This window comes from Pistacia vera, unplaced genomic scaffold, assembly GCF_008641045.1.
Source record: "Pistacia vera cultivar Batoury unplaced genomic scaffold, PisVer_v2 Contig265, whole genome shotgun sequence".
In the NCBI taxonomy this organism is placed as follows: domain Eukaryota; kingdom Viridiplantae; phylum Streptophyta; class Magnoliopsida; order Sapindales; family Anacardiaceae; genus Pistacia; species Pistacia vera.
Window position 1 is genome coordinate 305245 of NW_022196074.1, and position 72089 is coordinate 377333.

The following is a 72089-nucleotide window of genomic DNA, read 5'->3' on the forward strand; positions in this document are numbered from 1 at the left end:
CATGAATGACATTCTATTGACTTCCAGTACCACTTTCTCATACCCTATACACATCTTTCCGGCTAATGTTATTTTACATTACAACTTAATTTCTACTTTATTAATCATCCCTAACTTTGATCATGAAGTATCCCTTTGAGGCAAATAAACATATATACAAGATCCTAATAGAATGAACCAATACAAAATCTAAATTTCGTTTTGACAATTTAAGGGTTGCTTTTAATCATATGACTTCTTTTAAGTAGTAAACTTGATAGAATCTGTAAGCGTTCATAAATCTGTACATAAAGCATAGAAGACAGAAAAGATAGGAATTTGTAGATTGTTACTTGGTCACGACAAATGGCAGCTCGTAGATGGCGACAGACGGCAGCAGATGTGAAGGCTAAAGCTGAAATCTGAGCTGAAATGACTTATCCATCAGATCAGCAATGGAGATGGTGATGATTGAAGAGTTCACGTTGAATACTAGAAGACTGAAAGTTGAAGAATGAAGCGCTGAAGCAGAGTAGAGCAGACTGCAGACCGAAGACTTGAAGACTGAAGAGTGAAGACGTGAGGCGCTGAAGCTTAGCTGAAAGCTTGAAGGAGATCTGACTTCTGAGATCTCGAATGGAGGACACGAAGAGGAGGATTAGACTGGAGAGTGGAGGAGATCGTGAATGGCAGTAGCAAACGACAAACCAGATGAAAAAGTGAAAAATTGAAGAAGGGAGACGGCTCTGTATCAGTGTATCTGTAGCTCAAAAGCAAATTAAAAATGTGTTTTTTAATAAAAATTTTGAGGGTTTGGTTTGAATTTGACAGTTTGACTTTTATGTGTGCGCATGTGATTGTTTTGAATTTTTAAATTTTTTTTTTTATTTCATGTGTTAAACCGGAAATGTGTGGACCAGAAATTTGTTAAATAACGGTTGGACCGTCGGTTTGCTACAGTGCGACGGTCGAACCGCGGTTTGAAACGGCTTAATGGCAAATCCCGGTTATTTGCTCTCTTCAAACCGAAAATGCAAGCAGGTGGCGGTTCGACTGCCCGGTCCAGTCCGGGTTTCAGAACCTTGCTACCACGACCAAATTTACCATTTCATGTTACCAGGTTTGACATTTCAGATAGAGGACCTGGCACTAGTGGAATGTTGGAGTTTGAAGGGCCAACAGTGTCAATGAACCGTCCTCGAATTGACAGCTCTGGTAGGGAGATCCCATTTCCCCAGCAAATGATGATCTATAAAGATAACAACCACTGTAATATCATCATGAAAATCCCTTCTAATTCCCTTATCAACCTTCTTCATCAATTGTTTCTATGGCATGTCCCTTTTCCTTGCTGCTATATGTAAAACTGTTTTAATAAGTCTCCTGGCAACTCCCTAACATTTAAGGAAAGATATGTAGAAATTAAATGAATGGAATGATAATAAAAGTGAAAGATGCAATAAAGTATCATATATACCATGGGTTATTATGAACAATCTCAGCTACCTCCTGATTTGTTAAGTGCTCCCACAGCCCATCAGATGTGAAAATGAGAAACTTATCATTGGGCTGTAAAACTCGAGTGTAAATGGATGGTTCAGCTGTCAGCACAGACCGACAGAGTGATATACTGTAGAACTGTGGAGAAGCACCAAAAACTCTAGTCGCTTAAAGTATGCAACGCCAATAGTTCTGGATACCTGTATCAATGAATACACATTCAAACTAATATGTACAAAAAATCTATAAAATGCAATAGAAGAAGCAAACCTGAAGTATGCCTTTGACACATACTCCATGCTGCAAAACTACAATATCTGAATCATCTGGATGCAATGACTTGAGTTCTTGTCTGACCTCCACAAATGGACTATGATCCCTTGTTAATTGTTCAGCAACTATCTTATTTGATCTACCTAAAGAACCAATTACAGCGCGAGAAACACCCACATTAGCAACAAATAATATCCCCCTCTAGATGACTCCAACTAGGCAACTGGACCCCATCCCTAGAATTGATGGATTTATTCTACGTGTTCTATGCACAGGAGTAAGAAATCCATCCTCAGTTGTAGAAAAAGCAATTCTAAGAATATCCTCAGAAAAAGCTCCATTTTCTTGAGCAAGCTCTGGGAAAACAACACACAAGATGCAACCTAGCACTTTAGCAATCATGTGAAGACACCAGACAATGCACTGAACAATGAATGGTGATCTCACAAAAGCATCCAATGCTATACAGAGTACTCAATAGGACAGTACGAACCCAATCTAGTTCATGGGAATTAATATGAAAATCCTCCTTGTTCTGTAGAACACAAACTGAATTATCAACCGCAACAATATGCCTCCAATACAAATACAGCATATATAGCTCTTTAAATATTGACATAATCCATCTACAAAGCTCAATAAACACTACTAGATATACACTAAAAACAAGATGCTCCATTCCATTTCCATTAAACAGGCTCCAAAAATCTTTGTGACATCATACTATTTACTGGCATACAGCCATACACCAATACAAGATTTAAAACAAAACAAACATAAAATATGGGAGCATAATGTTGCACAAAGGAATGGAAAGAGAGTTGAGACCGTTGTCCTTATACTGCCAAACATAATAAGCAGAATTAAGAATACCTTGGGCCTTATTTTCAGTGCTGGAAAATTGAGGAGGACTGGGTTCGGACCATCAACGATTCCCATGAGACCAAGCTTCGAAACAGGGGAAGACTGAGACTCCAAGCAAAAAAGTTGGTTCCATCAAGTTGATGGAGATAACCTGAGAAGGAACGTGAAATGCAGTGGAAGAGGAGGAAGAATCTGCGCTAGCAGCCATAGGATCGATAAAGCGTTAGTATAGAAGGTTCTGATACCATGAAACAATTGGAATAACTCTGGTTTTGCTTACCAGAGACAGTGTAATCTCATGCATATATAATCAAAGCTGTTACCAGAGATAAGAGAAATATCTCTGTGTTGGGTACAAGGGATTTAAAATATAAACAGAGGATTATGCCAAGATGCACCGCAACGTCTTCAACGTTTTCAACGAACCACAATCTGTTCAGTTTGAATATGTGGTCTTATCCTTATCAAAGATCACTTCTGATACCATTAATCTGCCCCTAAACATGTATTCCACAGTGCAACCACAACCCCAAAAGCTCATTGAAACATTAACAAAAGCCATATTCAAGCAAAAATATATGTATAATTAACCCAAAAGCTAAAAATTTATCCACAAACTAGCTCAAAAAAATCCTAATGCATATATTGAATGAAAAAAAAAAACAAAGCATAACTCATGAAATGAAGAAAACATATTGTCACAAATGAACGAGAGGCGTCAGGTCCACATGGCCATCATAAGACTCCAACAAAGGTGGCAGTCGTTTTATCTCCACCCGACGGTGATCTTCCATAAATCTATTGCTTGTACTTGAGCATAGGAGAAGTCAGGACAACAGTGTTTCCCCAACTCTTTGTCCAAGTAGGTGAGTCTTGAGTAGAATTAAATTCCCTGATTTTTTTCCACAAGCCAGTGCTATCCCAAATTTTGATTTAACAAAACCCTTCTGGTTAAAGCGAAGAATTAATGAGTTCTGAGATGGGTTTGGTTCACAAGCAAAATGAAGAGTGATCCACCAAAAAAAAAAAAAAAAAAAAAAAAAAAAAAAACCTCTGCCTATGTTTAATGGCTTCTTTTTATTTAAGCTAATATATAATATAGTTAGTGGCGGACCCTATATATATATATATTTGGTCAAGAAGACACTTTAAAGAAAGAAAAAAGTTTATGTCCAAGTATGGTAAAAAATAATCAATAGTTGATAATTTAGAAGATTATATAACTAAAAATCATATAAAGTGATATAAATTATTATTTTCATTGAAAAGTTCTTTCAATTTGATTTTTCATATAAAATTTAAGATGTCAATTAATTAGATTATAAAGTCTAAATCTATAATAACCAAAAAAATATAGGAGAGAGAAAACTGAATCAGAATTATGAATATGTTAAAGTTTATTATTCACAATTATGTCAAATTTAAAAAAATAAAATAAAATAAACTAATCTAATTACTAAATTGGACAAATGCCCTATTAATAATTAGTAATTGTATTTTAAAATTTTTATTGGGTTTAGAGAAATTTAGTGAGGTTTAAGAGGGTGTTGTCTGAGCTTATGAAAATTAGCTTATAACAACAATTGCTTATAAGCTAAAATTAACTTAAAGCACTTGAAATTTTAAGCAATTACGTGTTTGGTTAAAGTACTTATAAGTGACTGAAAGTAATTGACGTGTTTGGTAAAATATGGCTTATAAGTATATTTTATTATAAAATTACTAAAAAATGTACTACATAAACAATGTCATACTATGGAAATTAAAATTAAATAAGGATAATAGAGATATACTTAGTCAAACTAGCTTATAAGCAAAGTGCTTAAAGCCAAAACAAAAAAAAGTACTCTCCCCACACTTTTTTTGTTATAAGCTCAACTTATAAGCTCAAAAAAATTAAAACAAACCGGTCAGCTTAATTTTACAGCTTATAAGTAAGTTTGACCAGCTTATAGCTTAGAAAAACACCCCCTAAATAACACAACGAAAAAAAAAAAAAAAAAAACTTGGAGAAATCGAGAAAGGAGAGAAGATAGGTTTTTTCGGCTTCAAGATCTCACAATCAAAGGTGATCTTACTCCAATTTCAATGAAATTTGAGTATAATGATGGTCGTTATTCTTTTCTTGTTTTGCTTATTGGTGAGAATACCCAATATTTTAGTTTGATAAGATTTGTGATATCTACTTTGAATGAATAATTTTATTATTAATATAGCCTAGTTCTCTCGAGGAAGAATTTTGTGTGTAACCCATCAATTGCTCACGCTTTGGCTGGTTGATTTCTTACGTTTTTTCCTGTGTTGGATATTAGCTTTGGGTTTCTGTTTTCTGTTGGTTCCCAAGAAAAGAAAAATACGGGAATTGAAGAATTTTATGGAACATGGATTATTATGACTTTAGTTAAGTGTGGATTGTTGTCTGTTCGTTAGTTTGCCTTAAGAGCAAGGAGAGTCATTCAGCGTTTAAGAAATGTGGTGTGTTGTGTGTTGGTTCTTCTTCGATGGCTTCTATTCTCGTTGTGGTATGGGAAAATGAGGAAAATATGTAAATGTAGTAATAGAAACATTGATGATTCATTATGTGGTTCCTTTATTTCTAACTCTTTCAATTTAGGGTTGTTTGTAAATTTTCTTTGCATGTAGGTGCTTTCTGGAGAGTGGATAATCTGAATACCTTTTGCTGTTATTGAAAACTGGTTTTGAGTCTTTAAATTTGTTTAGTTATGGACAGAGTTAACGATGATAATGTTTGGTTTTCAGATTGTTCAATTGAGATTTTCAGAGTTTGGGATGGTTGGTTATGGACAATTTGGTGCATATGGAGTCTGCAAGAGTTGTTTCATTGAGTAATGGTAGTCGTTCTGAGGAGATCAGGAATATTGCCAGTGGAAAATGGTCATTGTGCTTTCCGCGCGGTTTACCCAAGTATAAGCGGCAGGAGTTTCTGCTGTTCGGCATTTTCCTCCAGGTTGTGGACAGTTGACACCCAATAGAGATACTGTTGTTGGTATAGTTTTGCCCTGAGGCAGATAATCTTGTGCACTCATCTATCATTTGGAGAGGCCTGAATGGTGAGTGCTGATCCTGAGGAGCTTTGTTTCCAGAATCTGAAAATTTAAACCCGTTAGAACGCAAAATCTCTAGTGGGTCAAAGCATTTGAATGGGGCAGTATTGGTGCCTCGAAGAAAGAGATGTCCTGGAAAGTGGTTGAAGGCATTGTTGCCACCTGACGGCGAATTGCTGTTCCAGGTATCAGTCAGGAGAATTCAGTAACAAAAATTATCCGCGAGGAGAAGAGTTTCAGCGATTAGAGGCTTTCCACTCCTCGAATTTATAGAAATCAAATTGTAGAATTTCGAGAAGAGGGAAACCATTTGCCTAGCATATCATTTTATTTTTTTAATTTTTTTTACTATAGGAACCAAGTTTAAAACAGAAGAATCAGGTTTTGCAAATTCCAACAAGGCCATTGGATGATCCCTGAGAATTGAACCTGATAACTTTAAACATTTAAGATTTGGTAAGAGTTCCTCCATGTTTCTTGGTAGTTTCTCTATCTTCCCACATAATCTCAAATCTACAAGGCATGTGCAATGACCAATTGCCTGCAATGAAGTAAAAGATTGATAAGACATCAACGTAACTGATAAAATTTGAAGGTTTTCAGTTACGCGCCACCTAATAAATGAAACGACAAAAAGGAGAGTTTTGTATGTAATGTCCCCAATGTTCACTACATCCTAGGTATGAGATGAGATCTAAAATTCTTTAAAGGTGACTAATAATGTTAATTGTTGATATATGTGAACGAAAATATTCGCATAGATATCTTATCCACTATTTAGGACCTCAAATTCAATTTCAGTTTTGTTGCCCTTATGACTTTAAAAAAATTATTTCGTTTAGAAAGTAGAGTTAGAGTAAGGTTAAGTTATGATATGATTCATGTCATATATCTTAACTAATAGACTTTAGTTTTAATACATTTTGCGATATTTAGGTACTCAAAGCTATGCATAATTTCAACATTAGTAAGTTAGGTTGCTTGCTTTCAGTAGTCATCTAATTAACAAGGCAAACATGATTACAAATTACACTAGAAACAATTGGAAAATACATGCATTTGCTAAAACTAGAGGAGAGTCAGTTTGGAAAGCCGAAGTTCAAGGCTCCAAATCTTTAATATCTATTTAATTTATTGAATGAATACCTAAAATTATTCTTTGAAATGAAACCATGAAATCTCACAGGGTTTACTCTCAATCTCAATCAACATTCAACATAGTTGCAAGAAACAAGGGAAGTGAAGAATACTAAAATTTAATTAATATGGTTTCAAATTTTCAAACTCCAATATGAATTCTCACACGGTCATTTTTATTTCCATCCAACAACCTCTGTACTAAATTATATTTAATAAAATATTAAACTCAAACTGGAGTACTGGGACACCCTCCTTCAAGGCTAACCTAACCAAACCCATTTTTTTTCCAATACTATTTTAAATTCGTCTTTTCCTCAATGTCATTTTATGAGGTTGTCCATCCTAACTCCTAAATCTCTCCAGTACACGGCAAGTCTCTGGCCTCCATATTGTTTGTATGTTAGTGAAAAAGTAAATCAAAATTCTAGTTTGCATGAGGATAAGCGCGTATAATTTTTTTGTTAAGATGTATAACAAAATTCTACGCGGCTATATCAGGATATTTCCCAACCTTATTACCTAACTTCAGCTGAAATTATGCATAAGTTTTGAATACCCACCAAACTATTGAAATTAAAGTCTACCAGTTAAGAATGTTGCATAAATTATGTCATAACTTAAACCTCACTCCAATTCTATTTTCTTAGAAAGAATTTCTTAAGGTCATAAGATATTAACAAATTGGAATTAATCTTTGATTAACATATAAATACAATTAACTTGTGAGAGGAAATTATGCATAAGTTTTTAATCACATTTATTATATGGTGGGACTGAATGCTTTCTATTTGCTACTTTATGTTTTCCACATTTGTTCATTTCAAAGCAATAAATTATATGAATCACAAACTCTGTCTTACTGTGTATGAATTGTCCCATTCAATTCATTTATTATGGTGGGGGCAGTTTGAATATTCAAAATTTCCACATGCTTTGTATAACCAAGCCGTAATACTCACCCAACAACAATGACCAAGCCCAAATACTTATCTCTGAACTTCTATATATTGTGGTAAGAGATATATTAAATTTTATATCCTCCTCACTCTCATTTGTTTTTCTAAGAGGAATATTCTCAACCTTCATCACGAGATCCTTCTTCAATCTGCTCATTGTTTTTCAGTCCCTGCTCTTTGTTATATCATTTTCTTATACATGTAACCCATTCTTCTTCTTCTTCGGAGCAGCCATTGCGCCACAATGATTAAAGTGATGCCTTGTTTCAATTTAAGGAAAGCTTGATCATGACGCGTCTGCTTCTACTAAACCTTTCGCTTATCCAAAAGTTTCTTCATGGAAGCTCCATGGAGGAAATGATATTGTTGTTCCATGGGATAGTGTAGAGTGGTGAGCAAATTGGTCACGTGATTGGCCTAAACCTTCGTAGCAGTTGGTTTTATGGTTCTTTCAACTCCAATAGCACCCTTTTCCACCTTTCCCATGTTCAAAAACTTAAATCTTTCTATAATCATTTTAATGGTTCTAATATGACATCAAAAGGCCCAAAAAAGTCTTGCTTTTCATGGAAACTGCGTTGCAAGGGACAACAGTGACAAGAACAGGAAGGGCAGGATGAGTCAGATGCCCCGTTGACACCAGCCAAGAACAGAAGCTGAGGTTGAGAAAGAACCCGTGTTTGAGAAGCCTTAACTTCGAGAGACGTGGGGAGGCTCAACGTTAGTAATAACCAAACAACACGTGGAGAAATACTTCCACTCGGCGGCGGTGACGACGCAGGTGACAAAAGGTTGTTACTGAGTTTTGAGAATGAGTGGGAAGTGCTGGAGTTTTCGTATTCATATATGAACAGTAGCAAAAGCTACATGTGACGAAAGGGTAGCGCAATATGTGAAGAAGAAGAGATTGATGTCGACGATATAAGACTTATGAAACTGCTAGGTCTTGCAACGTAGTTTCCTCGAAAAGTAAGACTTTTTTCAACATTAAAATTATAACAGAAAGATTAAGTTTTTGAGGGTGGGAAAGGTGGAAAAGGGTGCTATTAGAGTTGAAAGAACCATAAAGCCAACTACTACTGAGGTTTAGGCCAATCACATGACCAGTTTGTTCATCACACTCTACACCATCCCATGAACAACATCATCATTTTCTCCATGGAGCTTTCATGAAGAACTTTTGATAAGCAAAAGGTTTAGTAAGCAGACGCGTCAATGACAAAGTTTTCCTTAAATTGAAAAAAGCATAGCTTTCATTATTGTAGCACAACGGTTGCACCAAAGAAGAAGAAGAACTAGTAAACAAGAACGAGGGCAGATTGAAGAAGTATCTCATGATGAAGCTTCAGAAGATTACCTTAGAAAAACAAATTTAGCATATCTTTTACAATAACATAGAAGTTTGGAGATGGATCAATAATTATTATATGCAATATATGCTTGCTCCTTTAACGGTAATTAATGTCAAGTTTTTTTTTCAATTTTTTTTCTCATTTCCTCGTTCCGTCGTGATACCTATAATAAACAAGTTTTGAAGGCTATTAGGTGCTGGCTTTTTGGGGCTGTTATTTTGGTAATTTGTTCTATAAGGGATAGGCGTTATGTGCAGGCTGTTAGGTCCTGGCTTTGGTTTAAATCTGTTAATATTTCAGCTGGAAATTGTATTATTTGTAATATCTAAAGAGAGAATGTTATTTTGTTAGACCTGAGGGGAAATTGTATTTAAGTCGTGAATACCAGTAAAATTCTGAAGGGAAATCCATCAAGTGATGGCCAGTGAAAAGAACTGCAGCAGGGTATTAATTAATATGTTACGTTTTTGCCTTCATGAAATTAATGCTTGCTCTGAGACGTGATGAATGATTTTTCCAACCTTCCTTCGACGGCTTACTCCGACATTAAATAATTTGTGTTAAGACTTCTTGTCCCCATTGGAAAATATTGCTTTGAGACGTGATGATTGATTTTTCCAACCTTCCTTCCACGGCTTACTCCGACATTAAATAATTTGTGTTAAGACTTCTTGCCCCCATTGGAAAATAAACTGTGAAAATTGTATTAAGTCTGAAGAGTTATCATGTTTTAGTCAGTCTTTATAATATGTATGAGCTATGATAATTGATTTAGGCAGAGCGACTTACACCTACCCAAGGTTTGAAAAAACCACAGATTGATATCTAAAAGGTTTCAAAAAGACTAATAAGTACCTTTCGGTGAGGAAAAGACTAGAATACCATTTGAGAAATATTAGTCTATTTGTTTAGTTACTTTTAGACTCCTTAGGTTTATTAATTCCGTCAAATACCCTCAGAAAAAAGTTTAAAAATTAACAAAAACACTCTCACCCACCCATACTTGCTAGATTTCGACGGCCACCACCGGTGGTAGTCGAAATTTGTCACAACGGTCTACGCCACCATCGGAAATGGTCGGTAGTTCACCGATCTGGTCTTTTTCGGCCAGATCCACCACAGATCTGACCGAAAAAAGTCAGATCTGACGTGAGAATGCCAGATCTGATCGGAAAGTGACGGCCAAAGATGTGGCCATCGTTGTCTGTCAACAATGGCCAAGATATGGCCGTCGTTTTCATATAAAATATAAGATGTCAATTAATTAGATTTATAAAGTCTAAATCTAATAAACCAAAAAAATATAGGCAGAGAAAACCGAATCAGAATTATGAATATGTAAAGTTTATTATTCACAATTTATGTCAAATTTAAGAAAATAATAATAATAATAATAAACTAATCTAATTACTAAATTGGACAAATGCCCTATTTAGTAATTAGCAATTACTAGTTTAAAAGAAATAATATATACTGTATTTTAAAATTTTTATTGGGGTTTAGAGAAATTTAGTGAGGTTTAAATAACACAACTAAAAAAAAAAAAAAAAAAAACATGGAGAAATCGAGAAAGGAGAGAAAATAGGTTTTTTCGGCTTCAAGATCTCACAATCCAAAGGTGAATCTTACTCCAATTTCAATGAAATTTGAGTTTAATGATGGTCGTTATTTCTTTTCTTGTTTTGATTTATTGGTGAGAATACCCAAATATTTTAGTTTGATAAGATTTGTTGATATCAACTTTTGAATGAATAATTTTATTTAATAATATAGCCTAGTTCTCTCGAGGGAAGAATTTTGTTGTAACCCATCAATTGCTCACGCTTTGGCTGGTTGATTTCTTACGTTTTTTATTCCTGTGTTGGATATTTAGCTTTGGGTTTCTTGTTTCTGTTTGGTTCCCAAGAAAAGAAAAATACGGGAATTGAAGAATTTTATGGAACATGGGATTATTATGACTTTATTGTTAAGTGTGGATTGTTGTGTGTTCGTTAGTTTGCCTTTAAGGGAGCAAGGAGAGTCATTCAGCGTTAAGAAATTTTGGTGGTGTTGTGTGTCTTGGTTCTTCTTCGATTTGCTTCCATTCTCGTTTGGTTATTGGGAAAATGAGGAAAAATTATGTAAATTAGATTATATGAAACATTGATGATTCATTATGTGGTTCCTTTATTTCTAACTCTTTCAATTTTAGGTTTGTTGTAAATTTTCTTTGCATGTAGTTGCTTTCTGGCGAGTGAAAATCCGCACAATCTGATAATCTGACTATCCTTTTGCTGTTTTGTTGAAAACTGGTTTTGAGTCTTTAAATTCTGTTTAGTTATGGACAGAGTTAACGATGATAATGTTTGGTTTTCAGATTGTTTTCAATTGATTTGATTAAGAGTTTGGGATGGTTGGTTATGGACAATTTGTTGCATATGGAGTCTGCAAGAGTCGTTTCATTGAGTAATGGTAGTCGTTCTGAGGACAGATCAGGAATATTGCTAGTGGAAAATGGTCATTATGCTTCTCCGTGCGGTTTACCCAAGTATAAGCGGCAGAGAGTTTCTGCTGTTCGGGATTTTCCTCCAAGTTGTGGACAGTTGACACCCAATAGAGATACTGTTGTTGGTATAGTTTGCCCCGAGGCAGATAATCTTGTGCACTCATCTAATCATTTGGAGAGGCCTGAATTGGTGAGTGTTGATCCTGAAGGTGCTTTGTTTCCAGAATCTGCAAATTTAAACCCGTTTGAACGCAAAATCTCTAGTGGGTCAAAGCATTTGAATGGGGCAGATATTGGTGCCTCGAAGAAAGAGATGTCCCTGGAAAGTGGTCTGAAGGCATTGTTGCCAGCTGACCGGTGAATTGTTGTTCTCGCTTAAGCGATCCTTTGTATCGGTTAAGCGATTCTTCGCTTTTACTCTTGGTCGCTTAAGCGAGTAAAAGCGACGAATCGCTTAAGCAATCTTAGATCTGGTTAGATCTGGGCAGATGTTGATTCTGCTCGAAAGAGATCGCTTAAGCGATATTAAATCGCTTAAGCGACCAAGAGTAAAATCGACGAATCGCTTAAGCGATCTTCTATATCGCTTAAACGATTCGTCGTTTTTACTCTTAAACGATCTGAGCGATTTCAGATCGCTTAAGAGATCTTGTATGAGGCAGAATCATCTGCCCATCGCTTAAGTGACTCTTCCGGAGCGTATTTTGTTTATATTGGATTTGGTTTAATTTTTTTGCTAATATTTTGTTTATATCGATTGTGCAGATTTTCCGAAGCGTAAACTATAGAGAGTACGGATTGGAGTATATAAGCGATACGGTTCCGTACTTTCCTGTGAGAGTGACAGTGAGATCAAGTTGGGATGTTTTAACGAGAATAACGGGGATTTTAGGAACAGTGAGGAATGGTGAAAGGAGATTCAAAGAGACTTGTTTCAGTCATTTTTGGCATATCGACACAAAATGGAAAAAGACATTCTGGGGGTCGGGGGTGCATTATATGTTGCTGCACTCAATAAAAAGCAATAAAAAACACGAAATGTGGTTCGTGGTGGATGGAAAGCCACTACGTTTCGGGATGATGGAATATGCGTTGGTAACTGGCTTAAGATGTGGGGAATTGCCAGGTGAGGTTGAGGAAAAAAGAATAAAGGACAGTACGGCAGCCAAAAGGTTGGCTAACAAGGTTTTGGCGGGGAACACGTCTATTAAGGCACAAGAATTAGAGGACAGGTTAAAAGATGGTGAGTTTAACGATTCAGAGACGTTCAAACTATGCTTGGTATTGTTCTTACATTCGATCCTAATGGCTGGTGACTCAACAAAAGCCGTTGATATTGATTGGGTGAAGTTTGTAAGCAACTTAAACTTCTTTAATGCTTATCCGTGGGGACGGGTATCATTTAAGCGAACTATGAAGTCCCTACAGGCAAAAGACCTAGCGTTAAAGCACTCCCAATGGGCTGAGAAGAATCGAGCGGCCACGTACACTTTGTTTGGCTTCCCATGGGCAATGCAGGTAAATATTAATAACTTTTTGTTATATTTTTTTTAATATATGTGTTTGAATTATGATATTGACTTTTTTTTTACAATGTAGGCTTGGATGTATGAGGTCATCCTTGTCTTGGCTAAGGCAGGGGGGAGGATTACGACTTCGGTTGTGCAACAGACATTTCCTAGGATGTTGCGGTGGCACGATCAGAAGTGTACCCATTGGGATTATAAGCAAATAGAGATTGAAATTCAATCAGCTCGGGTAATATTAAAGGATTAAGCTTTTGAATATGCACTTGCTTTAAAATGTCGCTTAAATCTGATTGATTTTGTTTCTTATTGTAGGGGGTTGTCTATCCCTTCCTCACCGCTACTGGGGGTGAAGCGCAACATCATTATGTCACATCTTTTCGAGCACTAGCGGATCAAAGGGATGAAGGGATAGACCGCCTGACGCGGGACCTACAAGGGGTCACACATGTGAGGGCAGTTGCAGGGCCACTGCCTAAGAATGTGGTTGACCCCGAGGAGGATGAAGCCACAATCGATGGGAGGGAGGAGGAAGGGAGGGAGGAAGAGGTTCGTATGCCTCAGCAAACCGGTACAACAAGTACCGCTTTGCCGAGGCGTCGGGGTCGGGAGAGTGAAGTGGTTGACCTCATAAACAGTTTGTTTGATAGTTTTACAATAGCTGTTTATGGCAGGTTTGATAAGATGGAAGAGCGGTTGAAAATGGTGGAGGAGAAAGTGGATAAGGTGACAAAGAAAGTTGTTAGGGTGGAGGAGGAAGTTGGTAGGGTGTAGGAAGAAGTTGGTGGAGTATTGAAGGCGGTTGAAGTGTAACCTGGGCTAAAAAGAGAGTCGAAAAAGCAGGTTTGTGAAATCATTTTACACCGTATTAACACGTGAAATTAAGAGGAAAACAAAGAAATAAATTGAGGAAGAAGCCAAAATTGAGGGGGTTAAAGAGGTTGGTGGAGGAAGTAGGGCAGTTATAATGGAGGAGGTTGAGGCAGGAGGCGAAGGAAGCGGGGATGTACAAATGGAGGAAGGGGGAGGAAGCGGGTAAACAAAAATAGAGTCCACTGTCAATTTGTATAGGCCCATAGAGAAGGAAAAGAGAAAACCCTTCTATACCTATTACAATGAATTCGGAAGTGATGCCCTTGTAAAGTGTAAGATCGAGGATTATTCTTGGGATTGGTTTGAAAAGATTTTGACGATGGGTAGCTGGCTTCATGACTCGGTGAGTTATTTTTGCTTAATTTTCCTTATTTTTGCTTATGTTTTCCATGAGGTATTGTATACTTATCATGTTGTTTTTATTTGATGCAGCACATCGATGAGGTATTGGCACTAAAGAGGCTGCGACAAACCAACAATGGTGATCTACTGTATCCCAATTGTGCCATCACCGATGTGGCATTTGGCCAAATGCTAGTATCGACATATCGCAATTTATTGAAAAAGGCCATTGGTACATCTGTAGCAAAAGGAGGCAAGCGAAAACGATCAGGCACAGAAGACTTGGACTGCGTCCCTAATGATTTTAAGTTTGATGACAAGATGATGCAATATGTAATGGGTGACAGGCCCAAATATGGTCACAGTTGGGCAAAGGTTAAAAGTGTCTATTGCATCATCATGGTCAAGGAAATGCACTGGATAGCAGTCGTCGCGCTCTTAAAGGAGAGGTTGCTAAAGATCCTTGACTGCAACCCAATAATCTATCGAGACAGGCAGTTGGAGGCCGAGTTGGAACCATTGTCCGTGTTATTCCCGCGGCTGTTACACGACAGCGGGATGTTTGAGCACCTTGGTGGTGAAGCATTGATAGGAAAGTTGCCACTCAAGCGCGTTCTCGTCCCAACAAATAAGTCAAGGTAAATTTTGTATAAAACTAACTTACATAATATAATTGTTCTATAAGCTAATTCTAATGCTAATGTCATCTTCCTATTGCAGTGCTGATTGTGGAGCATATGCCCTGAAATTTATTCAGTTCGACATGACCAACACCCCGATGGACGGATTGAATGACGAAACAATGACCATCTTTCGGGAGCGCTGGGCTGTTGAGTGCTTCCATGGGGAAATGGATCTGTTTTGAGTGACCACAAACCAATCAAAAGGTTTGGAACTTGGACTTTGAATTTTGTAATTTATGTAATAATGTTGATACTTGGGTTGTGGTACTGATGCTGCAGGTGTCATGCTTATACAGAGCTTTACCAAAATAAATGGACTCAGTGAACTTTTCAATCTTGCACTCCATAACTTGGGTTCGTGAAGAGAGAAAATTTTACTCCCCGGACATCCCAACTTTCCATTTAACAAATTGGCCCTGAAAAACTTTTTGTTTTTTTATTTTTTATTTTTTATTTAGAAAAGCTGACATGGCTGCAAGTGTGCTTGATAATTTTGCAGGTTGTTGGTAAACAATGAGAGGGAACTTCTCAAACTGGCTTGGGTTGTTAGAGTAGGATGCTAGCAAGGCATCTGCAATCAAGGCTAGTGGCCAGAAGGAGGCATCTGTAATCAAGGCTGTTGGCAAGGCATGGTACCAAACAATGATCTTGGATAGTGATTATACCGAATTTAAAAACTTCTCAAAGTGGCGGCATCTGCAATCAAGGCTGCTGGTAAGGCATGGTACCAAACAATGATCTCAGATAGTGATTATATCGAATTCTAAAACTTGTCAAAGTGGCTTAGGATTTATTCTGTTTTAGCACTATTATGAATGATTTTAAATTTAAACTTTCAATTACATTGATGTATCTTATATTTTGATCTGTGATAGATTATATTGATATAAATGACTTCATTTTGCTGCTTATTCTTTTCAGATTTGGGAGGAAAATGAGTGAGGTTTATTTCGAAATTAGTTCTATAAAGACAGATTGTTACATAATTCAGGAGAAATGTAGGATTCTTCTCTTTTTGTCATGATCGCTTAAGTGATATATGACCGACCACATATATCTCTTAACCGACCAAGATTTTTCCTCAAATGATTGCTTAAGCAATCTGCGACCAAGAGTAAAAACAAAGAATCACTTAAGCGATACTAGAGGATCGCTTAAGCGATCATAGATCTGGACAGATTTTATTTTACCTCGGAAGAGATCGTTTAAGCGATCAAGAGTAAAAGCGAAGAATCGCTTAAGCGATAGCGATCATAGATCTGGCCATATTTTATTTTGTCTCGAAAGAGATTGCTTAAGCGATTTAAGATCGCTTAAGCGACCAAGAGTAAAAGCGAAGACTCGCTTAACCGATACTAGAGAATCGTTTAAGCGATCATGATCTGGGCAGATTTTATTCTGCCTCGGAAGAGATCGCTTAAGCGACCAAGAATCGACGGGATGTGTCACAACGGCCTACAAACAACCGTCGGTGGTAATTAACCGATGTGGCTGTCATGGACGGCCAAAGAAATGGACATCGTTGACCGACAATGACGGCCACATCTAGCCTTAAAATACCAACACATATTAATTTCATACTTTCTCTTCAATTTGACAACCTAATTCCAAACTAAAATCACCAACCAATATTTAGGCCATGTAACAAGAGTACTAAATATAAAGAATGATTTATTTAAGATAACAATAAAATTTAAAATATCAATAATTGAAAACAATAACTCATCAACGGCTGGCCTTGGCAACTCCCTGAATTTCATCCTTTTTCGAATCTAATTTTTTGGATCTGCATGTGATTGCTTCTGGCAACTGTTTCTCTTGTGACCAGGTTGCTTGTAAATTGAGCACTTATTAATCTTTCAGGGAACCTCAAAGGCTGATGGAATACGTTTAACTCTTTTTCTCCCTTTTGTTGTCTTCTTGAATGGCGGCTGGATGATAATGTCAGCCAACTCTGGCGGCACTACCTACTACTCTTTTGGAGGCACTGGATATATCGTTTCTGAATAAGCTAGCATGTAGTGATTTTTCATATAGAGAGGGAAGCAAAATTCCATGTAAATTCTTGAACCAAAATCCGGCTTCCATTTGTGTTTCAGTGCTGCTAGTGTATGAAGACAAGGTAAACGTTGAATGTCAAACACTTTACAGCTGAAAGTTTTTCTAACACATCCAGACCATAGCCACGCACAGTGAACTCTTGAGCATTAAAAGGATAGGCAAACAATGCATTTGACAGTTCCATACGTTCTCGCAATAATTTTTAGTTGACAGAACAAGGGTTGTAGTAAAATTATCTGACTCCGTACGACGCTCATGGAACCACCGCGACAATGTCCTCTGGATTGCATCAAAAAGTGCAACTATTGGAAACTCTATTTCTATTAACAACTTCGAATTTATAGACTCGGTTATGTTCATAGTCATGACATCAAACCTTCTTCCAGGAAAGTAAGCTCTACTCCATCGCTTGAAACCAACATCATGCTCAAGATACTTAGCAACTCTATCATCCTTGATTCGGATTTGCTGGAAGTGCTCCTCGAACTCATTAACCCGATAAGCTTTTGCTATCATGTAGTATGTCTGAAGGAGGCCAGCACACTTAAACTTTTGTTTTATGTTCTGCCTCATAGAGAATCGATGATATGTTTAACGGTAAATAGTGGCAATCCCCTTCTTTATAGAGTTGTGTCTATCGAATATTATGCACAATTCGTCACTGTCAGGCACTATCGTACGTAATTGCTAAAAAAACCAAGTCCATGACTCATCATTCTTAGAGTCAACCACACACCATGCAACAAGATATGTGTGATTTTCGCTGTCCTATGCAATGGCCACCAACAATGTACCTCCATACTTTCTCGTCAGAAAGCAACCATCAATAGCCAACACCTTTCTCATGTTTACAAAACCCTTTATAGTAGAACCTTAAGCAACAAAAAAATATTTAAATATCATATTCCTATCCCACATAAAAGCCGTCTTGCTACCTTGGTTTGTCAACTCAAGCATATAACAGTACGCTTCTAATATTGTGTACCCGTACTCCAACGTGCCCCTTACAAAATCTTGTGCATGTTGTCTCCCTTTCCAGCATTTCCAGTAACTAATAGCACATCCCAACTCTGTGCGCACAAGTCTCTGAATGTCTGTAAGAGATGGACCTTTCCCTTTAACGAATCAACTTTTGACAAATTGTCCAATAACATCAGCGGACGCTTGTCGATGCTCACCTGAAATATGTCTCAAACCATATGTGTGCTCACGGGTATATGTGCTAAGAATAATTTTTTCCGACTCCGCCAATCTTCTACAATAAACCTGCTACTTGCACTTTTGATCGTGACATGCAACCGTCACAGCCAATGAATTTGACTTTTTGGTGATGAATTCAAAATTACCTCTCACGGCAACAAGTTTTAGCTTCTTCACCACTTCCTCTTTGTTGTCAAATAAATACCCTATACATAACTCCGATCCATCCGTAAAAACATGAGCTGATTCACTACTACCTCCAATTACCCCCTCTAAACCTGCATAAACGACTATAATGTTCTCTTCCTCACAATCTACGCCTTTTGCATAATCTATATTTAAAGGAATCTCTACATTTGTGGAAACATGTACGGGGTCCTCCTTCTTAACATTTTCATTCTGCCCCCCATCACCAACCTCTTCTACAGTGTCCTCCTCACCACCCAATTCACCGTCTACTCTTGATTTTTCAACTAACAAATCAATGGTCTCGTAGTTCAAATTAAAACCAATCAAATCTCCGCCTACTTCCTCGTTATCCCCTTCCTTTGAACCAACTTGCGACGGTTTTTGTACAAAAAAAAAAAAAACCCTTAAAATCAGCCTCGAACCATTATCGACCACATAAATCATATATAACTTCACATTTTCATCCGACTTTAATATAGCAGGAGGTACCTTATAATGTTCAGGAACTCTGCTTAAAACATACTTCACAACTATATCACTACACGAGCAACTCAAAATCACATCTTCTAATTATTTCATCAATCAACTCATTCAAACTAGCCTTTGTGCTCACAGCAATTGGTATAACTTCTTTGCTCTTCCCAATCCACTTCCAGTTACTTTCTTCCTCCACCCACTCACCAAAATATTCAACACCCAAAACAACTTTTCCTATGTGTAATAATAGCCAACTATCTGTAGTGCAAGAAAAAAAATATTCTTAAATGTTGTACTAAGGGTTCAAATATTTTAAAAATGATCTGCACAATCGCTTATATGATCTACTGTATCGCTTAAGCGATCATGGTTATTTATATGAGATTGCTTAAGCGATCTTGTGCCATTTACTGATCGCTTAAGCGATCTGCTCTTATACACCAGATTTTTACCAGATCGCTTAAGCGATACACCAGATTTTTACCTGATCACTTAAGCGATCTATCTGCTGCATTACCAGACCTACCAGATCGCTTAAGCGATCCATCATATCCAGAACACATTTTCCGTCTCTCCGCCTACAATCGGTGCTACCACCCCAGCTACCCATAATGCAAGACATTTTTCAACAAATTTCACTCCTTTAAACTTTCATTACATCAAACACAACCTAAACAACTAAATCAAAATCATATCCCAAACTCAATCCATCATTAAATCTTTGTAAATCAAAATATAAAATCAAAAGAGGAGATACACATACCTCGACGACATGTCACGGGGAGGAGGAAGAGGACAACGATGACGATGATCTGTGTTGGAGAAGATGTTAATGGCAGTGGAATGCGTTAACATCACGGGAGGAAGAAGAAGAAGGTGTTTGGGTTTGTTTGTAAGAATTTTGACTATTTGGGGACATATATAATTTTTAAAAGATTACACAATTATTCATTAATCCTAATTAACCCCTAATCATATTTAATTAAGCTTAATAAAAAATAAAGCTATTTAGTTAACATTTACAAACTACATAGCTTTTTAATTAAATTTTAACTCCAAATGTCCTTATAATAAACTCCCCCTTAAATAATTTGTGCTAGACTTCTTGTCCCCATTGGAAAATAAACTGTGGAAATTGTATTAAGTCTCAAGAGTCCTCATGTTTGAATCAGTCTTTGTGATATGTATGAGCTATGACAATTGATTTTCCAATACGGCAATATCATCAGGTTGAACCATTTTTCCAACTAGGTCCTAAACATCATATATTTTCATGAAGATTGATAAGAACTCACTGCATTATTATTGTAAATATATGTATATATATTACCTATATTATGAGGATAAAAACAAAGAATTAAATAAAAATAATTTATTAAAATAAAAACTCAACCCTACTCAAACTCTATAAAATCCTATTTTATCTCTAAATAAAATATTCTAAACCGCGGTGACATTTCATGTTACTGGATTTGATATTTCAGACAGAGGACCTGGTAGGGAGATCGTCTTCTCCAGCAAATGATTATGAGTAATGCTACATGTTCAAACAAATCTTACAAAGATTTATGTACAAACTGATGTGACACAAAATGAATGGAAGAAGGAATATGATGAGTTTGACTTTGTGTAGTAACTCTTCCATTCATTTTGTACCACATCAGTTTGTACACAAATCTTTGTAAGATTTGTTTGTACATCTAGTATTATTGAATGACTATATATAAAGATGACAACCACAGTGATGTCATCATGAAAATGCCTCCCAAGTCCTAACTCCCTTATCAACCTGCTTCAGTTGTTTGTATGTCATCTCCCTTGTCCTTGCTGCTATATCTGAAGTTGTTAGCACAGCCCGACAGAGTAATATACTGGAGAACTATAGAGATTAGAGAAGCACCAAAAAAATCTGATTGCTTAAAGTATGCATCGCCGATAGTTTTAGATACCTGTATCAATGAATACCCATCTAAACCAATATGTACAAAAAATATACAGAATGCAATAGAAGCAGCAAACCTGAAGTATGCCTCTGACCCGCCATACTCCATGCTTCAAAACTACAACATCTGAATCATCTGGATGCAATGACCTGAGTTCTTGTCTGACCTCCACAAATGGACTATGATCCTTTGTTAATTGTCCAACAACCAACTTATTTGATCTACCTAAAGAACCGATTACAGCTCGAGAAACACATTAGCAAGATATAATGTCCCCTTTTAGATTACTCCAACTAGGCATCTCCTGCGCACAAGAGTAAGAAATCCATCCTCAGTTGTAGAAAAAGCAATTCTAACTTTCTTAGAATATCCTCAGAAAAAGGTCCATTATCTCAAGCAACCCCTGGGAAAACAACACACATGATGCAACCTTGCACTTTAGCAATCATGTGAAGACACCACACAATGCACTGGACAATGAATAGTGATCTCGCAAAAGCATCCAATGCTACACAGAGTACTCAATAGGAAGTAAGAACACAATCTAGTTCATCTGAACTAACATGAAAATCCTCCTTGTTCTGTATAACACAAACTGAATTAACAGACCGTGGCAATTATGCCTCCAATACAAATACAGCCTATATAGTTCTTTAAATATTGACCATCAATTCCATTTCTATTTCCATAAAACAGGATCTCCAAAATCCTTGTGACATCATACTATTTACCGAGCATATACAGCCATACACAAAGTATCAAGATTAAAAACAAAACAAACATAAAACAACACCATCAAAAGATCACTTCAACAACCCAAAAACTCATTAAAAAATATCAACAAAAGCCGTATTTAAGCAAAAATATGTATAATTAACCACCAAAAAAAGCTAAAAATTTATCCACAAACTAGCTCCAACGAAAAAAAAAAAAGTATATAGTAAATGAAGAGAAAAAAAAAAGCATTAACTCATCAAATGTAGAAACAGATTGTCACATATGAAACGAGAGGCCTCAGGTCCACCATGGCCATCATAGACTCCAACAAAGGTGGCATCTCGTCTATCTCCACCTGGCTGTGATCCTCCATAACACTACTGGCTTGTACCTAAGCATAGGACAAGTCACCATAAGAGTGTTTCTCCAAGTCTCTGCTCCAAGTAAGTGAGTCAATGAGTTAAATAATCGTTCTTATGGACAAATTTTCTGACTTTTTTCCACAAGCGAGAGCCATCCCACATTTTGATATAGGGAGAATGACAATTTGCTACCCAAGGTCTGGCGTAAGTAATTTTCCCACCCAAAAAGTTTGAAACAAACAATTTCTCACCCATAGTTAATATCCGTTAACCGACATCGTATAGTCATTGTATTATTGTAAAGATGAATTTCTTCAAATCCAAACCCAAACCCAACTCCATTATGAATTTCTTCAAAGCCAGCTTCTCTCCTCTCTCTTCCACCGCCGACTCCACCTTCAACCTCACCTCCCCTCCCCAATCCCCACATTCACTTCCTCTCTTTTCTCGCTACCATCCCCACAGCCGTTTCCTCCACTTTCGCTCTCCCACTGGCCTTGGAAGGCCACAACGTTGGCCAAGCAAGCTTGCGAATGTAGGGATGGCGAAAGCATTTCGAATACATGTTTTACGTCGATTTTGACGCGTCGATGTCGGAGGTTAGGGCACAGAAAGAATATTGGAGGCGGAGGATTTTGGGGCGGTGGGATTGGGATTGGGAATTAGAGAGTTTCTGAGATGGGTTTGGTTCACAATTAAAAATGAAGTGTGATCAACCAAAAAAGTTTGAAACTTTAAGCAAAGGGTAGTTATTAGATAAATATAATTAAAAAAAAAAAAAAACTGAGCCTAGTTTTAATGACGGGTAATGTTATGCGTACTAACGGATTTTACTAACTAGTGTACTAACCTTTGTTAAAATCATATATAGTATATGTACGTACTATGCTTTAAGTTAGTACACTGTTTAGTAAAATCCGTTAGTACGTAAAGTATTATTGTTTAATGGCAGAGCCAATATATATATATATATATATATATATGGTCAAGGAGACACTTTAAAGAAAGAAAAAAAATTTAATATCTAAGACTAAGTATGGTTAATTAAAAAAAAAATCAATAGTTTACAATTTAGAATAAGTTACAATGACTAAAATTTATATAAAGTGATAGTACGTTAAAGTTTATTATTCACAGTTTATGAATATGTTAAAGTTTATTATTCACAATTTATGTCAAAATTAAAAAATTTAAAGATTGATGTATTTCTCATAATTTTTATTAAGAAGAGCTTTTCATAGCTGATTTTTAATAACAATAATGCTATGGACACCAAATGTTGACACCGAATTTTTGTATCAATGTATGTGGCATCCGAATCAGACGCAACCACGTTAAACACCAACAAATCTTTCGTAAATGAACGATCGTCCATCAAATATGGACGAGTATCCATTATTGTTGGATGACCATTCATTTCAAATGGACTCTCGTCCAACAATCTCGTACGAAAATAACAATAGAGTCTATATTATATAGACAGACGTCTATCTTGAATAGACACCCATCTATAGTTTAAATTATGAAATTATAAAACAATAAGAATGAACACCCATCTATATTATATAGACAAATGTCCATATTCATTGGACGGTCATCCCTATTCAATTGACATAAGAGGAAAAAAAAATTATTTCTGAGAAACAATAAGAGTTAAGAAACTATTTGTCATTCATTTAATGTAGAAATTGATCAAGTAGAGTATGAGAAAAGACTGAAGAAAGCTCTAGAGCGGGAAGAGAAAGATAAGAGAAAGAAGGTTGCGGAGCAAGAAAAAATGATAAAAGATTTAAAAAGGTTGCTGAGCAGGAAGAAAATAACAAGAAACGGAAGGAAACTCACAAAAGAGAAGAAGCTGATAAGAGGTGTATCCTCTTCTAAAAGAGATGGACACCTGTGCATTATTTTATTTTTAAAATTTTATGGACGGGCGTACATGTGAGGTGGATGTCCACCTGTAAATAGACTTTAGTCCAAATAATATAGATAAAAACCCATTGTTATTTTCGTGGATGCTCGTCTATTCGTGATGAACGACTGTCCATCAAATATAGGCAGATGTCCATAATTGTTGGACAGTCGTTCATTCAGGAAGACGTGTGTTATCTCTAACCTAATCGCTTCTAACTAGATGTTACATACATCAGTACAAAATTCGATATAAATTATAGGTGTATGTAGCATTATTTTTTTAATAATTACACCGATACATTTACTGGAGGTTTGGTAAAAGAGTAATATTACGTTTACACCACTTTTTTACATCATATTCATTATATCATGATATGGCATATGCCACAACCACACAAATTTTTAATTATTTTGAATTTTTAATATTATAATAGAATTTGTGTGGTTGTGACATATGGCACATCATGATGTAATGAAAATGATATAAAAAAATGGTGTAAATGTAGCATTACTCACATTGAAACTTCCCAATTTTTCATAAACCTTTTCCATTCTATTTCATGATTGTTCCTTTACTTAGTATTTCCTGATTGCCATTTGTTTACACTAAAAACTTCGTGCGGGATCAAGTTATTGTAACACAAATTCTTGATTTTTAATTCAATAAACCAAATGAATGTCATTGATAAGTTATCAGAAAAAATTATACCAATTCAGCGGTGGCTCCACTATGTTCCTAGGCATTGCCGATAGAATGAACTAGGAGTCCACAAGCCCTAAGTAGCATGAGGTTCATGGCGGTAGCACCACCGGAGAGGAAATACAGTGTTTGGATCGGAGACTTCATTTTGGCTTCTCTCAGCACTTCCAACAAGTATTGTATCTTGGAATAGCACTACTTATCTCAAAAAATATCCCAACAATCATATCACATTTGATTATTTGGTGAATGATATATCATAATACATAAGATAACATGTCATTTCGGATGAAAAATTAATAAAAAATTAGATTGGGGATAAAATAAAAAAATTAATTTTAAATAATAGACAAAAAATAAATACAAAATAAAATAAAAAAAAAAAAAAAAAAAATTAAAGAAAAAAGGAATTGTTTTCTACGATTTAAAAAATAATACATTTTGAAGTTTTGCGGATTTCTCCCAACAAGAAGAAGCTTGGTTAACTATTCAATCTCTTCTTCTCGGGAAACATCTAGGTTCACTATCGTAACACAAATTTGTAACATAAATTCATGGAATTTGACAATCAAATTCTGGGCTATTACAAGATCCAGGACAATGTAAGTAGAAGACGACTGATTATAAGTGGTTGGGCACCACAGAATTTAATACTTGAACATCCCGCCATTGGAGGGTTCTTGACACACTCACTGTGGCTGAACTCTATCATGCAAGGTGTGAGTGCTGGTGTACCAATGATCACTTGGCCTTTTTCAGGTTGTCCCCGTAGGCAATGAGTTTCGGAAGGTTTGGGCAACGGATGAATCGCCTTTGATGGAGAGACATAAGATCAAGAAGACGATGTATGCAGTCATGAATAATGAAGATGAAACATTAGAGATGAGGAAGAAAGCCAATCATCTAAGGGAATTGGCAAAGAAAGGTGCTGAAGAAGTGGGGTCATATTACGATGACATGAAGAGTCTAATTCAGTGAAATCAAAATGTACAAAAAAATCTTGAGAATTGGTAAGTATAGGATAGGACATTTTTAAATGGTCACCATTTGTAAAAGCTATTTACTATCAGCTAACTATTAATAGCATATATCATATCATTTGCAAGTAGCATGCATTTGATGCATTTAACAATTGAAAATATCTTCATTTTGGAGACAGACCAATGTGCAAGAAAAGTAGTGCATATAGAAAACAGTGAACTGCATTGTAACGAGAAATGAAGGAAAAACCTGAAAAGAGAACAGTGAAAGGAAATTGATTTACACATACACAATAATCAGGGTATAAAGAAGGTTGAGTTATTAATGGGTATGTTGCCATCTTCACATTCCCATTCAGCCGGGGGCGAGATTAATCGTAGTCTTTCTAGAATTCTGAAGCTGAAGATCTTTGGAATCTTCAAGCCTCTAAGCATTGGCATTAAATCTTCATGTACTTGCCACTCCGATGCACAGAAATCAAATTGTAGGATTTCAAGACAAGGGAAACCATTTGCCGAGCATATCATTTTTTTTTTTTTTTTTTTTAAACTATAGGAAGTGAACTTTAAAAGAAGAATCATCAGGTTTGGCAAATTCTCCAACAAGGCCATTAGATCATCCCTAAGAATTGAACCTGACAACTTTAAACATTCAAGATTTGGTCAGATTTCCTTCATGTTCCTTGGTAGTTTCTCTATCTTCCCACTTAATCTCAAATCTACAAGACATGTGCAATGAGCAAGTGCCTGCCATGAAGCAAAAGACTGATCAAACCCCAACGTAACTGATAAAATTTGAAGGCTTTTTAGTTTGCCGATTGGTTCCAAATCAAAGTTCTGCCGAATCCGATTCAATCCGCAGCTCCTGAAGATAAACCAACTTTTCGGATTAATTTTACTCCAACATTGAATATTTATGTACTTGAGAGTTTGAAGGTTTGTCAAATTGTCTACCCGCGATGATCCTCGAAAGTTTCCAATTAGATGCTTCAATTCCTGCAACCTGCAAATCTCAATTGGTATTTTACGAGAAATCCAATGATGCAATAAATGTCAAGAGTTTGCAGCCTCTTCAAGTTGACAAAGAATGATGGAAAATGATTTATATATGCATTCCTTAGCCCAAATATTTCAAGTGGATCAACTTTCCAATCTCTTTCGGTAAGCTTCTCTTACTCTGCGGTCCCACTTTATCAATATCACTCTTAGAACCCTTAACATCAAGCACTCTGAGCAATCTGAATCTGGTGAAAAGGGGTGGTAAGTACTGTGTTAATTTGAGTGATTCGTCTCACTTTTGGTTAAAGAAGAGAAATAAACGCGACAATTGATTATAGTGTTGAAACCACAAATGCCTTTCAATCTCGGAATAAACAGCTTATCTTCGGCAAGATAAAAGTTTGATTCCTTTGCTTTCTGAATAGCTAGAACGTGCAAAAGATCATGAACCCAACATGCGGCAATCCGCCCCCAACATCTTTGACCTTCTTTTTCTTGTATGAAACCCTTTGCCATCCGTAATTGAATTAGTTTCTCCACATGGATTTCATAATCCTCTGGAAAAAGACTTAGGTAGAGAAAACATAACTTCAATTCAAAAGACAAATCTTTAAAACTTAAAGCTAACAAAAACGAGATCTGAAAACATAACTTCAATTCACGTCAACATGTTTGGTTCTCTCATGGTACACGGGATTCTTTCCTAGATGAATGGCACTCTGACTGTCTGAATAGACAGTCACAGTTCCATCCAGCAGCTTGGCCTCTTTCAGGAATCTTTGGAGCCATATAGCTTCTTTGAATGCGTCGGTTACAGCCATGTATTCAACTTCAATTATGGACAAGGCTACCAGTGGCTACAGTTGGGACTTCCAACTGATACAGTTTCCTCCCAAAGTAAACTGATATGCTGTGGTGGATTTCCGCGAATCTCTATCACCTGCAAAATCAGAATCTACATACCCAATCAGATCAAGTGTGGAGTTTCTTTTATAGAAATTCAGACCAATATTTTCTGTACTTTTAATGTATCTTAGTAGCCATTTCAAAGCATTCCAGTGATCACACCCAGGATTTGACATGTATCTACTTAGAAGTGATATTGAATATGATAAATCAGGCCTTGTACTGATCATAGAGTACATAACAGAGCCAATGGCATTTGCATGGTATGGTTTCCATTTTTAGTCTATCAGGTTCTGTTTTGGGACTTTGGGCTTTACTAAGGATGAGGTGACTAGCTAGGGGCATTGTGACACACTTAGAGTCACTCATTCCAAACTTTAACACAAGTTTTTTCAGATAAGACATCTGATGCAATTTTAGGCTGTAATTCTTCCTGTTTCTTTCTATTAACATACCTAAAATTTTCTTAACACAGCCCAAATCCTTCATGTCAAATTCGCAATTTCCCTTTCAACTCCTCAATTTGGGCCTTAGATTTACTAATTAATAGCATGTAATCAACGTATAATAACAAATATACAGGATTTGTATCCACATGAGCAAAATAGAAACAATTATCATGCTCACTTCTAGTAAACCCTGTGCCTACTATAAAGGAGTCAAATCTCTTGTACCACTGCCTAGGTGCCTGTTTGAGACCATACAGAGATTTATGCAGCAAACATACATGGTCAGGGAACCTTTTATCCTTAGACCCTATAGGTTGACTCATATAAATCTATTCTTCTAATTCCCCATGCAAGAATGCAGTTTTTACATCTAACTGCTTTAACTCTAAGTCATAATGGACTACTATAGATAACATCAATCTTATAGTTTTGAATTTAACAACAGGTGAGAAAATTTCAGTAAAGTCTATACCTGCTAAATGGATGTAGCCTTTGGCTACCAACCTAGCCTTATACCTTGGTGGATCAGTTTGGTTTATGCCTTCCTTTAGCTTGTACAGCCACTTACAGTCCACCAGTTTGACATCTTTGGGTTTTGGAACCAAAATCCAGGTTTTGTTCTGCCTCAAGGAGTTCATCTCCTCATTCATGGCAGTGAGCCAATATTTTCTGTCCTTTGAGTTGACTGCCTGTTCATAGGAGTCAGGTTCTGTCCTCTAGATCTCTACTCCAGCCAACAGGGCTGTGTAGATGAGGTCTGCATAACTAAACCTTGCTGGTGGTCTTATGTCCCTTCTGGTTCTATCTCTGGCCAGTTGATACTGAGCCAGATCATTTTGTTGGTCATTGTCAATGTTTTCCTCACTTTCATCTTCACCATCAGGTTCAGTATTAGTTGTAGTGTGCTCAGTTTCATATTCTGGTTCATTAGTATTGGTCTCAGGCTCCTGTTGCCTTGTTGACTCCACCTCAAACTGAGTACTGTCTGTTTGCTACTGGTGTCTCGACTTGGGGGCTTGAGGTACCTGCACTGTTATTAGTAACCCTGCAAGGGAACACAGATTCATTAAAAATAACATCTCTACTGGATAACCTTAACCCCTGGGGTTTTCTTCTCCCACAGCCTATATCCTTGGTTCCTTCTTGATACCCCAGAAATGCACATCTTAGGAGCCTTGTTCATTTTTCCATCTCTATATGTGCATAGGCTGCACAACCAAATACTCTTCGGTGGCTGAGTGAAGCTTTTCTTTCTGTCCATTTTTCTTCAGGGCATATAAACCAGTTGCACTAGAGGGAGTTCTATTTATCAATAGGCGCTGTGGTTAAAGCCTCTCCCCAAAAGGACTTAGGTAGTCCAACTGTGAAGAAGGGACACCTAACCTTCTTTACAGTGTCCTATTCATCTCTCAGCAACTCTATTTTGCTGAGGTGTTCTCCTAACTGTCCTATGTCTCATAATCCCTGGTCTTTACAATATGCATCAAACTCGTGGTACAGAAATCCAGGCCATTGTCAGTTCTGAGTGCTTTCACCTTTTTCTCTAGTTGGTTTTTCTACTAAAGTTTTCCAACTCTTAAACTTACTTAGTGCCTCATCTTTGGTCCTAAGAAGGTAAACCCACCTTTCCTACTGAAATCACCACTATGGCTAGAAAGTAACTATTACCCCTATGAGTTTTGACTCTCTCTGGACCCCACAGATCAGCAGGAGATATCAAACATCCCAGACAGGTAAGTTCCTTTTGGGAACTCAGCCTGTGCTGTTTGCCCATACACAAATCTCACAAAACTCAAGTCTGATACATTATCATTACCAAAGTACCCCTGCTGTTTGAGATTGCTCATACCAGTTTGGCCTTAGGCCCATCCTCAGGTGCCATTTTTTTGCATTTGAAATGTAGTAGATATGAAAGCAGAATTAACATTCAACTGATAATATTGTCCACTCAATATGTACAACCATGCCTTTTTACACCCTCAAACAGAATTTGATCATTCTTGTAAACAGTAATGCAACCATTTTTAGCTCTATAGCTACAGCCTGCTTCATCCAGTGTGCCTAATGAAATCAAGTTATGCTTAAGCTCTGGTATGTACCTAACTTTGGTTAAATTATTAGTTTGCTAGTTTTAAGCTAAGGGTAATGTACCAATCCCACACTATTTCATGTTCACCATTTATCAGGTTTTGAAACCAGGTTTTGTTAGGGCTCATATGAAAGGAACATCCTGAGTCTAGCACCCATTCATTAGCAATTTTAGAACTGGAACAGTAAGGGCTTCGTGATCTCAAAGCTTCAGAGGATGCTAGGTTCTCTTTGTACTATTCTGCTTTTGCTTCCTAATCCAATCATAGCATTCTTTTTTATGTGACCAGGTTTGTTGCAATGGACACTTTCTAGTCTCTGACTTAGACTTATTGTTATTATAGCCTTTGCCTTTCTTCTTATTCTTAGGCCCTAGTTTTGTTGAACCCCCTTTCCAGTGTCTTTACCAAAATGACCAGTGTCTTGTTTTCCTTTTACAAGAGATTATTCCTATTTCTCTTTTGTATTTTTAGCTCTAGTTCTCTGGATTTTAAGCTAGCCATTATTAGATCTACACTAGGGACTGTACCAGTGTACTGTAATACATTCTTTACTAAATATTCATCAGGAAGAGAATTTAAAAAATCATTGCAAGACTAGAATCTCCTAATTCCTGATCAGTTCCTTTTAGCACTAATGTCATTTTTAGAAATTCATCTAAATTTTCTTCTAATGACTTAGAGGCATCCATTCTATAAAAAAACAGAGCACCTTTCAAGAATGTTAAATTAGGAGCAGATTTAATGCATCAGAGTTTCGAGTTTACCCCAGACTCTATTGGTGTGCAAGACCATCAACTTTTCGCAGAATACTATCTGATAAATTCATGATTATCAATTGTAGCTTCTTCATCCATCTCTGCTTTCTTTTTCGTCTTTCTTCTGACCTTGGTTTCATCTTTCTCCAGTGCTATTCCCACCTTGTTAGGGGATAAAAGTGCCTTCATCTTTTTCTTCCAGGTATTGAAATCCACTTCCCTCATACTGGATATCTCTACATGCTGGTAGATTCATCATATTTACAATGACAAGACAGAGCAGTATAAAGAGTAGGTGCTTTGTTACACCAGAAGTTGCCAAATACTGCCAGGCAGTTTTTAAGGCGGTCACTGTTATTCCAGCCTATATACCCTAAACAGACCAAAAGATATGAAAAAACCCTAATTAAAAGAGAAAACCCCTAAATCTTGAAAACCCTAATTATGATTTTGCCCTATTTTCGTCGATCCCTTGTGTATGTGACCTAATCTCACGAATTAGCCCTAAGACTTAACAAGATTTGATAGCCTAATAGCTAGGGACCTTTAAATCGAAAAACCCCAAATCTGACAACCCTAATTCTAAGTTCATCTATAAACGATTTCTAACCCTAGACTCGATTAGACCTAAAAGGCTCTGATACCACTGTTGTAAATCAATACTACTTCAACCTACAAGATTAGTCACAATACAAAACAAAAACTACAAGAACAACGAACAATCACACAACACAAGATATACCGTGGTTCGCTTGTTCAATATAGAACAGTTACATCCACGTTGAACTCCAGAATATGGAGCTCGCTGCACTGATATTGATCACTTCAAAGATTACAATTTACAGATGAATATTCTTCACTGTCACTCATCGAATCAAACTCTCATTCATTCTCTGTATCCCGCAAATCCTATCAAACCCTAGAGTACTTTAACCCTTTAAGGAACCCCTGCCCTCAAACAAATACTCTAGAAAGATTCACACAAGAAACCCAGAATGGGCATGAAACCCTAACCAGATGAACGATATTTCAGAGAAATGAAACGAAGACCTAAAACTCGATCTCAGCCAAATGCGTGAATAGTCCCTTTTATAACTGTTGACTTCTGATTGCATTTGACCCATTGGATTCTCTTTAACTTTGATGGTTGTGATTCATTTGGAATAATAGACAAAACGACAGCGTTTTGTTACCTGTCTAAACGACGTCGCATGCTTCACTTATTTAACATAACTGTTAACTAACTTCATCTAACTACCTTAACAAACTACAGCTCAGCATAACTAATTCCTAACTAACTAAGTTTCTTCCAACTTGAATCTTACACTCCCCCTCAAATTGGCATCTTATGTATTCTTTCAAGCATAACTTGGACAAAGTTTTTCATGTTGTAGCCTTCCCACTCTTCATCATCACGTCTGCCAATTGTTCTCCGATTGGTATGTTTTGTAATGATCAAACCACCTTGAATTTTCTCTCTTATAAAATGACAATCTATTTCTATGTGTTTTCTCTCATGATACATGGGATTGTCGCAATCTGCAATGCTGACTTATTACCACAGAAAAGCAACGCCGTATTTTGGCTTCATTATCAAGCTCTTTAAGCAAGCTTGTTAACCAAACTAACTCTGCAACAGCTACAGCCTGCTTCTATATTTGCTTCTGCAATGATCTTGCCACAGTATTTTGTTTCTTTGATTTCCAAGATAGAAGAGAATCTCCCATCTTGATGCAGTATCCTGATACTGATTTTCTACTGACAGCGCAGGCTGCCCAATCGAGTCACAAAAGGCAACTAACTCTTTTGAAATTTTTGCAGACATAAACAACCCAAGTGCTGGTTCCTTTTTCACATATCTTATAACCCTCAATGCTGCTTCCAGATGTGATTGTTTAGGAGTCTGCATGTGTTGACTTAAGTTCTGGACACGAATGAAATGTCTGGCCTGGTCATGGTTAGATATAACAACTTTCCCACCATCCTCCTGATACACTAGGATCTGACAACAATTTATCCTTTCATCCGGTAAGAACTGTTGATCATACTCATATAAGTCGTTTTAGATGTTGTTCAAAAGGAGTGTCAGCAGTTTTGCAGTAGACAACCCAGCCTCTAAAATAATTTCTAATGCATATTTTCTCTAGTTCAAAAACTTCCTTCAGAGGACCTAGCAACTTCAATTCCAAGAAAGTATTTAAGGGACCAAGTTCTTCAACTATCTATCATATTAGTCCAGTTCCCTGTTATCAAAATGTCATCTACTAGACAAGCATAATGACTATTTGCTTCCTTCTCGTTTGGTGAATAATGAGTAATCATTTTACTCTGTAAGTAGCCATTTTTATCAAGGCTTCAGTGAGTTTGTGATTCCATCGTCTACTTGCTTGCTTCAATCCATACAAGGATTTAAGCAATCTGCAGACTGTGTTCTCCCCTGATGATGCCAAATCCTTGTGGTAAAGACATGTAAACTTCTTTATGAAGATCCCTTGCAGGAAGGCATTAAACACATCAAGTTGAAATAGTGGCCAAGCATGAATGGAAGCTAACGCAAGGACTGATCTGACAGTGACCATCTTTGCCATAAGAGAGATGTTTCTGTGTAGTCTATACCAGCTTGTTGATTATAGCCCTTGGCCACAAGCTGAGCTTTATATCTCTCTAAGGTGCCATCAGAATGATACTTGACTTTGTACACCCTTTGCAGCCAATTGGCTGCTTTCCTGCTGGGAGAGAAACAGCTGTCGTTTTGTTGGCTTCTAATGCAGTGATTTCAGTATACATTGCATCAATCCAATTAGGATCCCGAGAAGCTTCAGCAATGAAACAGGTTCTCTGATCCAAGAGATGGAAGAAAGGAAACACCTGTAATACGGAGAAAGATGATCATAAAGAGACAACATCTGAATGGAGTATGGGCTGAAGGGGTAATGTAATCCTGCAACCATATTGGAGGTCTATGTGATCTGGCAGAACGTCTGATGTTTAAAGGAATGTCAGGAGGAGATGCTGGAGCTGAATATGTTGGAGATGTGGAATCAATTGTGGGAGCAGCAGGGCAAGATCAGTAACAAGACCAGGACTAGTAACAGAACCAGGACTGAAATGGTCATCTGGTAACAATAGATCAAGAACAGCAGAATTTATAGAAGTAGGATAAGAATCATCAGAAAATATGGTATTGAAAGGATCACTTGGAAATAATGGAACAAAGAATGTTTCTGGAATTGAAAGGAAAAATGTCTCCAATAATTTGACATCTCGGTTGATAAAACTGAAATCTTGTAAGTTCAGCAACTTGTATCCTTTTTGTGGAAGAATATCCCATAAAGACTTATGGGATGGCCTTGAAACCAAATTTATCTCCAGAGCTCAGATTGGATGCATATGCCAAGCAGCCAACACCTTGAAGTGATCAATTGAAGGAGAAGAACCAAAAGAACTTGATGAGGGGAACTGCCCTGGAGCACATTAGTTGGAATTCTATTGATGATAAGCAAGCTGTGAGTTACATTCTCTCCAGTATTTGATTGGATAGAGGCCTGAAATCTCAAGGCTCTAGCAACACTAGTAAGTGCCTATGCTCCTCTCTACACCCCATTCTGCTGGGGAGATAAACACAAGTTTTCTGGTGGATAATCCCAAGGGAAGTGAAGAGTCTGAGCATTGAAGGTTGAGAAACTCTAAGACATTATCTGTTCGAACATTTTGATAGAGGCTGAGAATTGAGTTGGATAAGAGTAAGAACTCTTAATATGAAGTATGACTTCATGCTTGTTTGCCATGAGAAAAACCCAGGAACCGAGAATGACCATCACCCTGTAAGGAAGTATTTATATGATTATGTGTAGGAGAATGATATGGTCCCACACATCCATATGTAACAATGAAAACATGTAGGAGCCCTTGTAGTACTAATAAGAAATGGCTTTCTCGCATGTTTGGCAAGAGGACAATATCACAATGGACTCATCATTATCAGAATAAAACTTCTTATTCCAGAAAAATATTCAGTTTCGCTTATGCATATGACCAAGACGTTTATGCCAAAGCTGGCTTACAGAAGCTGAACATGAAACAGGTAAATTTTTATTCAAAGTAGAAACATTGGCCTTGTATGCATGAGAAGGCATGCAGAAGTAGAGCCCTCTGATTCTTTACCATCTCCCCAGGATTTTCCCTTGGGAGGCCCTAAAATATGTAGAAATCAGGTATAAACTGACAAAGCAAGATAAGTCTTGTGGTGAGCTTTGAGATAGAAATCAAATATACTTGAAATCTAGCACAAATAACACATTAGTCAGTTTCTAATCTGGACCATGTTACAGATCCTATGTGTTACTTATGATGATCCATTGGGAAGTCTGACTGGGGAAGGAGAAGTTGTCCCCATTAACTTGTTCAAATTGTTTAGAGAAGCTGTCATATGGTGACTAGCTCTTGTGTTATCCAGCGACTCCATGATTTAGGATAGAAAGTAAGAGTGAATACCTGCCATATTAATGTGCATCATTGGGAGCTAATGCAGGTTCCTTTTGGAGCAATTTCAATATCCTGCATACTGTTCTTTGGAAAAGATTGGAGGTGCTGCTGCTGGGGTATTATTTTGAATAGTTGTGGAACTACTGTGATCAGTAATTTCAGTAGTGGCAGCATTATTTACTGACGATTGGGCAAAACTCTTTCTTCTGGTGAACTTAAAATCGGCAGGATATCCAATGATCCTATAGCAATTATCCCTTTTGTGTCCTTTCATATGGCAGTGTTCACAGGTTATATTCCAGTTCTTTTTAGGTTTGACCGATTGTTGGTTGGATGAGGAATAAAAAACTGTTGGTTCAGAAGAGGATTCTATAGCAACAGCATTAGATAAACTTCTCTGGCTTTCTTCAGTGACAAGCATAGAGTAGGCTTGGTTGATAGATGGTAAAGGTTGCATCATGAGGATTTGGTTTCTAGCATGCAAATAAGTCTCATTTAATCCCATCAAGAATTGGAGTAACTTTTGATTCTGCATCTGATCTACATAAACCTTTGACATAGAACATTCACAGGAAGGAAGTTGGACAATAGACGAGTACTCATCCCATAACATTCTTAGTTTAGAGTAATAAGTGGAGATGGACGAAGCTCCCTGCATTAAGGTGACTATTTCTCTATGTAACTGAAAAACTCTAGATCCATTCACTTTATCAAACCTTTCTTTCAAATCTTTCCATACCAGATGTGCACTAGATGCATAAACAATGCCACTTAGGAGTTCTTTAGTAACGGAATTCATGATCCAGGAGAGAACTATAGCATTACATCTATCCCATTGATTGTGCATGCTAACTGGAAAGCTATTCTTTGTGCAAATTCCATCAATAAATCCAATCTTATTTTTAGCTAACAATGCAATTCTCAAAGATCTACTCCATAATGAGTAATTATCAACACCACTTAATTGAAAAGAGATGAGAACAGCACTTGGAGTATCAGAAGGATGTAGATAAAGTTTATGACTGAAATCAATTGATGAACTCGATTGATCATTTCCATTATTTGCAGAAGACTGCATCTCTCCGTCTGCACTGGCAGTTGCCATTTTGGAAGAATGAAGATGATAGCTTCTTGATCAGAGAAAATAGATCAGATAATAAACGAAATCCAGAGGAGGGTTGATGGAGCTGATAGAACAGATCCAGAAGAAAAGAAGCTGATGAAACTGATGAATCAGTAAAACTGTGAATTACTGATGAACAAAGTGAAGTTCTCTGTAAATTTTAGAATATTCAAACCCTGGAATTTGCTCTGATACCATGTTAATTTGGGGGCAAGAAACGTGAAACTGAAGAAAATTCTCTTATTCAGTATATTGAATTCAGTTACATTGTTGCTTATATACAGAGAAATAATACATAACTGTTAACTAACTTCATCTAACTACCTTAACAAACTTACAGCTCAGCATAACTAATTCCTAACTAACTAAGTTTCTTCCAACTTGAATCTTAACACTCCCCCTCAAATTGGCATCTTATGTATATCTTTCAAGCATAACTTGGACAAAAGTTTTTCATGTTGTAGCCTTCCCAACTCTTTCATCATCACGTCTGCCAATTGTTCTCCGATTGGTATGTATTTTGTAATGATCAAACCACCTTGAATTTTCTCTCTTATAAAATGACAATCTATTTCTATGTGTTTTGTTCTCTCATGATACATGGGATTTGTCGCAATCTGCAATGCTGACTTATTACCACAGAAAAGCAACGCCGGTATTTTGGCTTCATTATCAAGCTCTTTAAGCAAGCTTGTTAACCAAACTAACTCTGCAACAGCTACAGCCATGCTTCTATATTCTGCTTCTGCAGATGATCTTGCCACAGTATTTTGTTTCTTTGATTTCCAAGATAGAAGAGAATCTCCCATCTTGATGCAGTATCCTGATACTGATTTTCTACTGACAGCGCAGGCTGCCCAATCTGAGTCACAAAAGGCAACTAACTCTTTTGAAATTTTTGCAGACATAAACAACCCAAGTGCTGGTTCCTTTTTCACATATCTTATAACCCTCAATGCTGCTTCCAGATGTGATTGTTTAGGAGTCTGCATGTGTTGACTTAAAGTCTGGACAACGAATGAAATGTCTGGCCTGGTCATGGTTAGATATAACAACTTTCCCACCATCCTCCTGAATACACTAGGATCTGACAACAATTTATCCTTTTCATCCGGTAAGAACTGTTGATCATACTCATATAAAGTCAGTTTTAGATGTTGTTCAAAAGGAGTGTCAGCAGGTTTTGCAGTAGACAACCCAGCCTCTAAAATAAGTTCTAATGCATATTTTCTCTAGTTCAAAACAATTCCTTCAGAGGACCTAGCAACTTCAATTCCAAGAAAGTATTTAAGGTGACCAAGTTCTTCAACTGATCTATCATATTAGTCCAGTTCCCTGTTATCAAAATGTCATCTACATAGACAAGCATAATGACTATATTGCTTCCTTCTCGTTTGGTGAATAATGAGTAATCATATTTACTCTGTAAGTAGCCATTTTTTATCAAGGCTTCAGTGAGTTTGTGATTCCATCGTCTACTTGCTTGCTTCAATCCATACAAGGATTTAAGCAATCTGCAGACTGTGTTCTCCCCCTGAGTGCCAAATCCTTGTGGTAAAGACATGTAAACTTCTTCATGAAGATCCCCTTGCAGGAAGGCATTAAACACATCAAGTTGAAATAGTGGCCAAGCATGAATGGAAGCTAACGCAAGGACTGATCTGACAGTGACCATCTTTGCCACGGGGGAGAATGTTTCTGTGTAGTCTATACCAACTTCTTGATTATAGCCCTTGGCCACAAGCCGAGCTTTATATCTCTCTAAGGTGCCATCAGAATGATACTTGACTTTGTACACCCATTTGCAGCCAATTGGCTGCTTTCCTGCTGGGAGAGAGACAAGCTGCCAGGTTTTGTTGGTTTCTAATGCAGTGATTTCAGTATGCATTGCATCAATCCACTTAGGATCCTGAGAAGCTTCAGCAAATGAAACAGGTTCCTTGATCCGAGAGATGGAAGAAAGGAAACACCTATAATATGGAGAAAGATGATTATAAGAGACAACATCTGAAATGGAGTAATGAGCTGAAGGGGTAATGTAATCCTGCAACCATATTGGAGGTCTATGTGATCTGGCAGAACGTCTGATGTTTAAAGGAATGTCAGGAGGAGATGCTGGAGCTGAATATGTTGGAGATGTGGAATCAATTGTTGGAGCAGCAGGGGCAAGATCAGTAACAGGACCAGGACTAGTAACAGAACCAGGACTGAAGGTCATCGCTGGAAGAGCAATAGTCATCAGAGAACAGCGAATTATAGAGTAGGATAAGAATCATCAGAAAATATGGTATTGAAAGGATCACTTGGAAATAATGGAACAAAGAATGTTTCTGGAATTGAAAGGAAAAATGTCTCAATAATTTGACATCTCGGTTGATAAAACTGAAATCTTGTAAGTTCAGCAACTTGTATCCTTTTTGTGGAAGAATATCCCATAAAGACTTATGGGATGGCCTTGAAACCAAATTTATCTCCAGAGCTCAGATTGGATGCATATGCCAAGCAGCCAACACCTTGAAGTGATCAATTGAAGGAGAAGAACCAAAAGAACTTGATGAGGGGAACTGCCCTGGAGCACATTAGTTGGAATTCTATTGATGATAAGCAAGCTGTGAGTTACATTCTCTCCAGTATTTGATTGGATAGAGGCCTGAAATCTCAAGGCTCTAGCAACACTAGTAAGTGCCTATGCTTCCTCTCTACACCCCATTCTGCTGGGGAGATAAACACAAGTTTTCTGGTGGATAATCCCAAGGGAAGTGAAGAGTCTGAGCATGAAGGTTGAGAAACTCTAAGACATTATCTGTTCGAACATTTTGATAGAGGCTGAGAATTGAGTTTGGATAGAGTAAGAAACTCTTAATATGAAGTATGACTTCATGCTTGTTTGCCATGAGAAAAACCCAGGTAACCGAGAATGACCATCACCCTGTAAGGAAGTATTTATATGATTATGTGTAGGAGAATGATATGGTCCCACACATCCATATGTAACAATGAAAACATGTAGGAGCCCTTGTAGTACTAATAAGAAATGGCTTTCTCGCATGTTTGGCAAGAGGACAATATCACAATGGACTCATCATTATCAGAATTAAAACTTCTTATTCCAAAAAATATTCAGTTTCGCTATGGCATATGACCAAGACGTTTATGCCAAAGCTGGCTTACAGAAGCTGAACATGAAACAGGTAAATTTTATTCAAAGTAGAAACATTGGCCTTGTATGCATGAGAAGGCATGCAGAAGTAGAGCCCTCTGATTCTTTACCCTCCCCAGGATTTTCCCTTGGGAGGCCCTAAAATATGTAGAAATCAGGTAAAAACTACAAAGCAGATAAGTCTGGGGAGCTTTGAGATAGAATCAAATATACTTGAAATCTAGCACAATAACACATTATCAGTTTCTATCTGGACCATGTTACAGATCCTATGTGTTACTTAATGATGATCCATTGGGAAGTCTGACTGGGGAAGGAGAAGTTGTCCCCATTAACTTGTTCAAATTGTTTAGAGAAGCTGTCATATGGTGACTAGCTCTTGTGTCTATCCAGCGGACTCCATGATTTAGGATAGAAAGTAAGAGTGAATACCTGCCATATTACCATGTGCATCATTGGGAGCTAATGCAGGTTCCTTTTGGAGCAATTTCAATATCTCTGCATACTGTTCTTTGGAAAAGATTGGAGGTGCTGCTGCTGGGGTATTATTTTGAATAGTTGTGGAACTACTGTGATCAAGTAATTCAGTAGTGGCAGCATTATTTACTAACGATTGGGCAAAACTCTTTCTTCTGGTGAACTTAAAATCGGCAGGATATCAATGATCCTATAGCAATTATCCTTTTGTGTCCTTTCATATGGCAGTGTTCCACAGTTATATTCCAGTTCTTTTTAGGTTTGACCGATTGTGGTTGGATGAGGAATAAAAAAACTGTTGTTCAGAAGAGGATTCTATAGCAACAGCATTAGATAAACTTCTCTGGCTTTCTTCAGTGACAAGCATAGAGTAGGCTTGGTTGAAGATGGTAAGGTTGCATCATGAGGATTTGGTTTCTAGCATGCAAATAGTCTCATTTAATCCATCAAGAATTGGAGTAACTTTTATTCTGCATCTGATCTACATAAACCTTTGACATAGAACATTCACAGGAAGGAAGTTGGACAATAGACGAGTACTCATCCCATAACATTCTTAGTTAGAGTAATAAGTGGAGATGGACGAAGCTCCCTGCATTAAGGTGACTATTTCTCTATGTAACTGAAAAACTCTAGACCATTCACTTTATCAAACCTTTCTTTCAAATCTTTCCATACCAGATGTGCACTAGATGCATAAACAATGCCACTAGGAGTTCTTAGTAACGGAATTCATGATCCGAGAGAAACTATAGCTTACATCTATCCCATTGATTGTGCATGCTAACTGGAAAGCTATTCTTTGTGCAAATTCCATCAATAAATCCAATCTTATTTTTAGCTAACAATGCAATTCTCAAAGATCTACTCCATAATGAGTAATTATCAACACCACTTAATTGAAAAGAGATGAGAACAGCACTTGGAGTACAGAAGGATGTAGATAAAGTTTATGACTGAAATCAATTGATGAACTCGATTGATCATTTCCATTATTTGCAGAAGACTGCATCTCTCGTCTGCACTGGCAGTTGCCATTTTGGAAAATGAAGATGATAGCTTCTTGATCAGAGAAAATAGATCGATATAAACGAAATCCAGAGGAGGGTTGATGGAGCTGATAGAACAGATCCAGAAGAAAGAAGCTGATGAAACTGATGAATCAGTAAACTGTGAATTACTGATGAACAAGTGAAGTTCTCTGTAAATTTTAGAATATTCAAACCCTGGAATTTGCTCTGATACCATGTTATTTGGGGGCAAGAGAACGTGAAACTGAAGAAAATTCTCTATTCAGTATATTGAATTCGTTACATTGTTGCTATATACAGAGAAATAATACAAACTGTTAACTAACTTCATCTAACTACCTTAACAAACTTACAGCTCAGCATAACTAATTCCTAACTAACTAATTTTCTTCCAACTTGAATCTTAACAACTTCTTTTCTCCTCGGAAGAGCACAGCTTCTTGGATAAGATAATCCCCAATCTTGTTCACCACAAATGAGATCACTGCATCAACCTAGCTCTTAAGCTACTATTTTTTCTCTTGTTTTGGGTACTGCCCAATCTTTATTGGCTTGATTGTCAATTTTGGTTAATTTTGTTACAATATAGAAAATGGTGATATATAATCATAGAGACTCGAGCCAAAGCGAAGCATAACTGAAAGCCAATGAAAAGAACTGCAGGAATTAGATGCCCTACCTTTTTAAAATGAAACTAATACTTCTCACGTCAAGCATATATAATTTTGTAAAATTCGTTAATTAAACCTGAAATAACAAAAATACCCTTAAATAGTAATATTAAATATTTATATAAACATTCTCACTGATTATTTGACATGCATACAAAGTAATAATTATGCTCTTGTAAACATGTGCAATTTCATAATTGACTTCTAAATATTAAATATAATAAATTAATTAAAACAACTCTTTTTCCTCTATTTCTTTTTCTTCCTTCCTCTCGCATCTTTCACTTACTTCTACATTCTGCAAAGCTTTTGGATAAAAGGTTAATGATGCTGTTAGAGTCATGAAAGTGACTCTATTTGGTGATAAAATACCCCCATGTTGATTAATTGAAGTATATTGAGACAATTAAAGAATTTATGAATTTATTCACGAAAAGCTTCCTAATATTTTTCTATGAATTTAACGTGTTTGAATGATTTTGGAAATATATGAGTTGATATTAGGTTGTGGTATGGTTAAGGGTAATTTTGTCCCTTTATGCTGTTAGGGGGTAAAATGTCATGTTTTAAGGGGCTGATTTGTCATGTTCAATGTGATATTTGCATTTTGTTCTATAAAGGAAGAGAAAAGTCGCGTCCAGGGAGGCGTTCACCCAGTTTTTCGGCGACCTTTGTCTCCCTCCGGCGACCCTTCTTCTCCCTCGTGCACAGCTCATCATCATCCCGTCAAAACCACAGCAAACCACCATCGAGAACCACCACGCCGCGACGCTTCGCCTTCCACCACCGTGACTTTTCATCTTCCAAGTGAGATTTCGCCATTTTCTGGCGACGGTTTAGCTCCCCAAGGGTAGATCTCCCTTCCCCACAGTCGGATCTACACTTCCTAGCTTCAGCCGCCGCGAAAACCGTCGGAATCTGCGATTTAGCCGCCGCGACTCTTCACTTCCATGCCAGATCCTGCTCATTTTCGACGACTTCTCACCTCCCTAGGACCTAATCTGAACTCCCATCACCAGAGCTTTCCATCTGTACCTTCGGATCCCATTTTCGCCACCGTTTTCTGAAGACCCACCGAAAAATTAACGTTTTCCCGCGAACCGCGGCTGTTCGTATTCCGGGCTGTCCGTTGGTCGTTTCGCCCTTCTTCGCTCATATATCGCTGTCGGTTACCTCCTTTCGCCATGATCAGCTCCGTTTCCACTGTTTAGCCTCCGTCATCCCACCATGAGCGGCTGTTCCCGGTTGTCCGTTACGGTGTAGGCGAGATCAGATGCTCCTGATCTCCTCATCAGCTCTCGACTACTTGGATGAGCCCGAATGTTGGATATTTGGTTAAGTTTCTTGTATTCAGATTATATTTGTTTTCGTTTCAGTCTATTTGCGATACTTTAATATTATTCTGATACTCGACGTGTTGAATTGATAATGTCCATTGAGAACTTTATTGATATATAACTTTCGCATAATTGAATGTCGGTTTGAGATTATTGATGTTGATTATGACTTTAAATTGCTTCGGTACTGATTGCAATCAAGTTGTAATAGCGTTTAATATCATTTCTACTAGGAATGCATTTATTGTGTAATTAGTGATTGGATGAACAGGTTGATAGGTTGTACTTGTTAACTGTACCACAGTGGTGTTTAAGGGTTTAGCGTTTTTCGTTATTCGATGATGTCTTTAACCAATCGATCTGTAACTAAGACGACGGAGAGACAAGATAGATTATCCTAGATTGCCGAAAGCCATTTTTTGATTTGATAGCCTTATAGGATTAGGAAATTGAAGAGCGAGGAGAGGAATTGTGAGAGTTGGTCTTAGTCAAACCGAACCCGTAGCGACAACGCTTTAATATTGTGTTTAGTTAGCAATTTATTTAATGTTTTTAATTTCCTCAAGTAATTAGTTCCTTAGTTTTAATCAACATTTTGCCATTTCCTTCGCTTAACCAAATATACATTAGGTCGTTAGTCTTGCTCTCTGTGGATTCGACCCGCTATCCGCTAACTACGGTACTTAGTTTGAATTTTAAGCCATGACTGGTAACAAATTAATAAACAAACTCTTTTTCCTCTATTCTTTTCTTCCTTCCCCCTGCATCTTTCACATTACTTCTACATTCTGCAAAGCATTTTGGATAAAAAGGTTAATGATGCTCTATCTAAATTCCAAAAGTACCAAATAAATTTGTGGAGGATCTGACCCAACCAAGACTTTGAAAGGCCTGAGAGGTTTTTCTAGGGTTACAGGATACTATCAAGATTTGTACTACTACTATAAAATGCACGCCATGTGACTGATAATTGCATTCAAAGTAGAACTAAAAGGTAGGCCTAAATCAATGAGAGCATTGGCTCTGCATTCCCATTGTATTTCCTAGAATCAGCACAACTAAGTTCCCTACTGGAACCAACTCATCTTAGTCACTTAACAAGATTGCTTCAAGACAGAATATGACATAAAAGTTAGAAGTGATTATTTTCATTACCATTTTACATTTTTAAACCATTCAATTGTATAAATCAACGAGTAAAAAAATTATCAACAATTTAATAAAAAATTTTAAGTTAAAAGATCACATATGAAATAAAATAAATAAAAAACCATATACCCAAAGCACCCAGCACAATCTTTGCGATGAACCAACTCCCAGAATTTGGAACATATGTTATTTTGAGTTTGAATTTTATGTTTTTTGTTCGATTTTTTCTGTTTTTATTCATTTTTTTTTTAATTAATAGTAAAAGATGATGGGATCCGTAAGCTATTGTTGACATCCATTGTTGGGCGATTCATTGATGCTACATGGAAAGCGTGTGGTGACGATGGTTGTTATGGATGGGGTTGATGGGCATCGGAGGGTGGCCTGGTGGGTGTGGTTGTTGATATAAGAGGATGAAAGTCCAAGTTGTTAATTCTTTGGTGATTTGATAATAGGCCAAATGTGTTCGTTTTAAGTAGAAAGTTTCAGCTCACTTACTTTACTCTTTACTCTGTATGAGTGCTATATAAAAGGAACAGTGTTGTTGTTCCTCATTTATCTGTAACGAGAAAAATTCCAATAACAAATACATTTTCGTTCTCTCTCTTAAATTCATTTCAGACTTCTTAACTCGTTTCAACTTTTCTATATAAATTCACATGGTATCAGAGCCAAGACCATGTCAATGGCTAAGGATTCCTCTCCTTCTTACATGCTTAACAGCAATCGAAAGTGTTGCAAGATTCTTCAAATCGATCGACTTTAGCTCTCAATTCGAGTTTGCAAGTTATAAACCCTAGCTGACACGAAATAATTACCGATTTTGAGCTCCCAAGTGTTATCGCTATCGCTTTCAGAATTGGAAGACCACTTCTTAGGTAGACCTCATTGTCCCCTACCAGTTCTAATCGATGAATCTGAGGTTAGTGAACAACTTAATCCGGCTTATGTTTTTGGAAAAGATTGATAAATTGTTTAGTTAGCTGGCTACTTGCATTAATTTTCGGAAAGCATGTTCTTGTTGTTTCAAAATGTAGATTACTACTGAAATTGGTTAGCCTTAGAAAATGAATTTGTAACAGATTCCAAGGCTCGAGCTCTCATCTAGAAATTTACTTCAAACTACTCAAAAGTGTAATCTCAGTATTAGTGATTACGTTAAAAGATGAAAAAGTTTCTGAAAGTTAGCAGCAAGTGGAAGATTGTATCTGATGGGACTTGCTTCAATACGTATTGATGTTTAACCTGAGTATGATGTTGTTGTTATGACTCTCACTTCTAGATTGAGTCCAAAGTTATAATGTTACACTTCAAGAGGCACAATTTTTACTTCAGAAATATGAGTTGAGATTAGAAAAATTTAACTCAGTTATCTCTAATAGATCTGTTAATGTAGCCTTAGCTAGTCCTCCTAATGTACCTGGCATTTCTGGAACAAAAGAGCAGACTGGTTATAACACAGCTATAAACATTGAGAATGTTGTACCATCCCTAATGTCTCTGGGAAATCCATCCACAACTTATATCACTCCATAGTCTTTACATCCTCTCAGCCTCAAAATTTTATGCCTTTTGTTGGTAATGGCCTGACTCAAACTGGAGTAGACCTCCTGTTTTAGGTAGAGGCAGGGGTCGTGGTATGGAAGAAACAGACTCTTTGTCAAGTCTATAATAGGCAGGACACTCTGCTGTTCAGTGTTACCATCGGTTTAATACAACTACAGTGGTAGCTCACAGCAGCAACACTCTATTCATGTGCCTCAATAGCAGTACTCTGGTTTTACTCATCTAGGCTACCAAAATGTGGCATCTCAGCATTATCAAAGCTCCATTTATTCTCAGCCTTCTCACATCCCACGTGCTCAAACAATGTTTTTTCTGCTGCTAATCAACTGCATAATACACGTCTTCCAACCCAAACAGTGGTTCACCACATTTCAATCCTTCTTCCACCATTGGACAGTCAAGCATACATTTGCTCCTGCTTCAGGTGTTGGCTGTTGGGAGTACCTAGTCAGTAGAACTCTGGCTATAGTCAGCCCATTTTGTTTCTACTGGACCAAGGGCTGGATTCATACTGATGTTGGTGGAAATGTGGACATCTGGGAATCATTACTGTCCACCTTCTCATGTGGTTGATAGTGCTACAACCTTCTCTCCATTGATCCAGCGTGGTATATGGACTCTGAGCTACTGATCATGTTACTTCTGATCTGGGACAGCTACAAATCCGCAAGGTTATGCAGGTGATGCTCAACTTCAAGTGGCAGTGGTGGCACCTTTCTATCTCTCATACAGGCCATTCTACTTACCTAGTTCACTACATTCTAAATGTTTACATCTTAGAAATATGCTTTGTGTGCCAAACATTCACAAAATTTACTTAGCATCTCTAGTTACCAAAGACAATAATGTTATTGTTCAGTTTCATGCAAATTGTTGTGTTGTTAAGGACAAATCCACACAGGCAATGTTACTGCAAGGGGGCCTTAAGGGAGGTCTATACCAGCTGATATCCACCTGCCTTGTTTCCTTCTGCTGTTTCAACCTCCAAAGCTTTACATGGTCACCTACCGATAGTCATCATCTAATAAAGCAACTCTTTCTGTCCAACCCTCAGGAGATGTTTAGTCAGTCCCCATACGCCTAGATTCAAAATAGGTTAGTTGTATCTGCTGCTGATACTCTCAGTGTAATCAGTCTCAAATGCAAACTATTAATACTGTTTGTCCACATCATGTAAAGAAACTTGCAATGTCTTTAGTAATAAAAAATGGATCATTTTTGTGATTCACAATCTAGTTTAGTTTCTGATTTTAAATCTGCTGTTGATATGTCTACTTCTAACATGCAAAATTCTGATCAGCTTCAATCTACTTGTGTATCTACTTTGAATAAACCTAAAACACACTCTGTTAGTGATGCGTCTTTATATTCTAAGTCTGACTGTCTCATGATATTCAAAATTCCTACACAAAATGCATCCAATGTTCACATAAATCTGCATGAGATGCGTGTTAAGTCTGAACTTCAACCCAGTCTTCACTGCCTTACTGTTAATAAATAACCTCTACTCATATGGTTTGGCATAGAAGATTAGGACATCCGAACTCCTTTGTTTTTCGAATCGACCAATTTTTCAGGTTCTCATCCACATTTTTCCTAGTTACAAAAATCTGAAACTTCTTTTGTGTCATGTCAATTAGGCAAACACATCAGAACACTTTTCCCTGCCTCCCAGTCACATGCTCTTGAACCTGATGTTTGGGGAGCTGCCCCTGTAGTGTCTGTTGAAGGTTTCCGGTATTATGTTCAGTTTTTAGATGATTCAGTAGATTTGCATGGGTTTTTCCTTTAAAAACAAAAGCTGAAGTTAAATCTATATTTATTAATTTCATCACCACTTGCGGAAAGGCAATTTAACACAACTAATTGTCTTCAGTCTGATCAAGGAGGAGAGTATAAAACTTTTATTCCTTATCTAAATGACTTAGCATTCAATTTAGCATTCATGTGCTTACACTCACCAAAAATAGCCGTATTGAACGTAAACATAGGCTATTGTAGAAACTGGTTTAACATTGCTTGCACATGCATCCATGCCCATGCATTATTGTTGGTTGGCATTTGAGACTGCTACGTTCCTGATTAATAGAATGCCTACTGATGTCTTACACGATGATACTCCTTATTTCAAATTGTTTCACAACAGCCTGTTTATGAAGTCTTAAAGCATTTGGTTGTACGTGTTTTCCTTACCTCCGTCCCTTTAACAGTCATAAGTTTAGTTTTCATTCCTTTAAGTGTGTCTTTATAGGATATAGTTTAGTTCATAAAGGGTACAAGGTCTAAGAGAAATGGGAATATTTTTGTTACACCTAGTGTCACCTTTAATGAAACAGAATTTCCATTTCAAAATAAACAGTTTATTGATCCTTACGACATTTCTTCTCTCCAACAGATTTCTCTTCATAAACAGGATAGTTTCATACCTCTTCCTCGTCTCCTTTACCTTGTTTCATCCTACCTGTCTCCTCTTCAGTTTCTCCTGATCCTCCTACATAACAAGTCTACAAACAAGACTGTTCTTAATGATTCAACAGTTGCTACTCCTATCGCTTCTTCTAATACAGTCAATAATTCAAATATACACCCTCCAAACCAATATATCAGCTCATCTACACTACCACTACCCTTGCATCCATGACTGTTACCTCACAATCTCCAAACCACTACATACATCATCCTGTGGCAGCTCTTAGACTCCTTTGGCCCTTACCATCAGTTTCTTCATTACCTGTAATTAGATCAGATTGTGTTCCTCCCACCTACCATCTTGAAGCTGATTTATCATCAGCACAAGTTACTGTTGATCTGATGCAGTCACAAAATGCTTCCAATTTGCACCCCATGAATACAAGATCCAAGTCTGGTGCTACTGTTTGAAAAACAGTTAAAGCTCTTGAAAGTTCAGCCTTGACAGCAGCTGCACAGAATAACTTTGGTGCATATGGTTTAGCTCTTGAAAGTTCAACCTTGACAGCAGCTGTGCAAAATAAATCTGATGCATATGGTTTAGCTGGTCCAGTTCCAAATGAAGACAACATTTTGCTGCACTCAGCTTATCTTACCACTGGTCAGGATGACATTGAACTTGAACCGAAATCTGTAGCTGAAGCACTTGCAAGTCCAGCTTGGATAGCAGCCATGCAATTTGAGTTCGATGCTCTTGTCCAGAATAACACTTGGTCTCTTGTTCCTCCTTCTTCTGACATGAACATTGTTGGGAACAAATGGGTTTTTCAGACTAAATTTAATGCAGATGGCAATTTACAAAAGTACAAAGCCAGGCTAGTGGCAAAGGGGTTTCAACAAACACCAGGATTGGATTACTTTGAAATAATCAGTCCAGTTGTCAAGCCATCCACCATTCGTATCATCCTTACGTTGGCAGTTTCTAATGCTTGGGACATTCATCAGATTAATGTGAACAATGCCTTTCTTAATGGCATATTGAATGAGACAGTTTACATGCACCAGTCACCTGGTATTGAATCATCTGATTATCCCTCTTTTGTTTGCAAACTGAATAAAGCTCTATATGGGTTGAAGCAAGCTCCCAGGGCCTGGTTTGACAAGTTAAAAACTGCACTACAGATTAAGGGATTTCAGAACTCTATCTCAGATTCTAGCTTGTTCATTTTCCAAGAAAATTCTGCTGTCACTTATATTTTGGTATATGTTGATGATATTCTCATTACCGGGTCAAATTCTACTTATATTACTCGACTGATGACAGATCTGAATGATGAATTTGCGTTGAAAACTTTGGGTTCTTTGCAATATTTCTTGGGGTTGGAAGCAACCAGAACTTCAGCTGGTATTCATCTTAAACAGACTAAGTATGCAACTGATTTACTTGTGAAGACTAATATGCTTGAAGCTCATGCTTGCTCCACTCCAATGGCTATTGGTACAAGGTTATCTTCCCTAGACATCCTACTTTTTGAATAGCCCAGTTTATACAAAAGCACTGTTGGTGCTCTGCAGTATTTAACCCTTACTCGTCCTAACATTAGCTTCCCGATTAACAAACTCAGTCAACACTTGCAAGCCCCAACAAATTTGCAGTGGCAGGCATGCAAGAGGATCTTTAGATACATAAAAGGTACTCTTCAGTTTGGATTACAGTTTAAGCCAATAGTATCATTAAATATTGAGTGTTATGCTGATGCCGATTAGGGAAGTAGTCCTGATGATCGACGGTCTACAAGTGGGTGTTGTGTTTTCTTAGGTCCAAATCTCATCCAATAGAGCTCTCGCAAGCAAAAAGTTGTTGCATTGTCCTCAACTAAGGCTGAATACAGAGCACTTGCTCAAACTGCCACTGAGGTGGCCTAGTTACAGAATATGTTCTCTGAATTGGGCCTAAATTTTCCTATAACTCCGGTGGTATGGTGTGATAATGTGAGTGCTGGAGCGCTTACTTCTAATCCAGTTTTCCATGCACGGACCAAACATATTGAACTAGATGCACACTACATTCGTGAACAAGTTTTAGCTAAGAAGCTGGTGGTTCAATATGTGCCATCAAAAATTCAAATTGCTGATCTCCTAACAAAACCCTCTCAACTGCTCAATTTAGTGAGCTAAGACAAAAAATGACAGTCCTTGATGGTGCCAGTGTGAGTTCTGGTTACTGAAAAATGGTAGTCTTTGATGATGCCAGGTTGAGTTCTGGTTACTGGTTCTGAAGCAATTTGATGATGCCAGGTTTGAGTTCTGGTTGGTTACTGATTTCTGAATTTTTTTTTACTGATTAAGTTTGCAACTGGTAGTGCAAATTTCTAGTCAGTTTTTGGTGATTTTTTTTTTTAAAACTGTTGGATGGTTTTTTTTGACAATATTAATGAGTGTTGCTGAAGTGAAGGTTGATGAAAGTTTTTTTTTGGTGAAGTTCTGATGACTGAATATTGGTGGAGTTACTTATAACTCATTTTGGCAGTAAAGAATTTGACCGAATGCGTTATGACTTTGGCAGAGTGTGCTATGGATTTGGCAAGCTGAAGCTGATTTTTTGTTAAAGTGTTGCTACTGTGTTGAAAATTTGGCAGTGCAGAATGGGTTATGAATTTGGCAGTGTAGAATGTGTTATGAATTTGGCAGTGTGAATATTGATGAATTTGGCAGAAATTGCTGATAATGCATGTTGGTGAAGTGAATATTGATGAATTTGGCAGAAATTGCTAATGAATTGTTCTAATTCTGCTGGCTGATACATTCTACTGGTCGATAATGTTAATGAATGATTGGTGGAGTGACTGTTGATGAAGCTTGGTAGTGCGTTGTGAATCTGGCAGTGAATATGTTGTTGTGAATCTGGCAGTGAATATGTTGTGAATTTGAATATGTTGATGGAGTGACTGTTGATGAAGCTTAGTAGTGCAGAATTTGAATATGTTGTGAATTCAGTAGTGCAGAATTTGAATATGTTGTGAATTTAGTAGTGCAGAATCTGAATATGTTGTGAATTTAGTATGCAGAATCTAAATATGTTGTGAATTTAGTATTGCAGAATTTGAATATGTTGTGCATTTGGCAGTACAGGATCAGAATCAGAATTAAGCTGATGAAGCTGAAATTTTAGAAGTATCAGAATTAAGCTGATGAAGCTGAAATTTTAGAATCTCAGTTGAGCTGTTATATTGTGAACTAAAGTTGACAGTGAAGAATATATTGTGAACTAAAGTTGAAAGTGAAGAATCAGAAATGAGTTTTTTTTTGCTAATGAACAGAAACTGGGAGTGAAGACCCTAAACCAGGTTTGGTTTGAGGGGAGATGTTGATATAAGAGGATGAAAGTGCCAAGTTGTTAAGTCTTTGGGTGATTTTGATAATAGGCCAAAGTGGTGTCGTTTTAAGTAGAAAGTTTCAGCTCACTTACTTTACTCTTTACTCTGTATGAGTGCTATATAAAAGGAACAGTTGTTGTTGTTCCTCATTTATTTGTAACGAGAAAAATTCCAATAACAAAGACAGTTTCGTTCTCTCTCTTAAATTCATTTCAGACTTTCTTAACTCGTTTCAACTTTTCTCTATATAAATTCACAGTGGTTGGGGCCATTGGGTTGCTAGGCATGGGAGGTTGAGGGGACATTAAGATCTTTTGGTCTTATGCCGTTAAAACTAGCAAAAAAGAGCATTTTTAACGAGGTTTGAAGTAATTATCCCTCTATTATTAGAAGTGGGATGCCATGCAGAAACTATCAAATGAGGTGAAGAATTGAGACCAACTTCAAGGAAACATAATCAAACTCAAGCACCATCTATGAAGCCTAAAACAATATTGGATTCATATAAAAATAGGAACTTTCTGAACGCGGTCTTCCACGACCAAACTAACCATTTCATGTTACAGGGTTTGAATTTTCTGAGAGAGAACCTGATACTTGTAGAATGCTGGAGTTTGAAGGGCCAACAGTGTCGATGAACCCTCCTCAAATCGACAGCTCTAGGAGGGAGATCCCCGTCTCCGGCAAATATAATCTTTAAAGATGACAACAACAGGGCTATCATCATGAAAATGCCTCCTAACTTCCTTATCAAACTGCTTCAGCAGTTTGTATGTTATATCCCTTTCACTTGCTGCTATATCTAAAGCTGTTTTAAGAAGTCTCCTGGCAACTCCCTAACATTTAAGGAAAGATATGTAGAAATTAAATGAAGGGAGTGATAATGAAAGTGAAATATGAACTAGATGCAATAGAGTACCATACATACCATGGGTTATTATGAACAATCTCAGCTGCCTCCTCATTTGTCAAGAACTCCCACAGCCCATCAGATGCGAAAATGAGAAACTTGTCATTGGGTTGTAAAACTCAAGCGTAAATGGATGGTTCAGCTGTCAGCACAGGCCGACAGAGTGATATATAGGAGAACTGTGGGAGAAGCACCAAAAAACTCTGGTCGCTTCAAGTGTGCATTATCAATAGTTCTAGATACCTATATCAATGCATACACATTCAAACCAACATGTACAAAAAATTTATAAAATGCAATAGAAGAAGCAAACCTGAAGTATGCCTTTGACACACCATACTCCATGCTTCAAAAGTACAATATTTGAATCATCTTGATGCAATGACTTGAGTTCTTGTCTGACCTCCTCCACAGATGCATTATGATCTCTTGTTAATTGTTTAGCAACTATCTAATTTGATCTACCTAAAGAACCGATTACAGCTTGAGAATCACCCACATTAGCAACATATAATGTCCCCGTCTAGATGACTCCAACTAGACAACAGGACCCCATCCCTACAATTGATGGATTTATTCTATGTGTTCTACGCACAAGAGTAAGAAATCCATCCTCAGTTGTAGAAAAAGCAATTCTAAGAATATCCTCAGAAAACGCACCATTTTCCCAAGCAAGCCTGGGAAATGACACACAAGATGCAACCTAGCACTTTAGCAATCATGCAAAGACACCAAACAATGCACTGGACAACGAATGGTGATCTCACAAAAGCATTCAGTACTACACAGAGTACTCAATAGGAAGTAAGAACACAATCTAGTTCATCTGAATTAACGTGAAAATCCTCCTTGTTCTGGGTGTTTCGGGTGGTGAACAGACTGCGGCAATTGTGCCTCCAATACACATACAGCCCATATAGCTCTTTAAATATTGACCATAAATTTCATCTACACAGATTCAATAAACACTACTAGATATACACTAAAAACAAGATGATCCAATTCCATTTCAAATAAACAAGATCTCCAAAAATCTTTTGACATCATACTATTTACCGAGCATACACCAAGTATCAAGATTGAAAACAAAACAAACATAAAACAACGCCATCAAAAGATCACTTCAGATACCATCAATCTGCCCCTGAACATGTATTTATAGTGCAACCACAACCCCAAAAGCCTATTGAAACATCAACAAAAGCCATATTCAAGCAAAAATATATGTATAATTAACCATCAAAAGCTAAAAATTTATGCACAATCTAGCTCAAAAAAAATGCATATATTAAATAAAGAGAATAAAAAAAGCACTAACTCATCAAATGAAGGAACATATTGTCACAAATGAAACAAGAGGCGTCAGGTCCACAATGGCCATCATAGACTCCAACAAAGGTAGCATCTCGTCTTATCACCACCTGGCTGTGCTCCTCCATAACACTATTTGCTTGTACCTGAGCATAGGAGAAGTCGCAACAACAGTGTTTCTCCAGCTCTCTGCTCCAAGTGAGTCCTGAGTAGAATTAAATTCCCTGATATTTTTCCACAAGCTAGTGGTATCCCACATTCTGATTTATAACAAAACCCTTCTGGTTAAAGCGAAAGATTAGTGAGTTTCTGAGATGGGTTTGGTTCACAACCAAAAATGATGTTTGATCAGCCAAAAAAGGAGAAAATTTAGCTGTCCAGCCATCCCAAGTTTTCATTTAACAAAATGGTCATGAAAATCTTTTTGATTTTTTTTTTGGGTTAAAAAATATGACGTGGCATACTTAAGGGTAATTAAAGCAGCAAAAAGGATTTGGGTGAAAAAATTTAAACATTTGTGGGTTAGAGTATAGTAAAGAGAAGTTGATTTAAAATTTGAAAGGCAGAACACATTTCTCTCAGGTTCTTTCTCTCCCTCATTTTTTCTTCCAATTTTCTGCAATTTCTCAATTTCTTTGCTCTTTGCATTTTTTTCATTCCTTGCCATTCCCGATTAAGTTACAATGGTTGTGTCCTTAACGAAACAAAAAAAAAACCCATATACTCCCCAAATTGTAGGCACGACTAGGTCTATCAAAAATAGAGAAGAAGAAGTTGTAGTGGAGTAACTTCTGATGACTGAAGTTGCTCCACTAGGAGAGGACACGGCGTCGACGGAAGACATTCTATTGGCGAAACAAGGGAGGGCAAGAGTTGAAATTGAAACTGAAGAAGAGGATGCCGACGCAAATTCCAAGCGTCGGACATGATCGCTTAAGCGATCTAAAATCGTTTAAGCGACCAAGAGTAAAGCAAATGATCGCTTAAGCGATCTGGTATATGACAGAAGATCGCTTAAGCAATCTGGTATAAGCGATTTTAGATCGCTTAAGCGATCGTGCATCTGGGCAGAAGTTGATTCTGCCTCGGACACGATCGCTTAAGCGATTATAAATCGCTACAGTGACCAACATTAAAAGCAAAGGATCGCTTATGCGATCATGCTTCTGGGCACTTATTAGTGTCTTGTTTCTGTATCGCTTAAGTGACCAATAATAAAACAAAGAATCACTTAAGCGATACTAGGCGATTCCTGCGTTTGGGCACTTATTTAGTCTTGTTCATGATCGCTTAAGCGACCATAGTAAAAGCAAGAATCGCTTAAGCGATACACTTATCGCTTAAGCGATTGTGCAGCGATCCTGCGTCTGGGCACTTATTTATTGTCTTGTTCATGATCGCTTAGCGATCGCTTAGCAACCAATAGTAAAAGCAAAGAATCGCTCAAGCAATACACTTAATCACTTAAGTGATTGTGCATCTAGGCAGAAGTTTATTCTGCCGGACATGATCGCTTAAGCGATTTGTAACGCGCTTAAGCGACCAAGGTTAAAGCAAAGGATCGCTTAAGCGAAATAATCGCTTAAGCGATCGTGCATCGGGGAACTTATTGATTCTGTCTGTTCGTGTCGCTTAAGCACCAGTGTAAAAGCATAGAATCGCTTAAGCGATAACATAAATACAACCAGATCTCTTAAGCACTAAGTCTAAATACACAGGATCGCTTAAGCTAGAAATGAATATCTCTTAAGCAATCCAGTGTATTGGATTATCTTTATTGTATTTCACTAGATTGGTTAAGCGATTAACACTATCTAGACATATAAGGTGTACGATTCATTCAGTGAACCATACCATTATTATATTTAATTAAATTAGTTCTTTTACGGCTATATTAACATTTATGGTACATATTATTTACATCTATTAAACATATCAGGTGTTGAGTTCGTTCAGTGGACCAAGACCGACCGTTTATTATATTTTAATTAAATTATCTTTTATGGCTATATTAACATATATTGTGTGGAATGTTTACGTCTATATTAAACATATCAGGTGTACGATTGTTCAGTGGACCATGACCGTTATATATTTTAATTAAATTAGTTCTTTTACGACTATATAAACAACAGGGTGTAGAATGTTTACGTCTATATTAAACATATCAAGTGTACGATTCGTTCAGTAGACCATAACCGTTATTATATTTTAATTAATTAGTCTTTTACGACTATGTTACATCTATAGTGTAGAATGTTTACATCTATATTAAATATATCAGGTGTACGATTTGTTTCATAGACTATGACCGTTATTATATTTTAATTAATATAGTTCTTTCGGCTATATAAACACATATGTGTAGAATGTTTACGTCTATATTAAACATCAGGTTTATGATTCGTCATTGGACCATGACCGTTATATATTTCAATTAAATTGTTTCTTTACGGCTATATTAAACATATAGGTGTAGAATGTTTACGTCTATATTAACATATCAAGTGTACGATCTTCAGCGATCATGACCGTTATTATATTTATTTAAATAGTCTTTTACGGCTATATTAAAAAATATGGTGTAGAATGTTTATGTCTATATTAAAATATATCAATTGTACGATTCATTCAGTGGACCATAACCGATATATATTTTAATTTAATTTCTTTGCGAATATATTAAACATATATGGTGTAGAATTTTTACGTCTATATTAAACTATCAGATGTACGATTCGTTCATTAGACCATGACGTTTTTATATCTTAATTAAATTAGTTCTTTTACGGCTATATTAAACATATATGGTTAGAATGTTTATGTCTATATTAAACATACAGGTGTACGATTTGTCTAGTGGACCATGACCGTTTTATATTTTGATTAAATTGTTCTTTTACGGCTATTAAAACTATATAATGGAGAATGTTTACGTCTATATTAAACATATCAGGTGTACGGTTTTGTTCAGTGGATCATGACCGTTATTATATTTTAATTAAATTAGTTCTTTTACAGCTATATTAAACATATATGGTGTAAATGTTTACGTCTATATTAAACATATCATGTTGTACATTTTGTTCAATGGACCCTAAACGTGTATATATTTTAATTAAATTAGTTCTTTTACATCTATATTAACATATAGGTGTAGAATGTTTATGTCTTATTAATATATCAGGTGTACGATTCATTCAGTGTACCATAACGATATTATATTTAATTAAATTAGTTCTTTTACGGATATATTAAACTATATGGTGTAGATGTTTACGTCTATATTAACCATATCAGACGTACGATTCGTTCATAGACCATGACCGTTATTATATCTTAATTAAATTAGTTCTTTTATGGCTATATTAAACATATATGGTATAGAATGTTATGTCTCTATAAACATATCAGGGTGTACGATTCGTCCAGTGGACCTGACCGTTATTATATTTTGATTAAATTAGTTTTTTTACGACTAATAAACTAATGATGGAGATGTTTACGTCTATATTAAACATATCAGTGTACAGTTTGTTCAGTGGACATGACCATTATTATATTTTAATTAAATTAGTTCTTTTACTACTATATTAAACATATATGTGTAAGTGTTTACGTCTATATTAAACAATCAGGTGTACGGTTTGTTCATTGGACCCTAAACCTTATATATTTATTTAATAATTAGTTCTTTTACGTCTATATTAATATATGTCCATAAACGGGAAATAAAATATGAAGTAATTACGCTAAATCGCTTAAGCGATCTCGTCTATTTAGCCTTGGTCTACAGAGTGCAAGCAGATGGTTGCAGAGTTCAATTTATATCAATATTAATTTTTTTATATTACTTTCTTGCCAAGAACTAACAAAATAATAAAATAACAATAGATTTTTCAGTTTTATGTATGGTGCTGATTGACAAGACCAAATGTTTCTTTTCACATTCTATTGAAATGAAAAAATAATTAATAAAAAAGGACTAAAATTCAATTAACATTATGAATATAATTCTTACCGAAGTATATTGCTTACTGCATCGCTTAAGCGATCTAGTACAAATAATCTGATCGCTTAAGTAATCTACTGCCATATATCTGATCACTTAAGCGATCTGCTCCATATCCCAGATCGCTTAAACAATCTTCTGTCATATACCATCGCTTAAACAATCTTCTGTCATATACCGTCAACTTAAGCGATCTGGTACCATATACCAGACTTCCTAGATCGCTTAAGTGATCTTTTGTCATATACCAGATCGCTTAAGCGATCCATCAGATCCAAACACATTTTCGGCCATCTCCACCTACAATCGGTCCATCATACCCAAACACATACCCATAAAAATTTTTTAACAAATTTCACTCCTCCAACTTGCATTACATCAAACACAACCTAACAACTAAATCAAAATCATAACCCAAACCCCATCCATTATTAATCTTTGTAAATCTAAATATAAAATGTAAAGAGGAGATACACATACTTACACGAAATGTCAGGAGGGGAGGAGGAGAGGGGATTTTGGCGGAGAAGATTTAATGGTGGAGGAAAGAAAGTGTTATGGCAAGGAAGAAAGTGTGGACGAAGGAGGAAGAAGAAGATGTAGACGAAGAAGAAGATGCATCGAATAAGAATATGTAGACGAAGCTAAGAAGAAATAGCAACCAAGGTGGAGATGTGTTAATGGCGGGAGGAAGAAGAAGTTGTTTGGGTTTGTTTGCAAGAATTTCGGGTTTTTGGGAATATAGTATAATTTTTAAAAGATTACATAATACTTCATTAATCCTAATTAAGCACTAATCAAGAATAATTACCCTTAATCAAAAATATGACTATTTAGTTAAAACTATAAAACTTGATAGCCTTTTAATTAAATTCAAACTTGAAAGGTTGTTTTAATAAACTGCCCCAAATTTAGCTGACCGGCCATCCTAAGTTTGGATTTAAAAAAATGGCCTTGAAACTGTTTACCTTTTTTTTTTTTAATTTATTTAGAGAAGCTGATGTGGCACAGTTAGGATCCATTAAACATGTAAAATGGGTTAAAATGAAAAGATTAAAACATATAAGGACAAAACATAATTAATGAAAGTTTTTAAATTTTGAAAATTGAAAAAGAGCCCCAAATATTCAAATCGCTTAATCGAAACCAATTAAGGCAAAAATCGATATCTTCAATCCCTAAAAGCATCTGTGCAATTTCCAGTGATAACAATCCACATTTCGGCAAATTTTCACACCCAAATTCAATCCTAAAGCTTCTTCCTTTCTTAAAACTATGGCTGACATTAACAATGAGGAGGAAACCCCCATGCCTCTTCGAATTGTAGAGTCCGACCGCGCAAGTAGTTCAATGGCTGCTCTGGTGGATCCTCTAATCAGTGAAGGTGTCCAACAGCGGAGACGACCGCGACACAACAAGAGAGAGAACATAAGCAAAACGATTCTAAAGAGGAAGAGGAGGCCGAGCAGAATTCAGGCCAGGAAGAGGAGTCCGGTGAGAGTTCAGAGGAGGAGGAGGAGGCCGTCGAAGAAAAGGTATTTGTACTTGCCGAGACCTAAGATCGCTTAAGCGATCCTTTGTGTCGCTTAAGCGATTGATGGCTTTTACTCTTGGTCGCTTAAGCTATTTTGGATTGCTTAAGAGTAAAAGCGATGAATCGCTTAAGCAATATAAACGATCGCTTAAGCGATCTTAGCTCTGGCAGATGTTGATTCTGCCTCATACAAGATCTTTTAAGCGATCTGTAATCACTTAAGCAACCAAGAGTAAAAGTGATGAAACGCTTTTACTCTTGGTTGCTTAAGCGATGTCTTCCGAGGCAGAACCAAATCTGCCCAGATCTATAATCTCTTAAGCGATCCTTTGTATCGCTTAAGCGATTTTAGATCACTTAAGAGATCTTGTATGAGGCAGAATCATCTGCCCATCGCTTAAGCGATTCTTCCGGAGCGTATTTTGTTTATATTTGATTTGGTTTAATTTTTTTGCTGATATTTTGTTTATATCGATTGTGCAGATTTTCCGGAGCATAAACTATAGAGAGTACGGATTGGAGGTTGTAAGCGATACGGTACCGTACTTCTCTGTGAGGGTGACAGTGAGGTCAAGTTGGGATGTTTTAATGAGAATAATGGGGATTTTAGGGACAGTGAGGAATGATGAAAGGAGATTCAAAGAGACTTGTTTCAGTCATTTTTGGGATATGGACACAAAATGGAAAAAGACATTCTGGGGGTCGAGAGTGCATTATATGTTGCTGCACTCAATAAAAAGCAACAAAAAGCATGAAATGTGGTTCATGGTGGATGGAAAGCCAGTACGTTTCTGGATGATGGAATATGCATTGGTGACTGGCTTAAGATGTGGGGAATTACCAGGTGAGGTTGAGGAAAAAAGAATAACGGATAGTACAGGAGCCAAAAAGTTGGCTAACAAGGTTTTGGTGGGGAACAAGTCTATTAAGGCATAGGTATTAGAGGACAAGTTAAAAGATGATGAGTTTAACGATTCAGAGACGTTCAAACTGTGCTTGGTCTTGTTCTTACATTCGATCCTAATGGCTAGTGACTCAATAAAAGCCATTGATATTGATTGGGTTAAGTTTGTAAGCAACTTGAACTTCTTTATCCGTGGGGATGGGTATCATTTAAGCGAACCATAGAGTCTTTGCAAGCAAAAGACCTGGCGTTAAAGCACTCCTAATAGGCCGAGAAGAAAAGGCCGGCGACGTACAATTTGTTTGGCTTCCCATGGGCAATGCAGGTAAATATTAATAGCTTTTTATTATATTTTTTTAATATATGTGTTTGAATTATGCTATGGACTATTTTTTACAATATAAGCTTGGATGTATGAGACCATCCCTGTCCTGGCTAAGGCAGGGGGGAGGATTAGAGCTTCGATTGTGCTACAAAAATTTCCTAGGATGTTGCGGTGGCACGACCAGAAGTGTACCTATTCGGATTATGAGCAAATAGAGATTGAAATTCAATCAGCTCAGGTAAGATTAAAGGATTAAGCTTGAACATGCACTTGCTTTAAAATGTCGATTAAATCTGATTGATTTTGTTTCTTATTGCAGGGGGTTATCCATCCCTTCCTCACCGCTACTGGGGGTGAAGCGCAACAACACTATGTCACATCTTTTTTACCACTGGAGGATCAAAGGGATGAAGGGATAGACCGCCTCATGTGGGACCTACAAGGGGTCACACATGTGAGGGCAGTTGCAGGGCCACTGCTTAAGAATGTGGTTTTCGTCGAGGAGGATGAAGCCGCAATCGGTGGGAGGGAGAAGGAGGGGAGGAGGGAAGAGGTTCGTATGCCTTAGCAAACAGGTACAACAAGTACCGCTTTGCCGAGGCGTCAGAGTTGGGAGAGTGAGGTGGTTGACCTCACAAAGAGTTTGTTTGATAAGATGGAAAAGCAGTTGAAAAGGGTGGAGGAGAAAGTGGATAAGGTGGCAGAGAAGTTAAGGTATAGGAGGAAGTTGGTAGGGTGTAGGAGGAAGTTGGTGGAGTATTGAGGCGGTTAAAGTGCAACCTGGACTGAAAAGAGAGAGCCGAAAGAGCAGGTTTGTGAAATCGCCTTACACCGTACTAACATGTGGAATTAAGAGTAAAAAAAAGAAAAAAATTTGAGGAAGAAGCCAAAATTGAGGGGGTTAAAGAGGTTTATAGAGGAAGTGGGGCAATTATAATGGAGGACGTTGAGGCGGGAGGCGAAGGAAGCGGGGATGTACAAATGGAGGAAGGGGGAGGAAGCGGGCAAGCAAAAATAGAGTCCACTGTCGATTTGTATAGGCCAATAGAGGAGGAAAAGAAAAACCCCTTCTATGCCTATTACAAAGTATCCAGAAGTGATGCCTTCATAAAGTGTAAGACCAGGGATTATTCTCGGGATTGGTTTGAAAAGATTTTGACGATGGGCAGTTGGCTTCATGACTCGGTGAGTTATTTTCGCTTAATTTTCCTTATTTTTGCTTATGTTTTCCATGAGGTATTGTATACTTATCATGTTGTTTTTATTTGATGCAGCATATCGATGAGGTATTCGCACTGATAAGGCTGCGACAAACCAACAATGGTGATCTACTGTATCCTGATTGTGCCATCACTGATGTGGCCTTTGGCCAAACACTAGTATCGACATATCGCAATTTATTGAAAAAGGCCATTGGTACATCTGTAGCAAAAGGAGCCAAGCGAAAACGATCGGGCACAAAAGACTTGGACTACGTCCCTAATGATTTTAAGTTTGATGACAGGATGATGCAGTATGTAATAGGGGACAGGCCCAAATATGGCCATAGTTGGGCAAAGGTTAAAAGTGTCTACTGCATCATCCTAGTCAAGGAAATGCACTAGATAGCAGTCGTCGCGCTCTTAGAGGAGAGGTTGTTGAAGATCCTTGACTGCAACCCAATAATTTGTCGAGACAAGCAATTGGAGGCCGAGTTAGAGCCACTATCCATGTTGTTCCCATGGCTGTTACACGAGAGCGGGATGTTTGAGCACCTCGGTGATGAAGCATTGATGGGAAAGTGGCCACTCAAGCATATTCCTGTCCCAACAAATGAGTTAAGGTAAATTTTGTATAAAACTAACTTACATAATAGAATTGTTCTATAAGCTCATTCTAATGCTAATGTCATCTTCCTATAGCAGTGCTGATTCTGGGGCATATGCCCTGAAATTTATTCAGTTCGACATGACCAACAGCCCAATGGACAGATTGAATGACGAAACAATGACCATCTTTCAGGAGCGCTGGGCTATTGAGTGCTTCCATGGGAAAATGGATCCGTTTTGAGTGACCACAACCCAATGAAAAGGTTTAGAACTTGTACTTTTAATTTTATAGTTTATTTGATGTTGATGTTGATACTTGGGTTGTGGTGTTGATGCTGCAGGTGTCATACTGCAGGTGTCATGCTTATACACAGCTTTATCGAAATAGACATACTCAGTGAACTTTTCAATCTTGCACTCCATAACTTGGGTTTGTGAAGAGAGAAAATTTTACTCCCCAGACATCCCAACTTTCCATTTAACAAATTGGCCCTGAAAAACTTTTTTTTTTTTTTTGTGTGTTTTATTTAGAAAAGCTGACGTGGCTGCAGGTGTGTCGGATAATTTTGCATGTTGCTGGCAAACAATGAGAGGGAACTCCTCAAACTGGCTTGGGCTGTCTGAGTAGGCTAGCAGCAAGGCATCTGCAATCAAGGCTGGTAGCCAAGAGGAGGCATCTGCAATCAAGGCTGCTGGCAAGCCATGGTACCATGAAATGATCTCAGACAGTGATTATACCGAATTCCAAAACTTGTCAAAGTGGCTTAGGATTTATTCTGTTTTGGCACTATTATGAATGATTTTAAGTTTAAACTTTCAATTACATTGATGTCTCTTATATTTTAATCTGTGATGGATTAGATTGATATAAATGACTTCATTTTGCTACTTATTCTTTTCGTATTTGGGAGGAAAATGAGTTATAAATGACATATTATTACATAATACAGGAGAAATGTAGGATTCTTCTCTTTTTGTCATGATCGCTTAAGCGATATATGAGCGACCACATATCTCTTAAGCGACCAAGATTTTTTCTCAAATGATCGCTTAAGCGATCTGAAATCGCTTAAGCGACCAAGAGTAAAAGCGAAGAATCGCTTAAGCGATACCAGAGGATCGCTTAAGCGATCATAGATCTGGGCAGATTTTATTCTGCCTCGGAAGAGATCACTTAAGTGATCTTAAATCGCTAAAGCGACCAAGAGTAAAAGCGAAGAATCGCTTAAGCGATACCAGAGGATCGCTTAAGCGATCATCTATCTAGGCAGATTTTATTCTGCCTCGGAAGAGATCGCTTAAGCGACCAAGAGTAAAAGCGAGGAATCGCTTAAGCGATCTTAAATCGCTTAAGCGACCAAGAGTAAAAGCAAGAAATCGCTTAAGCGATACAAAGGATCGCTTCAGCGATCATTTATCTGGGTAGATTTTATTCTGCCTTGGAAAAGATCGCTTAACCGACCAAGCCCTACTAATTAAACACGTAAAATGGATTAAAATGAAAAGTCTAAAACAAATTTGGGCCGCATAGACATAATAAAAGTTTTTAAAATTTGAAATTTCTCAAAACAAGCCCCACTAACTATTCACCTCGCTTAATCAAAATTCATTAGGGCAAAAATCGATTTCTTGAACTAAAGGGAGACAGGCGATTTTCGATCCAACCCACAAATTTCCACACCATATTCAATCGTAAACTCAATTTCGTGAACCCTAAACGGAATATAGTCGCGATTTTTGGTGATAAGTCACAATTTTCTATCGATTTCTTGAACCCTAAAATCGATTCTTGAACCCTAAATGGAATCTGCGCGATTTTCGGCGATACAGCCCACATTTCCGATCCAAACTACAAATTTTCACACCAAATTCAATCCAAAACATGGCTGACACTCACAATGACAACGACAACCCAACGCCATTTCGAATCCTAGATTCTGGTGGCTCAAGCAGTTCAATGGCTGCTCCGGTGGATCATCCGATCAGCGAACATGGTCGACAGGGAGAGGAGACGCCGGCGGCACAAGAACAGAGGGAAGAATCATCAAACAGTTCTGAAGACGAGGAGTCAGGCAATAATTCAGGCCAGGATGAGGATTCCGACGAAGAATTCAGGGCAGGAGGAGTCTTCCGAGGATTCAGGGGACGAGGAGGAGGCCGGTGAGAACGAGCTGGCCGCCGAAGCAAGGGTACGTCCTAAACTGTCGCTTAAGCGATCATTTGTATCGCTTAAGCAATTAACCTCTTTTACTCCATCTGCCTAATCTAAGATCGCTTAAGCGATCCTTTATATCGCTTAAGCGATTGATTAAGTTGACTCTTGGTCACTTAAGCGATTTTAGATCGCTTAAGCGATCTTTTCGAGGTAGAATCATGGATGTAAGATCACTTAAGCGATCGTTTGTGTCACTGCAATAGCCACTACTACTCAAAAGCTTATAATGAAATACATATAAAATAAAATAAAGAAATTGGGCCCAAATTTTTCTTTTATTAAACATATATACATACTCTTTACAAACATACACATTTTTACACAAAATGTATAACGTATACAAAAGTCATCAAAAACATAAGGGACAGTGTAACCACTCCTTCTCGAACGCCGACATCCATCCGACAGTGTCCTCACCTAGGTCCTGCAAAACATAGGAAAACAACGGGGTGAGCACTAAAATAATGCTCAGTAAGTAAATCCTCTACTCATGCTGTCCCCTTACCTCTCTCTAGTCTTTCTTACAATCCTCATTCGCTTTCTCTTTGGGTACTTCTCTATTTTTCTCTTTATCTTCCCTTAGAACTTTTTCTCATAACTCTTTCATAATCACGCCCCATCTTACCGGGGCACGGCCGGGACTCGCTCCCACTCTACTTGACCTCTTATTCTAGCCGATCGGCTCGGTTATGCATGGATTCGAACACCTTGGCCATGTGAGTCTATAATCTCTCTCTCGGTACTCGGGTATAGCCTCACTGCATGCACTCTCATGGGCACCCACTCTCTATCTGATACCAGCGCTCTCTCAATGCGGCGTACATGCGGAAATCTACCCATTACTCACGGTTCCCCTCGCACAACCTACTCTATTCCTTTCTCTTAACTCTTAATAGTTATACTCACTTCTCTACTATATCTCAAGCTACATCTTCGCTTAATGCTAAACAATTGTGTAGAACATCTCTCTCACTATCACTAATGAATGCCAACTACAAGATTTCCTCAAACCGTTATTCTGCACAGGTCACACTAAAAAGACCATAACTTTCGTTATACACCCTGATTGCTCGTTTCGGTCTCGTTTCCAAGATTAAACAGGGATACACTTCTATGTTTTGATCTCAGCCCAGTTCAAACCGTAAGATGTCCACAATCCTTAGAAACTACGGCAGTGACAGAGCATTTCACTTAGGCATTCCTCAAACAATTCTGTTGCATATAAACACTCTACTAAAATTACTACTCCTCATTCTCTAGCCATCCAAATGGGAAAAACTCCTCAATTACTCATAAACCCTGTCCAAGGAGCACTTCCAAAAAGGTTTACACCTCTCAACTTCATCGCAAACTCCATTTTCAATACACATCAAACACTTCTCATACTGGAATCTATCCACAATACAAAATCTACTCATCACAAATCAATTCTCATCAACATACTATATACTGATAATGCATACATCTACCTCAAAACTTATCAAAACTCAAGTTGGTAGATTTACTTACCTTGTGCAAAGATGACTCCTTTAGCACTTTTCCTTCCCTTTGTGGTCTTGTCTCCTCTCTACACCAAAACACCACAAGGACAGCAACCAACCTAATAAACTTACTAATTTATAAGAAAATCACATCTAAAGCATGAATTCTTACCTTAGGATGCTTTATGAATCTCTACTCAAACCCCTCTTAAATCCCTTAGAAATCTTGAAGATTGGAATAAATTGAGAAAAATGGCAAATGAACGAGGCGGTGTAGAAAAATAAAGGGTTTCTCTACACTTAACCCTTTTATATTCATATTATAAGCATCCTTTCCCATTTTACCCTTGCTCTTACTTGGAAATTCCATCTATATCCTTTGTTTCTTTACCAATACACCCCCATCCAAACACAATCTCTACTAATTTCCTTCATTTTACTCCCCACTTTTCCTACTAATTAGGTAGAATTGGTCATTGTGTCCAAACAAGATTTTCTAGAAAACTCAAGAACTTTGTATTAGGCTCTCGCCGCGGCGAAGCATTTTCGTCGCCTCGGCGAAACCAGCGAAACCCTCCCGTGGGTGCACTCCTCCTCCTCCCGCGGCGAAGCTTCTTCTTCGCCCCGGCGGAAGATTGGATTTCCAACTTCACCAAAACTCCACCACTTCACGGCAACAATTCCACCACTCCCATACAAACTCAATTAAGTTGAACAATAACTTTTAACTAATCCACAAATCTTATACTACCTCAGGTGTGATTTACAGTCACTTAAGAGATTCTTTCAGTTTACTCTTGGTTGCTTAACGATTTCAATCGCTTAAGCGATCTTGCACAAGGCAGAGTCAGATCTCTTAAGCGATCTAAAATCGATTAATCCCACAATCGTACTTTTTTGTTGCTGATATTTTGTTTATTGTTTTGGTTTATTTTTTGCTGACATTTGTTTATCGTTGTACAATTGTGCGGGGCTAACATCATAGACTACGAGTTGGCCTTATAAGCGATAAGGGCCCTACTTCCCTGCAAGGTGACGAGTCGGTCCGTTGAAGTTTTTGACAGAATACAGACATTTAGATGGATAGGAGGTAACAAGATTTCAGTCTCACTTGTTTCGGGTACGGTTTTAGGACTCGGAATCATGAAGAAAGGCATTTTGGGGGCAAGGAGTGGCATACTGTTGCTGCACTCGTAAGATGCATAAAAAAATGTGGTTTGTGGTGGGCGAAAACCACTATGTTTTGGCACGATGGAATATGCCCTGGTGACGGGCTTAGGATGTGGGGAAGTGCCAGTATAAGACAGCAGAGGCAATAAAGAAGTCGGGGAGCCATCAGTTTTGTATAAGGTTTTGCAGGGGCTAGGCTCATTACGCACGGGATTAAGAAAATCTAGAAACCAGTTGAATTACTGATAAAGAGAAGATAAAGTGTGCTTGGTTTTGTTTTACATCAATCTTATGGCTGGTGACTTAACAAGCTGTTAAGAAATTAGTTGTTGTTTGCAAGCAATTTGAAGTTCTTAATTCTATCCATGGGGACTGAAACATATGAGTGAACCTCAGCAGCTGAAAAAAGTAGACTGAATTTAAGCAGTCCCATGGTATGGAAGTATAACCAAGCACGTACAATTTTGTTGGCTTCCCAGGGGCAATGCAGGTAAATATTAATAGCTTTTATTATATTTTTTTAACATATGTGTTTGAATATTATTGGACTGTTTTTTTTTTTTTTTACAATGTAGGCTTGGAGGTATGAGGCCATACCTGTCTTCGCTAGGGGGGGAAGCAACAGTTTGGATGTGCACAGACAATTTCCTAGGATGTGGCGGTGGCATGTCCAGAGGTACACCATTCAGATTACGAGCAAATAGACATTGGATTCAAGCGGCTGGGTAGATTAAGGACTAGCTTTGCATATGCAGTTGCTTTAAAATGTCGCTTTATCTGATTGTTTTGTCTTATTGACTGGGACTCGTCCTCCCTTTCTCACCGCTATGGGCTGAAACGGAAAGGACTATGTCAAATCTTTCACGCATTGGAGGATGCAAGGGATGAAAGGTGACAGCCTGATGCGGGACTAGAAGGGGTCACGCATGTGATGGCAGTTGCAGGGCACTGCTTCACAACATGGTTGATGCCGAGGAGGATGAAGCTCCAATCGGCCAGAGGTTCGAGGAGGAGGAGAGAGAGAGCGAGAAGATTCGTATGCCTCAGTAACCGTTAAACCAGTACTGCTTTGCCAAGACATCGGCGTTGAGAGAATGAGGTTGTTGACCTCATACGGCTTTGAGTTTTACAATAGCGTTTTATGCAAGGTTTGACAAGATGGAGAGTGCATGAAAAGGGTGGAGGAGAAGGGGAATAGGAGATAGAATTGTCCAGTGGATGAGGAAGTGGTACAAATGGAGGAGAGTTTGTGGAGAATTAAGGCGGTGAAGTGCAAACTGGCTTGAAAAGAGAGAGCCGGAAGAGCAAAGGTTTGTGAAATCGCCTTACATGGTGTGACACAGGGACAAAAAAAAGAAAAAAAAAAAAAAAAAAAAAAAAAAAAAAAAGAAAAAAAAAAAAAAAAAAAACAAAAAAAAAAAAAAAAAAAAGAAAAACAAAAAATAAGAAGAGAAATTAAGAAACACATGGAGGAAGACCAGAAATAAGAGGTTGGAAGTTTGGAGGAAGTGGGGCATTGATAATGCGGGGGCGCGTGTGAGGCGAAGGAAGCAGATTTAACCCTAAGAGAGCGAGAAGTGGGCAAGCAATTGCTCAAAATCAATTTGTATGGCCAATCGAGGAAAAGAAAAACTCTTCTATGCCTATTATATGGATCCAGAAGTAATGGCCGATATAAAGCTTAAGACCTGGATTATCCCCGGGAATGGTTTAGGAAGTTGTTGACGATGGGCACGTGGCTTGAGGACTCGGTGAGTTATTTTTGCTTAATTTTCCTTATTTTTGCCTATGTTTTCTATACTTATCTTGTTGTTTTTATTTGATGCAGCACATCGATGAGATATTGGCACTGATGAGGCTACGACAAACTACTAATGGTGATCTGTTGTATCCCGACTGTGCCATCACTGATGTGGCGTTTGGCCAAAGGCTTGTTTCAGCATATCGCACTTTACTTAAAAATGTCGTTGCTAGTGGTGCAGTAAAAAGACCGAAGCGAAAAAGATTGGCCCTGGTACAGTTGGACTGCATCCCTGATGATTTTCATTTTGATGATAGAATTATGCAGTATATACGGGAGGATCAGCCCAAATATGGCCACAGTTGGGCCTTTGTTAAAAGAGTGTATTGCATCATTCTCGTCAAAGAGATGCACTGGATAGCAGTCGTTGCACATCTAGAGGAGGGGTTGCTGAAGATCCTTGACTGCAACCCCACTATTTGTTGAGACAATCAGTTGCAGGTGGAGTTGGAGCCACTGTCCAAGTTGTTCCTGTGGCTGTTGCGTGACAGCGGGATGTTTGGGCACTTGGGTGATAAAGTACTAACCGAAAAGTGGCCAATTAAGCGCTCTACCGGCCCAATAAATGAGTCAAGGTAACTTCTGTATAAAACTAACTAATATAATACAATTGTTCTATAAGTTTATTCTAATGTTAATGTCCCTTCCTATTGTAGTGCTGAATGTGGGGTATATGTCCTGAAATTTATTGAGTTTGACATGATCAACACCCCGATGGATAGGTTGAATGACAAAACAATGAGAGACTGTCGGGAGGGCTGGGCTGTCGATTGCTTCCATGGGCAGATGGATCCATTTTGAGTGAGCAGAACCCAATAAAAAGGTATGAAACTTCTAAAACAAAGGTTGGTTGGCAAGAGGAGAGGAGGCATCTGCAATAAAGGCTGCTGGGAAGGCATGGTACAAAACAATGATCTCAGAGAGGTTGCTGGCAGTGTATAGGAAATTTTTGTAAAGAATTGGATCTGAAATTTGGGAGATAATTTTTTTTGTCCATATAAGATATCTCACTAGCAGGTTGAATTTACTATGTATGGTGTGATCATTTGCTTCACCCAAGNGGTTGGTTGGCAAGAGGAGAGGAGGCATCTGCAATAAAGGCTGCTGGGAAGGCATGGTACAAAACAATGATCTCAGAGAGGTTGCTGGCAGTGTATAGGAAATTTTTGTAAAGAATTGGATCTGATTTGTGGGAGATAATTTTTTTTGTCCATATAAGATATCTCATTAGCAGGTTGAATTTACTATGTATGGTGTGATCATTTGCTTCACCCAAGTCGGATAATGGTTTTTTAGCATTTTGTTTCATTTTGTGTATCACTACAACGTGTCATATACTGGTGTGATTATTTGATTCACCTAAGTTGGGGGTAGTGGTTAGCTTGTCCATATATTTCAATATTTGCCGCATCCCATGCCTATTTTTTATTTTCTATTTCGATTACATTGATGTCTCACATATTTTGATTTGTGATGAATTTGATTGATACAAATTCTTTTCGGATTTGGGAGAGAAATGAGTGATGTACAAATGTTTCCCAAATGACTAAGACTTTTCCAGATATGATCGCTTAAGCGATCAAAAATCGCTTAAGTGATTACCCATCTGTACAGATATTCCTTCTGCCTTGACAAAGATCGCTTAAGCGATTTAGAGCAGATGTTCCTTCTGCCTTGACAAAGATCGCTTAAGCGATCTTAAATCGCTTAAGCGACAGAGACTCGTTTAGGAAGCATCGCTTAAGCGATACATAAGATCACTTAAGCAATCATAGATCTGGGCAGCTATTCATTCTGCCCGGGACAAGATCGCTTAAGCGATCATAGATCTAGGTAGATTCTTTCTACCTTGGCCAAGATCGCTTTGAGATCTCTTAAGCAATCAAGAGTGTTTTTACGAAAATCGCATAAGTGATACAAATGGATAGCTTAAGTAACCAGGAGTAAAAGCCATGAATCGCTTAAGCGATCATAGATCTGGGCAATTATTCATTCTCCCTAGGACAAGATCGCTTAAGCGATCATAGATCTGGGCAGATTCATTCTGCCTTTGACAAGATCGCTTAAGAGATTTAAGATTGCTTAAGCGATCATGAGTGTTTTACGAAAATCGCTTAAGCGATTTGAGATCGCTTAAGCAATCAAGAGTGTTTTACGAAAATCGCTTAAGCGATACAATGGGATCGCTTAAGCGATTTTCGATCTGGGCATCTGCCGTGAGCTAGATCTCTTAAGCGATTACCGATCGCTTAAGCGATTACCGATCGCTTAAGCGAGCAGGAGTAAAAGCAACGAATCGCTTAAGTGTTCCTATGTATTCGGATATTATTTATTGTATTTCAGAGCATTGGTTTAGCGATTAACGCTATGGTAAACATATAGGGTTTACGATTCTTTTAGTGGACTATGACCGTTATTATATTTATATTAAACATATAGTTCTTTTACGTCAGCATAAAACATATAAAGTGTAGAATGTTTACGTCTATGCTAAACATATAGGGTTTACGATTCGTTCAGTGGACTATGACTGTTATTATATTTATATTAAACACATAGTTCTTTTACGTCAGTATGAAACATATAAAGTGTAAAATGTTTACGTCTATGCTAAATATATAGGGTTTACGATTCGTCTTTGTTCAGAACATAAAGGGTGCGTTTGGTTGAATATTCGTATAAATATTATAAATCTTATTCCCATAATATTTCTTTGTTTAATTATTTAGCAAATATTAGTATTTTTTTAAATAAATTTTAGACCCATTAACTGAATTAATTTCATTAATACAGCCTAAAAAAGTTTCAAAAGTAACAAAAACACCCCCACCCACCAAACTTCCCAGATTCTGACACCACCGACGGCTACAAACGACTGGAAATGGCTAGTAATTCACAGATGTGACATTTTTCGGCCAGATCCACTGTGGATCTGGCCAGAAAAGGCCACATCGGGCCGTCATTGACTTTCAAATGAAATGGCTGACGTTGACGGTCAACGACGGCCAAATCTTGGGCATCGTTGACTGAAAACGACGGCCATATCTTTGGCCATC

General features: G+C 37.5%; 2 protein-coding genes and 2 pseudogenes across 6 annotated transcripts; 2 read left to right on the top strand and 2 right to left on the bottom strand.

Moving 5' to 3' along the window:
- Positions 1 to 243: 243 nt before the first annotated feature.
- LOC116132995 lies at positions 244 to 22541 on the bottom strand (annotated as a pseudogene).
- Positions 10636 to 11979, top strand: LOC116133104 (histone-lysine N-methyltransferase, H3 lysine-9 specific SUVH6-like). The gene is made up of 2 exons (XM_031418774.1): positions 10636 to 10747; positions 11486 to 11979. The coding sequence occupies exon 2, from the start codon at positions 11529 to 11531 to the stop codon at positions 11973 to 11975; it is 447 nt and encodes a 148-aa protein (XP_031274634.1). The 5' UTR covers positions 10636 to 10747; positions 11486 to 11528; the 3' UTR covers positions 11976 to 11979.
- On the top strand, positions 12735 to 15882 carry LOC116133103. Of its 5 annotated transcripts, XR_004128497.1 has the most exons (7): positions 12735 to 13132; positions 13214 to 13372; positions 13456 to 14356; positions 14446 to 14993; positions 15076 to 15242; positions 15335 to 15392; positions 15538 to 15882. XR_004128497.1 is itself a non-coding variant. In XM_031418771.1 (6 exons), exons 3-5 carry the CDS (start codon positions 14333 to 14335, stop codon positions 15218 to 15220), a joined length of 717 nt encoding a protein of 238 aa, XP_031274631.1. In that variant the 5' UTR covers positions 12735 to 13132; positions 13214 to 13372; positions 13456 to 14332; the 3' UTR covers positions 15221 to 15242; positions 15318 to 15882. The 5 variants fall into 5 exon arrangements, 4 of the variants coding, with proteins under 4 accessions (XP_031274631.1, XP_031274633.1, XP_031274632.1 ...); XM_031418771.1 differs by having other exon boundaries at positions 15318 to 15882; XM_031418773.1 differs by having other exon boundaries at positions 15335 to 15882.
- Positions 22542 to 52221: 29680 nt separating the features above from the next.
- On the bottom strand, positions 52222 to 54627 carry LOC116132996 (annotated as a pseudogene).
- Positions 54628 to 72089: the final 17462 nt, after the last annotated feature.

What these genes read in the sequence shown, in the direction of transcription:
- LOC116133104 (XM_031418774.1), top strand. Translation starts at nt 11,529, where the DNA reads ATGGACAATTTGTTGCATATGGAGTCTGCAAGAGTCGTTTCATTGAGT.
- LOC116133103 (XM_031418770.1), top strand. Translation starts at nt 14,333, where the DNA reads ATGGGTAGCTGGCTTCATGACTCG. An exon ending in GTAGCTGGCTTCATGACTCG is followed by an intron (nt 14,357 to 14,445) that starts GTGAGTTATTTT and finishes TATTTGATGCAG; the next exon opens with CACATCGATGAGGTATTGGC. An exon ending in GTCCCAACAAATAAGTCAAG is followed by an intron (nt 14,994 to 15,075) that starts GTAAATTTTGTA and finishes TTCCTATTGCAG; the next exon opens with TGCTGATTGTGGAGCATATG.